The 72089-nt window shown below is 44.8% G+C and overlaps 1 non-coding gene across 1 annotated transcript; it reads right to left on the reverse strand.

Annotated features, from left to right (window-relative positions):
* Nucleotides 1–46782: 46782 nt before the first annotated feature.
* LOC112967830 lies at nucleotides 46783–46946 on the reverse strand. Its single transcript, XR_003254124.1, has one exon. It is a non-coding gene; the product is annotated as a U1 spliceosomal RNA (small nuclear RNA).
* Nucleotides 46947–72089: the final 25143 nt, after the last annotated feature.

Raw genomic sequence — 72089 nt, forward strand, 5'->3', positions numbered from 1 at the left:
TGAGAGTGACAAAATGCCCCAAGAATAGATGTTCTCATAGAATTTCCAGCTGGGACAAGATGCAAAGGTTGCCAAAAATCTCGTGAGAAAGTTTACTATCGAGAGATTTCCAAGCCCATCCTTCAAAGTCTAAAGATTCTGCTCAGTGCTACAATATCAGCAAAACTGACTCCAAGCTCTGCTTGTCCTGAAAGCTGTCCATCACTCCCTGGTGCACGGTTATGGCACCGTTACAACATCTGCAATGAGTGAGGATGCTAGTCAGTATAATGTCTGTACAGTAAGGAGAAGCTTTTTTCCCTGGAAGGCAATGAAGGACTTAAGGGGGAGCCGGCAGGTCAGGAATCTGCCCGGCTGATTCCTCTGCTCTGCTGCTGCTACTCACTGCGACTTAGCAGATCTCCAGACTTTTCTGTGATGGGGRAGCATTTATATTACTGTTTTAGTTCAGGTTAGGTGAGTGCTAATGTCTTGCTTCTTCCCACTTCCCACACTTTATTTCACATCATGCAGTGGTCCCAGAGCACATAAACTAGATCCTTTCCAGTGAAATGAACTCAAAGGATGTGCTGGAGAGGCACATCTAATGGTGTTTGACTCACTAGCAGGCTGTTTGGCCCGTGGGACTGCACAAGACTTAGCAAAATGCCCCAGAACATGTGGAGGTAGACGGAAGGTCCTTGGCACCTAGTGCTTTACCCTTCAGAGCCCTCCTGTCCCACCACACTGCTTGCTAATGCAGACATAGCCTGGCCACTTGCATTTCTGCTCATAGGAGCATCTCATCAACACTACCCCTCTCTGTCTTACTTCATGCACTTTAACAAATGCAGTGCTTTCTCACTAGACACAGTCTTGAAGGTGTCCTTCATTTTAAGTGCCTTGAGTTTTCAAATAGAAGATATCCTGCAAAATATTACAGAAATAGTGCAATTAGTACTGAAATGCCTTAGCAGCCTGGTGGTATCTCACCTCCATGATATTCCCTACAAATGTATGCATTTTCTAAAGTGGTGAAATCTTATCTGTAACTTGAGAGTCACTGCAATGCCTTGTCTCTTCAACAGAAAAGATAAGGAGGGGCGATAAGATGAGAAGTTTATAGCTCACATTTAGGTGAGGATTGTACTTAGGCAGCTCTTGTGAATGCAAAGAGGGTTCCCACACAAAATCCAGGCAGCTCTCTGCCTCATACCAAAGCATTTCTCATTAGTGGAGATCAGCTATCAACAAAACACACAACGGAGTCATCTTGAATCCCAGCAGCAGCATGTTTTCTAGAATTCCTTTCTAAGAAGTAGTAATCTGAGTTCACATTTCTTGTCCGTGTTCTTGATGCCCTGCAAAACTTGGATCCTCCATACTTCTCCACCTTGCCCACTGTGATGGAAATATCTACTTTAATGCATCACATTGTCTTGTACAGACTGCTACCCAAGTATAGTATCTATGCATGCAAGACTCAAGACTGACTTTTGTAACTTCTAGTATAATAGCATACTCTAATTTCATGAAAAAATATAATTATAAACTTGAAAGGAGATTCATGCATCAATTTTTAATTTATGAAGTAGACTTAATAATTAAAACAGGAATTATTTCATGAGAAGTACATAAACTGTTTAAAAACCCCACATTTTTTTCAAAAATATCTAACTGGTATTTGGATCTTTATCTTCTATTCCAAAAGGAAACTGAAATTTCCCAAATGTTCTCCTTTTCAGTAGAATAAAAAAAGCTTTTTTTTTTCAAAATGCAATAGAAAGGCTTTTGGTCATTACAGTTTTCTTCTCACACCCATTTTATAGAGATAACATGGAAAAAAAAAGAACAAAGAAAAAAAAGGAAAAAATAAAGACATGAAGAGATTTCATTTATTAGCTTTAGATTTTTCTTTTTTCATCTTTTCAATCAAATCAGAAAACAGAAACATAAAAGTTTCTGATAAGATTTTCACTTTTTTCCTAAAAGATTAGCATATACATTAAAAAAATGATCAACTAACTACCTACAACACACAGCCAAAACTTTGGCCTTGGGGCTGCTCAGGTTTTAGTACAAGCATGAGAAGTCTAAATATGAGACTGTAAATGTTCTTTGATACTGGACTGTTTGGAAAAAAACCAAAAACCTTGAGATAGAGAGGAAACGTGTATTTAGAATTAGCAAGGAAAATAGTAATTAAACAAAGTAAACAGTAATTAAAATATTGCAATACAAAGACTAGGATGTTGCAAAATTACTTCAGCTAAAGATCACATGAGAAGAGTGCTCTTTTGGTTCAATCCATGATGTATGTACGCCTAAGATATCATTAAAGCTGGACAGGACAATGTACAAGAAAACTAATTTACATCCATGTTACTCTAACTTCATGACAGGGTAGTGGTTTAGCTATAAATGATTTCAGTGGAAATGTGCTGGTGAATCATGACCCTTTAGGTCTTCCTTCCTGATAAGAAAACATTTGACTATTTTTTACAAGTGTGATGGGCCTGATTATTGGCTTTATGGGTTTATCCTGACTTACACCACCTGCAGATCCTGCCCAGTCTATATTTTGTATCACTTGGATTTAATTAGAGGCTGAAAAGGTCATGATCCATGTGACTGAGACAAGCAGGAATGTTATCTATAGAAAATCTGAGCAAAACTAAGCGAAACCCCCAACTCTATTTGAACTTACAAGTTTGGCAACAAAAAATAGACACTCTCCCCTCCAGGCCATGCAGCCTTTGATTGCCAGCTATGGGAACCTGCAGGTGTTAAATCACCCACAGCAGGGCTGCCCCATGGCGCCCTTAGGGCAAACCCTGCTCTTTGATGCTTCCCCTGATCTCAACGGGAGTCCCACCCGGCGCCCAGGCAGGCGAYGCGAAGCAGCAGAAACGTCCTCTCTGAACATGAAACCCACCTCGCAGATCCAGTATCTCAGCCCTGTTTCTGCGCGAGTGAATTGGAGACTGGAGAACGAGGATTTCCCCTAATGTTTTAACAATGAAATGGGGATCCTAAGGTAAAAGATTGGGGCTGTCCAAATCCACTTGGAAAATGAAGTGCCGTGGATTGGCACTGTCAAGGAGCAGACGAAATTACTTGTTCGATATAGTCCAGGACAGACGGTGACATAAATTGGCAYGTTCTCTGCATGCTCCATTGTAGGTTTCATATATACTTTTTATCACAATTCTTCCCTGAGAAGATATCTGCATTTCAAAGGTTTTGACATAAACTTTGATTTCACAGATTCTTTCAGTGCGGACTCACATGTAGCTGCACTCACCAAACAGTAGCTTTTCTTACCGATGTATCTTGCAATGCTATATGGAAACTTCATTGTACTCTTTGACAGCAGACAGACCCCTCTCCCCCATAGACTTATACGTATCATCATGGAGATTAGTGGACTGATTCTCACTTCTGTAGTACCCATTTTCACTGCTCTGGAAGTAAAACTGCAGCTGCCTTTACAGTATGCTTGYTTGAAAAATTTTAGAGGAGTGAGTACATTTGCTACCAAAATAAGTTTTCAGTGATGTCATGGGGCACAGCATCAAAATGGGAGTCAGGAATAAGAAACAAAAAAGGAAACATATTGCAAGCTTTTAAAGAGACCAGCAAGTCAAAATCAAGGGCTCAGCCCTTAAGATCAAGGTGCTTGACTAACATGGACCAGAATCCCGAAAACGTCACTACCCTGTAGTCAGTATGTACGATGCAGATGTGCATGGCAAAGGTAAGGCCTGTCTATGCCAGATACAGGACTTGGTGTGGGATGGAGCAAGTCTGTGCGATGGGCTCTCTGGAACCTCTGAGCCACCAGCACATTGTCCCTCTCCTATTCCACACGACAAGGGTGCAGTCACCTGCTATAAAAACAAGTATCTCAAAAAATGTAAAAAATATAAAATAATTAATTGTTCAAGGAGGAAGACAGTCACTGATATGTGTTATTTCCATTGCTTAATGCACTCAGATTACCACAATGACATATGGCATGAAAACCTGAAACACAGAGAAGGAAAGAGAGGGATGGAGAGAGGAGAGGAGAAACACAACCTACTTGTTTTTATATAAAAAATATGGAGATTTAACATTTATGCCCACTTCTGTGCTGACAGTTTGGAGAAAAATGCAGTTGTACAATACTAACCACTGTCTGCCTTCAGTTCTGACAACCCATAAGAGAGAAAAGAGATCAGGAATACGAGCATCCATTTTCATCTGTGGTCTTCAAACGAGTTTGATGCCTTTCACTTAGAACAAGAAGAATACCAGATGTTGGCCTGATTGCTTCCTCATACCTGTTTTTGTTTCTTATCTTTTAATTCTCCTTCTCCTAAGCTGTAATGAAGAACAGAATCAGATCCTGGTATTTCTTTATGTAGAATCTTCTATAGCAATTGCTTCAGCAAGCTTAATTCTGCTGTGACACCACAACATGAACAAATGCAGGAACGTGTTAACGCATTCAACTCAAAGTACCTTGCTGAAAGTTCCTTCAGAACTGTCTACCCTGAAGGTTATTTAGTTTGTTTGTTTGCACCTTTTCCTGTAATACTTTCCAATAATCACTGTCACGGAGAGGAAGCTTTGGTAAATGAACATTCTCTGGACTGGTGGGTTAATCCCTGGGCAGCAGGAAATGTTCTGATGAGCTTTCAATCATCACCTCAGCAGTAGCATGAACAACAGCAACAAAAACGCCAGAAAAACTATAAAGCCAGAGACCCTGGAGTATTTTAGAAGTGGGTAAAAACCCTATGGGGYCAGATCCTTCTCTCATTTACATTTGCACAGAAAACCACATCCTGTCATTGAGAACGTGGTGAAAGCGAAAGTTCACAGAGCAAAAGCGCCGAGCGCAGTTACTAACAGCTCAGCGCAGAAATGTTATGCAGCTATTGCCTAAGCTGGAAGAGGTAGAAATAAAGTGCTTGTAGGAGCACTAGACAGGTTACAAGCCCCTTCCAGCACTTAACAGCTCACGAGCAAAGGTAGCCTGAGGAAGGATAGCTGGCACATGGGAGACRACAAGAAATGCTTTGCTGAGACTTCCAACGACAGAAGATATATCACAAAGATGCTTTGTCTTCCCCARTGTCCAAGAAGGCGGAGACACCCAGAGGCCCTTTGCCCACTTCCAAAAGGTGGAGTATGCCGCCAGCGCTAGCCAGGCGTTACGACCGAATACCCGGCAGCTGCCTGTTGCCGGTTCTGCTGTGGGGACTGCAGATTTTACCTGTGGAAATCCCAAGCTACAGCAAGTGCGGAAAGGCACGCTAAGCCATGCCCTCCGGGGAATAACGTGCAAATAGTAATGCAACCCACARGCAGAGGGGTGATTCTTCAAACGGCGTAAATTGAGAGGGTTGCAAGAATCCAGCTCGCTGACACTCTGGAGCTACCTGGCCCTTTTATTTCATTTTACCGAGAAATTTATAACTAATTATCACATAGCTTAGTGATGAAATTTCCCTGCCTTCCTCTTCCTCCTCAAACAAATCAGGCCTGGACTACACACAAAAGGTTTGTATACACAGGAAACTAAGCCAAATTACAGATGTGAATTTAAAGTAGATTAGTTAAAGCACATTAAATCCTTATATGGAAGGTTTCATTCAGAAATAAAGTAACTGTAATTTGCTTTAGGAATGAATCAAGCAAACTAAAGGCTCCTTTATGTCTGAATAAAAGCATCCTCCCAGGGGTTTAATAGGTTTTACCTCAGACACTTTAAATTCATATTTKAGTTATTTCACTTTATCTTCCATCCAGATAAGCCCAAATGGTACCACTTTAACTGCTGTTTTGTTTCAGGTGCCAGCTAAACCTCTACAGCCCCTCTTAAACCAAAATACGGGTGTCTATACAGGGCTTTGCACCAGCTTTCCTAAATTGGTTTACAAAATAAAACTAATTCAGCTTCTGTGTGGAGATAAGGCCTAAATAGCTGAGAGAATGGGGTTTATAGATAAATGAGGAGGAGTGCCATAAAAGCCCCATTGATTCCTGGCTGCACTTCTGTTCTAAATCCCATTCTCTCCTCATCTGCTGCCTCTGCTGAAGACTGCTGGATCTCTTTTTTTTCTTTAAAACTTCAGCTGAGTTTCAACTTGCTTCACAAGACTGACATTGAAGACTTAATCCCTCCTGGAATCTGCAAGATGTAAAAGGCTGCGAGCTAGCCTGGCTTCACGGGGCTCTGACTGGGAAATTGCAGGTGCCGTTTGGTAGCATGGGTTGTGCCAACCCATCGGGGCAGTCCCTGCCTTCAGCTGGGGCTCTGCAGAGCCACAGYAGTTAAAAAATGGAGCGGCTGCACGTGGGGCAGCAGAATCCAGCCCTTTGCATAGGGAACGGATCTCATTTAAACTTCTGGCTGAACACTGACTTCTGCGGGGCTAGGATTTCACTCCATGGTTTACATGCCCTGTTTCATTCAGGAAACGCCTCCAGATTGACACCACAGTGTTTGGTTTTGTTTTTAAGCAACAGACTAAAAATACTAGGAAAAAATTCTGATCCCATTCAGAAGCTTTGATGGTGTTTGGTAGGGATGAAGTCCTCACTGTGAGTGACACCACGGCTGGTAAAGCATTTAGAGAATGCTAACAGCTAATGGCAGTGACAAACATCTTTTAGGAAGAAGGATAACTGACATAATTTGCAATCAACTAAGGCAAATATTTATCCATGCCATTATCACTTCCTGGCGGGATTATTGTAATCCATTACTTGCAGGCCTCCATGCTACAGTGCTTCCTTCAGGGATTTGCAATTTTTGCAGAACTGTGACTCCAAGCCGCTCATCCCAGCCAAGATTCATTACTCACGTTCCAGGGAGAACTTCACTGACTTCCTCTGCGGCAAAGAACTCTCTTTAAGGACTTTTTGCTTGTACACATGTATGATAGGGACTCACTCTGTCACCCCCATAGTACAAAAGTGTTTTAGCTCCAAACTCCAAAAGTAGGCCATGAACTGCCCTCACCTGACAGAGCATCTGAGGGTCTACTCACAATCAAAATGCATTGGGGACCAAAAGCTATTGGTAACACACAAGTGACTTCATTATTTATGGCTGTAGAAAAATCAGCCGGAGTCTTTTCAAGAGACTTGATTAACTGAGAAGTAATTACATTGTGAAAATTGGTGAGTAATTTCATATTTGTTGCACTTAGAGACAAGGCTCTTCTGTTTTGTTTTACTGTAGAAAAATGCTAACTCTGTGAATTTCCACTGATGTCAGCGGGGGCAACTCAGCACTTCAGAAATTGTGCTAACTCACTGAGGTGCAGTTGTATGCAATTTAAGAGCCAAAAGGCTTTGAGTCACATGCATTTAGCAAATGCTAGCAGTAGTTTCAAGATGTTGCCACCAGCTTTTCTTTTTTCCCCATCATAAACTACCATCTCCACCACAGTGCTGGCAGAAAGGAACATTAAGGAGCTCTTATTAACTGCTGGTGCTGGGTCAGTAATCCTGGGAGAGGGGTTAGCAGAGAGCTGGAAGTGGGCGATACTTTAGCTTCTGCAGCTAACTTCAGCAGGGCTTTGTCTGGCAGCACCTGAACTTTTGTAAATCTCAGCCTCCGGGAATAGCAGCAGTTGGGCCAGGCTCTGATCTTTCAGCTTCCTTTGCCAAGCTCTACCAAGCCGCACTGTACCAAACCCACCATCTCTGAGAAGAGGCTTTGACAAGGCAACCTGTGGGCTAAACATTGAAGGGTTAATTTCCAGGCAACCTCCAGATACTGTTATCAGCTCAGTGCTAAGCAGATGATTCTGAACACCTCAAAAAGAAGACACTATTTCTGCAACCATGGTGGGGGATAATAGCGTAAAGAGATTACCTTTAAGTTGTAAAACATATGACAAATGCAACAATTTTTGGAACATCCTCACTGGCATTAGCTAAACTGGGATGAAAACAACATCACTCATCATAACAAATTTTGACTGACATTCCCAAACCCCATCACTCCTCAAGAGCACGTAATTTTGAGGCTGAGTAATCATTAGAGCACAACAATGTGATAAACAAAGCTCTTCAAAGCAGTTGTTGCTGCCAGCTCTACATCACAGAGCAGCTTTGCATGGAGTGTGGGTCCTGCRGTGAAACTGAATCCTTCTGACAACTTTATTCTTCTGCAAGATGGAGCTCCTCACAGAAGTTCATCTGAGCTGGAGACAGAGTGTACTCCAGCTCCAGTCCATAGGATGGTAAAAATTCTCCCAGGAATTAGGGAATATTACAGACCTCACCACCTTCTTCTGCTCCATATGCAAGATACAATTCTTCAATCTAATCTTGGAAGGATGTTTAAGGTTCATATTGGCATGTGCCTTTTAATAAACATGTAGTTAAACTTCCTTCCAAACTCTCAATTACTGACACTTCTCTTCTTCCAGAAGAGGCTGACAGAGCAAATGATGTGTGACTGAGGCACAGGCCTCTTTGTATAACTCACTGCAGAAAGGTGGTCAGATATGACAGCAATGAGCATGCAATTGTAAGAAGTTAGGGAAGGTAAAGATGGCTCCCAATAAATTTTTAAGTAATATTGACATTTTGAAGTTTTTCAAAATCTAGCTCAGGTCCATGTCTTTCTTCAAAGAAAAAAAGGAAGACAGATAATGACACCCAAGGACTGAGGTTACTTAGAAAGAAAAGTGCAGCTGTAATCAAACTGACTTTAACTGTATGGGGAGCTGCATAACCATCTCTGTTTTCTGTATAGAAAGAAAAGGTCAGATTTCTAGCTACTAATCAGTAGCTAGAAAGCAGCCTCAGGATATGGTCTTGGCATCATTTTTGGAAAAGGTTAAGAAGCCAAAGTTTATTATTGTGACATTCTCAAATAATTAACTTACGAATGAGACATGATTTTTTTATCAAGTAAGTAAACTTACAAGGCATCTTCTAGCATATTCAGAAGTCATAGAAAAGTCTGGGAAATAGTTGCCACTGTCTGTATTTATCAGCCTCAAGCCATGAGAGAGCAAGAAAAGGACAAGAGGCAACGTGTCTCCTGATACCTGAAGAAATAATGAAGCAACCCCTCAGCAGTGGAAGCTATGGAAGATAAATCTCTCTCCAGAAGGTGGAGAAAATTTGCAGACATCCTCTTCCTTGAAGAGTCTGTAAGTAGGGAAGGGGGCAAACTTTATGGAGAAATGATTCCTCTTCAAAGGCCAGAATCTGTGGATGTAACTTCAAAACTCTCACCTCAGTGGAATCCAGCTTTGGTTCATATGCAGAGGAGCTAAGTAGCCTGTGATAGAGGAAGGACACCAGACATGGTGGCAGGTCTTAGCTCAGACAGCAGTAATGAAACCTGCAGCTATAAGAGGGATTTGACATATGGGTGACAGGCTGAAATGCTTTTATGTTGGTGCTTTGATTCCTTTTTGCTACCCTAAAAGCTTCCTGTGCCTTTCTAAGAGTTATTTGGAAGAGGGATTCTGACCACACTGGTACCTGTTACTTGACTGAAGCCAGTATTTCCTTTTTGATGGAACTGGACTGTGTAACTACTGCGAAGGAAGAGATTTCTGACATTTCTCCCTGCTGCAGAAGGGGCTAACTGGGCTTTACTATAGGCAGGACTAACTGAACTTTCCTTTAGGCATGCTGAATTCTGTTATCATAATTGAAATCCTTCAAATTACAACACTGCAGCCCTTTGGGTTTATATTATCCCTGTTTCAATGGCACAACTCTAGATTTGGGGCTGTTTTAGTGACTTACACATGCAGTTCTYATGGGTATTACATGCACATTATCTGAAGCAGAATTCAGCTGCTGGGCATGGGGTAAGTACGATTTGAATGTATCCTCATAAGCCTGTTTCCCCCCACACACTATCTGGCACAACGATGACAAGGAGGTCTTTAATCATTACTTTTGGTTGCTGTCATTGCTGTAGTCAGTGACTCAAATTTTCTCCTAGGTGAAACCTGACAGCAAAGCAAGTTGGAGAATGATTTTTGTATGGAAAACAGTAGGGGGGCATAGAGTAAGGTTGTGTATCACATAACATTAAATCATCTCCTGGTGGCAGACAGTGACTCTGTCTCATGTAATAACAGTCTGTTTAGTCTTAAATCTTGATGAAGTGGTCAGCTGTGCTGACAGAAAAACAAAAATCATGAGGTCAGATGGGGCAAAGCAAAAGTTGCTCTTACGCCCTGAATATGAAGACCATGTTTCATGAAGGCAACATGAATAGTTAACACACAACCTTCACTTCTTCCTCCCTGTTGCTCTTGACCTGGTAGCCAAAGAACACAATGAACATGTGGTGAATTTGATCTCTAGATAACTGTATTCAGTAGAATTGTAACAGAGTATTAGCATGAAAAATAACATACTGCACAGCTGCATGAAAGTGGATCTGGTGCTTGTCACATATATTTTAATATARGATGCCTAGAAGGTGATCTCAGTACAAACATGTCACAGGTCAAAAGAACGGAAGGAGAAAAAAAAAACCCTAACTCTCTCTATGTTCTTAAAGGGGTTTTGACATACTAAGTATAGGTTTACAACAGTTGAAATAAAATGGTTTCAAGCTAGAATTCTCCATGGTCCTATTTATACAGTGAACCTCAGGCACTGAGGGCTTTGGCAGATGGGCTCTTGTGAATCTTGCTGTGGTGGTGTAAGGGAAGAGTCTCTTTTACACCTCACCCTTTTCCTGGAGGTGACCATCACTGCACCAGCTGATGGATGGGAATACGGGATGGTGCCTTGGCCATCCTCCTTGCAGTCTGGTTTTGTAGGCTGAGCGCACTCTCATCAGGGGGATCTGGGCCGTGCATTGGGGCTGTGGGACAAGATGCTCCCTTCTGCAGAGTCTGCTCCAGGCAGCCTCCCCATGGTGTGGGGTGGATGGCTGAGCTGGTAACATCTCACCATCCCAGCAAGATTCGCCAGAGACTGCTAAAACCCTTAGAGAAACATATCCACTGATTTCAGCTGCACTGCCTTGGTCCTAGACCTGATTTAGGCAGTGTCCTTAAAAGTGTAATATTTTGTAAGTCTCTGATCAGAGCCATCTATATATGAGTTTTTGTTTCAAATTCTTGCTAAATGATTTCTCCTTTGTAAAAGAAAGCAGGTTGGTAGCTACATGTAAATAATAAATATTGCTATGACTGCTAATCTTTGAAAGGTTTCAAACCTAGCCTCCTCCAAGGCCTTCCCAGCAAATATTTTAGAGCTGTATCTTTCCCACAAAACCTTGCATTCCTGAGCTGTTTATTGTCCACATGCTGATAACCTTGACAGTCCATTTTTACAAGGTCTCAGCTAAAACCTGGAGGGAGGCTGGTGATCTGCGTGAGCTTTCCAAAACTGTTGCCTTCCTCCCTTGTCCATTTTTCAGCGTAACAAATCACCAACTCTTTAAAAATCCCTTGTCATTAGTATTTTGGCATGTTTCACTTCAGGAGCAAGACAAGCCAAGAAACCTCAGTGATGATGTTATTAAGCTAGACAGGGAGCACCTGAGGATTTCAGCTCCTCTGCAGTTTTAGAAGAGGTTTTATTTTACTGAATACCATGAATGTTTTAGGACGAATATCTCGGTTTGCATCCCAGGAAGCTCCCTCAACTACAAGGCTATTGGATAAAACAATGGCTATATCTGGCAACTTTAACTCAAACCCTAGTAAATATTTTTCATGGAGAGAAAACTAAGCATAAATGACAGATTTAGCTCAGGGGAGTTCTGGTCAGGCCTGAACTGCACTGACAGAGCTCTGCTGGGAAGCTCGAATACTGCCTGTGTATAGCCAATATAATCAGCCCCGTGACCTTCTCAGTTGCTAGCGTCTGACAAAGGGAAGAAAGTACTGTTTGAAAAGCAATCCACCAAAAGCAAACCGTGCACRCCTGGCCCGGGGTGCGAGCAACCAGATATCTCTATTTGGTGGGGACCTCGGCCACCCCAGATGGCTTCTCCCAGGGATAAAAATGCAGACAGTGGGGGGATCGGTGATCCCTTAAAAATAAATAAATAAATCAAGAACTCCCAAGCTTGAAGTTGTTTAGCCCATTTTTTACAGCTGCCCTCTAAAGCTTGATCGTCTCCCCTCGCTCAAGGAGATGGTGGGGAAAGGAACTACTCCCCAGAGCCAGGGCAGAGGAAGGGAGAAGGAAAATGTCTCCAGGCCCCACAACTTTTGTTTCTTCCAAGCTGGAGAGGCAGGGAGCGGAGAGGCAGGGAGCGGAGTGACTGCAGGCATGGATATTCCCATGACAAGAGCAAAACGGCCTCTGGAGGGGTTTCCACGAGGGGGAATGAGGGAGCAGCAAGCGGTGCAATGGGGGAAGGACGGGGGCAGCAGCCAGCCCCCTGCCTTTACCCGCCGTTGTCCCCGCGTGGTGAAATCCAGCCCCCACACCAGGCTGTCAACGTGATGGGGGCTGTCGCGACCGCTGCGTGAGAGCCGGCGGCCCTGAGCAGTGGGTGAGCCGTGCCAGRTGAACGCATGTCCCCTGCCCGCCGGCGCGTGGAGCCGCTCAACGCTGGGCCGAGCCCGCACGGTGGAGCTGAAAGGCCCCATCCTGCGAGGTGCAGAGAGGCGCCGGGCAGCCTCGGGCAGCCTCGGGCAGGGTTTTGATGTTTGGACATTGGGTTTCGTTAGGGATTTGGAAGGGAAGGCTACACTTTCCCACCTACTCCAGGAACGGGAGTGCAGCCTGGCGGCAGGGCAGTCTAGGAAGCTGGCCTGCATTCACGGCCTCAGATAGCCCTGGAGCCCTGGCTCCRTCCAGGACGCCAACGAAGCAGGGGGTGAAAGGGGAGAAGGCAGGAGCCCACCATGCTCCATCAGAACCGCACTGAAATCAAAGCATCTCCACGAGCAATCTCAGCTTTGTGGAAACAGCAAATTCCAGCAGAAAGTACTCTTTCTGACATTTTCTTCTCATCAGTCTGGTGCTGAGTCCCCTCACCAATCATGAAAGTCCTGCGCAGCCCCAGGAAATATACTGCAGAACAACCTGCTAGGAGTGAGTGTGGGAAGAGTAGGGCATGGGCATTATGGAAAGAGTTGGCATACAAGTAAAACCAATGAGAAAAGGATTAGTCCTACTACTAGAAAATCAGATTACTGAACACCTTGTTTCTCATCCACATGCTCATCTCTTCCCTACACAAGGAATCCAGCTGATGTCAACAACCATCGCAATTTGCCCAAGTGAGCAAGATTTATCCTAGAAGGAACAGAAAATTCTGTTTCTGTACAAGGCTATGAGTGTAACTGTGCACAGAAATCCCACTCTCTGTTTAATGACTTAAGCATGGGAGTCTTTGTGAGATCTGGAGGCCTAATTCCCCATGGCCCTTGTAAAAACTCATGGCCTTAGAATATGAGAGAACAAATATAAGAGGCAGATCTTCCTGGCAACTCGGACTCTTACTGGAATCATAAACAACATATCTCAGCCTCCAGAAATGAACCTCAGCTACTGCAAAGCAACACAGTTATTTTACAAATAAAAAGTCTTTATATCATGGTCTTTTTTCCTCGATTTGAATGTGTTGATTGCTTTTTAGGAAGTTAAACAACAGGCAGCAGGGAATTCTTGCTAGATATGTATGTGATGACCAGCATGCTGGGACTGAACTCATTTGAAAGAAAGGAGTGATTTCAAAATCAGGTTTCACATTAAGCAATAGCATTGATGAAGGACAAGGTGTGGGAGAAGGGGTCAGATTTATGTTTACTGAATCCTCCAACTAAAGCTATATTTGCTGAGTGCCTCCAGAGCTCAAAGCCTGAACTCTTAGCACTGCTAAAGTTCATTCTTGCTCCAGTTCAGCCGAGAAAGAGGCTTGGAGTCCTCCAACAACTGGTGAGCTGGTCTAGCTTTCTGTGCAAAGTGGGACACTTCCTTCTATTGTACGTGCACTTGAGCAAATGTGGCACCCTGCTAAACATCTGGAAGCCAGCCCTGCAGAGCTTACTCATGCAAGAAATTCCACAGAAGTCAGCACAGTGATTCTTGAGCAAAATTTTGCAGAAGCAGCTTCCACAGTATTAAATGGCATCCACAGTTATCATGTAGTTTGAGTAATAAATCACCAAATGTCAGAGTGAATGCAGAAACTGTTTCTGGAAAACCCAGAATTGCATCCTGCTTTAGGTCATAGCAATGACTTCAACAGAAGGATAAGCCTCATGCCTTCTAAGCCGTTATCCACATCACAAAAACAAGGTAYGATGAGGCAGTGTCAGCTCCAAAGAGATGCTATTTCTGCAGTTCTTCCTCACATCAGTTACTACTGCCTCATCTTCATGCTTGCACAGGCCCCACTGCCCAGCAGAGCACAGCACAGACAGCCCAYTGCGTTGTTCCTGTGGGCGACGCATTATTGCGCCTGACGCAGAGCTCACCAAAGTCATCTCAAAGAATCTCATTAAGCTCAGCTCAGTTTATTTTACAAATGGGGAACTGACTGCTGAGACCTTCAGATCCCTCAGATAGCATAAATCAGTCCCAGACTCGAGCAAGCTGGAGGTCTGGCTCCCAGATTTTTGCAAGGCTGAACAAAAAGACAGCAGAGGAGGGATAGAAACTGGGCGAACGCTGGTGTGGAGCCGATGGCTCATGAATGCCTGAAGTAGCAAACCACTGCCAGCTGCCAAACTTCTCACCAGCGTAACCGCACAGACCGACATGGACCAACTACTAAGCCCACACGGATGGATCTGAGGACATTAATGGACCAACACATGGGCAACCACCAGATACATGTCCAGGACCAGAGTCACACCTGGCTCCTCCAAGCCTCCATGGCTGAGTTACAGCCAGGGCGATACCCCCAAAAACCGTCTGCCATGGCCAGGCAGCGAGGAGGAGCCAGCAGCACTGAGGGCATACRGCCCAGCAGCGCAGAGCAGCTTTTCCAGACCTCCACAAATGGTCCCTGATCCCACGATGCTCAGCTGGTGCTTTCCTTCCACAGACAGAAATATTTTTTATTTAAACGAAATGTGATTGCAATGATTTTTGAGACTAAATAGAGAATAAGTGCAAGACATCACTGAACTCCAAAGTAAATTAAGTCATTCCAGCTGCTTCTCACTCACAGTAGTTTAAATTGGGGCTACATTTTAAAGTTATTCTGTAATTAGTAATAAATTTGAAAGTGACCCAGAAAAAGTGAGAAGTTAATCTCTTCTCTTAGAGTGTGGGAGGAGGGTATCGAGTTCTGGGATTTTTATGTTTTTTTTTCTTCATGTCACCTTATTTCATTCAAAAGCGATAGCTTTMAAACAAAGCGATGAAAAAGTTATGTTGTTCTGGTGTCTTCTAAAATAAATTTCACATGAAATACAGTATGTGTTAAAGGCATTTGGATTCCCAGGGAATGTGAGTATACATTTCACTTGTCCTGTTACAACTTCCTATGAATTTACTCAGCTGGCTTCAATAAAAAAAAAAAAAAAAGGGGAAAATCTGTGGGAATCTTTCTGTGTGTGTACATTACGAAGCTACTAGGCCTTTACACTGATAATTTAACACCAGCTAAGCACATGTGCACAGATGGGAAAATCTGAGTAATTTGGTTTCACGTGCTTTCCAGCTTCTTGATGCAGAGATGGATGCTGAGCCCTGCCTGAACACCAAGCTATGGAGGACCTCTGCATTGCTGATGGCCTCTTTCCAGGGACTGAGCATGATGCCTGCAGAAGATAAAGCCTGGCCACAGGAGTGAGTGGTGGATTACATAGTTACGGCATGACCCTTCTAGCTAAGGAACCCTTAGGTTATAAGCTGCTTCTAAGGTTTATTTCCTTTAAAGGGGCCRGTTATATGCAGCAAAATGCCTGGTGGAGGCACACAATGTGAGAGTTATTTCCCTGCAAGTGCCCTGCCAACAGCATTTCGCTCTGTCTCTCAGATGAGTTTTCCAGCGAGTGAGCCACGCGTGTTAGCTGGGACAAGGAGCACATACTGGGAGCGCTCCCGCAATGCACCAGGAGGAAGCGAGCACACGTGTGATGAGCATAAGGCCTCTCTTCTGAGACCCAGCCAAGCGGTCTGAGTTTAACATTATAAAAGCCACTGAGTGCTGTAGAAGCTGAGGGCCTCCAGCTTTGACTCATAAACTCTGATAATGTGTGTGGAGGTAATTCAGCACGGCCAGCTGTCTGCACAGCCCCTCAGTCAAAGGCTGCACCTCTGGAGCAGCAGTATTGTATGTGCTGCTCAGCCACCTCCTGCTCACAGCCCACTATGCTCAGCTACCCTGGAGCTCACTTTACACTAATATATGGGCAAGGAACTGGTGGTGCTGGTGCACAGTCTAGGTTGGGTTTAGCCTTAGTGGCTGAAGAGGTAACCGTACCCGGCTTGACTCTTGCATATTGCTCTCCAATGACTTCTGCTAAGTCAGATAGGGATCATGAATGGCAACCCTCAGGCACATAGCGTTGGACTTAGAAAGCTGTGGGAACCTGCAATGCAAATGGGAAACCTCTGGGTTGTACCAGAGAGCCCAAAGAGGCACTGCACTCTTTTATTTTGGTGTCCGTGTCCCACTGGCTTCAGCAGACTTGGTTTTTACAAAAGGTCTTGGGTTGGCACCTAGATCCCCTTGGTGTCACCAGGATTTTGCTACAGGCCTCTAAATCCAAATTGCTCTTTACACCTTTAGGAAACAAAACCTCTTCACAGAGCTAGGCTGGAGGAGGTTAAATCTTGTTGAAGAGGAGTCCAATTGGCTGTCGAGCTGATGTGGCTAGGACAGACCAAATTCTCTGGCTGATGGCGGATGGGAGTGTTGTGGTTAGAATCACATCTAACTGCAGTTGATTCTCCTCTCCTAATAAGGAGGTGCAGCTGGGTTAATTGGAGGCAGCTTTCAGCACGGAACAATGCTTGAACGTGCTCCATGGTATCTGCAGCGAGACCGCGCAACTGCTCTGCCCCATACCATACTCCATGTGTAAGGAAGGGATTAGTATCATTGTTAGGAAAAGTGGTGAGCCTGTTACAGGACTGGGTGATATGTGTTTCTGTGACAGCCGCCGTCTTGCCAGCACACTGGGGACCAGGGACCTCCAGAGCTGAAGCTGTGAGATAGTGCGCTGTGAGCCAACAGACAGAGTGTCTTCTTGTGGCAGTGGCAGCCTCTTATGGAAGCCTACAACATACACCACCCTGGCAGTACACTGAGGACCACCTGCAATGCAATGCCCTCTACTAACATATTTACAAAGGGTGATGACACATGTATAAAATGTATTGCCTCCGATTCTGTCTTGTGGTCCAAAACAAACCATTTATCAGTCAGGATTTCTTGAAGAATCATATAACCAGGTACTAAACTATCTTTTAATAATTCTTCAGGCCTTAGAAAACTATTTATAGACCTCCCATTTATGGAATGTGTGATTTCACTCTAAAATTCGACATCCATTTGGTTGCCTTACAGTTTTGTCACAATTTCTCAGCCAACCCTTTTGACAGTTTTTCAGTCCTAAACCTTCACAGAGGGATTCATCTAAGCCTCGATGGTGGGGAAGGTCATTCCACTTCCTCTGATAATGCTGCAAAATTCATGAGTTCTGTCTTCTTTTCAGCCCTTGCCCTCCCTTTTAGGAGTGTATGAAGCTGAGATCCTTCAAGCTGTGCTTTTGGAAATGGCAACATTTCTACATCATATAAAAAAATATCAACCTGTGAACCTGAAACTACCTTGCTTTCTAACATCTTAGTGAATAAAATGCAAGGCTTATGCTGGCTTCTTTAATGACCACGTACATTAGGAAGGAGAGCTCACATGCCCTGGAGCAAAGGACTACCATATCTTCAGATCTGCCAATTTCTACAGGGAAGCTTCTTGTGCATTTTAAACATGGAACTCCTCAACAGAATTAGCAGTATCTTGTTTTTTAAAACAACAATATAAATAAAAAAACAAAAAAATCTACTGTCTGTAAGGTGCATTTGTGAAAAAAATTGTATGCATTTCTCAGCTCTGTTTTAAACAGCTGATGGAAGAAATAGGAATCATTTTTTCATACATCTCTGCCTTTTTGAAAAGCCCTTAAAGTGTTTTAGCTGTTATTTGCTGAATTGAAAACATAGGCTTTGACCAGAGGCTGGGTGGTGTCATTTGTCTGGCTGCAGATGTCACAGCAGGGGCTAGATTTTCACTACATTACCACAACATAGTTCAAACTGCATCTAATTAGTGGGTACCAAATACTGCTGGCCGCCTTCCTTTAAAATCCCAGGAAATAGCCACGGGTAAATGTTTCACTGAAGTAGCACATTACAGAGTTGAGTTTTCATCATCCACCTCAGACAGCCTCTTTCAGCTCCCTGCACCAACACTCGAACCAGCTGCACTTCCCATGCCGGTGCCAGGACGAGGGCCGCGGTGCCCTGACAGGAGGAGATGGGCATGAGTGTCAGCCCATTTTGCTTAACAACACTTTGCCTAGTGGTAAATCTCTGAAAGGCAGCTTTTCCTCATCCATGGTGTCAGAGACTGAGGAACTCACGGTGTTAACCTCCACCCATTTGATTTTCCTTTCTTTCCACAAACCCTGGGTGCTGCATTGCAACTGCTGTTTTCTTTCCCCCACTTATCTCCAGCAGTCCCCTGGGAATACTTTCATGTCACCCTGTGAATTCTTCTGGGGCTTGTGAAGTGGCATTAATGATTACGGTAAACTTAACATGAAGCCTTGTAGAACAGCGAGCAACGTTAAGCCATGCCGAGTTTACTGTGTTAATGGGTTAAGCCATTTTAAATTACTCCCCTCTCCTAACTACTGGAAAAGGTGGTGTGTGAAATCTCCAGCAGATCAACAGAAASACAGTCAGGAATTACTTTTGAAAAGTAACATGTTTCCTAATCCAGGAAGCTGTTCCCTCACCCCATTCATGAAGGGAGCTGGGGGATGGAGAGGACCAAAGAACAGCACCAATATAGAGACATGGATATAAAGAAGGGCAACAAGGGGGACAAAAAATGAAGCAATAAGACTAATGATTTTCAGCTTGGAAAGAGAGGACTGAGGGGGTACATCTTTCAACAGCATCAGAAAATGCCATCAGCATAGACTGGATTGGTATCATTCCTAGTATGTTAGGTTTTGATAAGGCAGTCCAGAAAGAGCAGGTGGGCTAGAGCTGAAAGACCATTACCCCCCTAGGGTTTCTTTTTCTTTAACCAAAAGACTAAAGCAGTAGTAAGACTCCCCTCTGGGGCTAAACATTTGCTGAAGCCTCATCCATGGTGTTTCGCTACTGGCTAAATTTCTTGGAGCCTTTTCYGTAGGCTCCCGTGGGTTCTGTGGGCTCCAGGAGCTTTCCCAGGCTCCCTTGTCTTTCAGAAGGTGCAGGCTGCCTCGTGCTCCCTCCAGCCGCATCCTCTGGCGCTCCTTCCCCTTGCTGCCAACGCTCACCAAAGGCCTATTCCCAAAACACGGACTCACCCCGCGAGAGATTTCTGCTCAGTGTCAGACTTCCATTTTGGGTCAATAAAAGCTTGAGCCATGTTAAGCAGAAGTTCGAGTCCTAGGAATAATCGTTGCCAGCTACAGAGCTGACACAACCCAAAATCTGCTTTCACAGGTCCCTATGAAAGCACAACAGTCTGAGGATGTACCCTCAGTTTCCTGAGCAAACAGCTGAGGGTTTCCTGAAGAGGAGACCATTCATCCCTGAGCTTACAGACCTAGCTAGGCTGGGCCTGAGTCAGGGAGCTGTAAGGAAAAAGAAGGGCATATTCTGGCAGAGACTATCAAAGGGATTTTCGGGATAAACCTGAAATTTCCCAGAAACCACAAGAGGACTGAATCCTCCTCTGAACACCTCCTCATCAAAATCCAAAGACATGTCAAACAGTTCCATGAAGGGAAAATGAATAACTTTATATATTCCTGATCAGAACCTGCTTTGATGTTAGCTCTAAACAAAAAAAAAGTGTGAGATTTTCAAAGTACTTTAGTATAAACCTATATACAGCCCTACAGTAATGTAAACATAGCTAACGCAAACACAGCTACCTACTCATGGTATAATATCAGCATACTGTTCATTAAAACTGGTGATTTGAAAATCTGCCACCCAGGGCTGTTGCAAGCCTTAATTTGACCCTTGAAATGGCACTGATGAAAGAAGCTGCATAGTATCTTAAGCCCCTTAGATATAAAAATAGGAAAAAAAAACAGTGCAAATCAACCAAATAATAGTAAAATCAACTAACACTTTCATTTGTAGGTGAAACCACTTGGATTTTTATCTGCTGTGCATGTGCAAGATAAAAGCAGTTAATAACAACACTTTGCATACATACTGTCCCTTCCACTAATTAATACATTCTCAAAACACCCTACCATGTTTCTGACCAGCACTGAGGAAATGATATAAAAAATTCTCACAGCAAAGAGTTATCAGACATCTTCATGAGAAAAAAAAAGCTAAGTAACACTGCGCAGTGTGGGTTTTGTTATTCAGTTAATCAGTCTACAGCTAACCAACCTTCTGCCTGTGAATAAGAAACAGATAATTATTTTTATGTCAAACATTAACAATTAGGGCTACCTTATTTTATGGGTGGGAAGACAACAGATCAGCTTTTAAATAGAGAAAATAAGAAACTCATGTTTCAGTAACATTGTGACTCAAAGCCAATAAAAGCCAAGAAATTCAAAGATATTGGCTAACTCCCACAAAACTGCCTGAAAAGCCAACTTTKAGCCCCAAGTGAATTTCTTCAGCAAGTTATAAGTCCCTGAACTTGACTTTTAAATTTTACTTGCTGACACAACCTTAATCATAAGGCTGCAAAAGCTGTATGTACATAATTATAATGTTAAACTGAATGTTTCCAGTGTTCAGAACTTCTCAGGTCTCTCACAGATACCCACATCCACAACAAAACATCTAGGGAAGAGCAATTTAACTTCTATATGGTGACTAAAGGTAGTATATACAGCACTGGTTCTGTCTGAATAATGAATAAAAAAATTCAAAGAGTAAGTTCTTATACAGGGTAAGAACTCAGTTCTGATGATATGAGAATAAATATTTGTCCATCTATAATGTGCTGTCAGTTAAATGTTAGTGGTTAGAGCAAGGACCAGGCACCATGGCTCTCGGGGTCTATTCCTAGTGCTGAAAATGAGCATAAAGTGCTCTGAAACCACCGGATGAAAGGTCCTAGGTGCTAAGCATTATTGGGATAGACGGACATCTTTACAAAGCGTAAGAGACTGTCAGGCCCCAAAACAAGGAGATTGTCAGGCCAGGATTTTCTCCTTGTCTGAGTAGGACTGAAAAATCTGCACTCAGTTACACTGATACACTACCACTGTCTGACCTGGGAATTGGTCATATAACTGAGGAGAGACTTTGGACCCCAGAACATGATTTTCTGAGCACTCTTAGACCCCTGTGACTTTACTGGGGTCCTGTTCCCAAAACACTCCTGAAAATGAGGCTTCTTTTTAATTGTACTATAGGATTTGTCATGCCAAAAACATCTGGAAAAGGAGAGAGCTGACAAAAAGGCACCAACGAATTTTTTTTTACTCTCATGTTGTACATTGTTTGAAAAAGGTTTAAATCTAAAATAAACTTCTTTGAAGCAACACAAGGTTCACAGACAATGGCAGCAGCTGCAGATAGCAGAGGTTCATTCCTGTTTATTATATTCATTAAAACTGAAGGGAAAACTGTGGCAGCACTGACTTAATGATCATCTGAACATAATTATTGAGAAAGTATTGTTCTTTGGAAAGATCCAAAGTGCCATGGAACTTCACACCCTTGTCATAAAAACCCCACTTATTTCCTACCATTAATTGGATAAATTGGGCATTGTAGGATTGGAGGTGGAGGGAAATGGGTTAATGAGCGTGTGTAGGAGGCAAATGACACTGGAAACTTGGTTGTCTACAGAGAGTGGGCAGAGGAAACAAAATCAGATGTGAGCAACTTTCTGGAAGGCAATCAGGTCGACAAAACTCATGAGACAGCACTTTGTGCTCTGATGATCCTTGAACAGTACGAAAAGCAAAACTCTGGCCAGTTTGCACATGTGTTTCAAACAACAAGTCGAGAAAGAAAGAAAACCAGCAATGAATCAAGGGACTGTATCGACAGCCACAAAGCAAACTCCTTTTGGAGTTCAGCCACATCCTTGCATCCTACAGTGTGCGCGGTGCAGATGATCGCATGGAGGCTTTTATGGYGCTGAAACTCCCTCCACCTGGCTAAAAGCTGGGGGAATTCCTTTCCGTAAGCCCCAGTGAGCGCTCTCAGCGCTTACTGTCAGTGCGCCTTTTCTTTAGCTGTCTTTTTCCTTTTCGAATCGATGTTGACTGCCCTGTAATGCTGCCTGATATTAAATATGGGATAAGTTCTTGCYGTTCCCCGTAAGTGGGCTTGACGCCAAGAGCAACATGGGGGTTGGACTCCATCCCCTCCACGTGCAGGCCATGGGCAGAGCTGCTCCTCAGACTCTTTGTGGCTGGTGTGCGACAGCGCTCAAAATCAGTGTATCCTTCTGTGGGCAGGCGTGGTTGGTAAATCTGTGTAAATCTGAATTTATGGGCCACCCTTCTGCTCTTCTGCCAGCCAGTGCTCCCCAATAGGTGCAGTGGGAAAAGCTGTGAGGCACCAGTGTGAGAACGGACTTCCAGACCACGGGAAAGATCGTTAGTCTGTGCAGACCATCATGTCCCACCCCCCCATGGTTCGGGATCTGCACGTAAAACGTGGAGTCGCCTCTGTGCCCTTGCCTCCCCGAGCACAGATTTGCAGCACATTATATGCTGGGGGATTGTATGGGGCTAAAAGAAGCTCACAAATGAATTCTGCTCCTTTCTCAGCCAGAACCCCCACCAATTTCAGTGAATTTTTTGTGCTTCAGGAAAGAAACTGTTGAGTTGTTCCTGGGCTGTAAAACTTATTTTCCTTAGCTACTGAAAAGAAAAAAAAAAAGGCCTTCAAACCTGGGCTGGCCAACACCAACCCCCAATCCATAACTACCCCCAACGTTCATTGATATATAACAGCAAAGGCCAATTATTTGACCCTTTGGAAAAATAAATTCTTCCTTTCAGCAGAAAGAGCAGTAATTTTTTTAACAAAAGGTACTCCCTTTTTCTGCGACTGACCTTCCTTTGTTCAAAGTGGTGAGTCTTTTTCCTGTAAGAACCAGAGACTTTTGGTACGAGGATTGTTGGTCTTACCTTTCACCCTTATATTAGCTGGTATGTTCTTTTGTTTAAATTTACTCCTGCTGGTTCTCATGCACAAACAGTTTATGTACCTAAGTCAAAGACACCAAAAAAATCACTTCTTCAGCCTAGTCTCCAACTGGAATAAAGTTCATATAACTGTGCTGCTTGCCTGTCCAACTGCCTCTTCTGTCCCTCCCAGGAACTTCTGAGCAGTTGCATAATTTCAATCCAACTGAACAGGGCACGGGAGTCCCAAAGGACATGACAGAAGCTCCAGGAGTGCTTCCAAGTTCCTCTGAGTGAACACCATCACCTCTCCTGACATCACACTGAGGTAAAACACACTGAGGTAAAACCAAGGTATGCATCATTTCCCCTTGTTGCTGATCCCCAGGCTCCACTGCAATGGCAATAGGCTGTCCCCAGGCAGGTCCCCCATCAGGTGATTAGAAACTCAGGAGTGCAGGTTGACTCCTAATTCAGTTAGGTTCTTTGGAAGATCAGACCAAATGTAATTTTTTGAGTCTGTATTTGGTCTAGTTTTATCTTGTCTCGCAGTTCAGATTCCATGAGCAAAACTCTTTTTCCAACAAGCTGAGGGAGGAAGATGCATTCCTCTCTCAGCTGGAGTTAAAGAGAACCTCGTTGTTGTATTCACTGCATTTGGCCTTCTTGCTAGATGTCAGGAAGTCATTATGTGTTATGTGAGTAATTAACTGTGCTACAAATGCCGGGTGATCCCTAGTTCTTTGCTGCCTTTTGCTTACTGGGTAGGGTGCTGACATTATTTGAAGCAAGAGAGCTAGATATAGAATGTAAACCTAAACCRAAAGCTCTGATTAAAGTTCAGATTTGAGGAAATTTTAGACTGTGGTCCAAATTTTGTGCTTTGAGACAGTCCGTAGTCTATGCATTTTACAGCCCAGGGGAATAAGAATTTTCCTTTGCTGTAATTCTTCCATACATAAAGCAGCAAATTCAGCTCCTCAGTCCTTCCAGACGCACGCTGCCCTCTCTGTGTTCAATGCACCAGCTAGAGCTTCTGAAGGCAGGAATAATACTGGAAAATTGCCAGTCAGACTCAGAGAAGGGCATTACTGATAAAAAGATTTCAAGGTGACCAAAGCTTGCTGGAGCAGATACATATCCTTCCTCATAGCCAAATGCCATTCTCAAATCGCGTGTTATGGTCTCCATTGAAATTAATGCAAGTCCTTCACTGACATCCAAAATCTCTCAATGACATTGTGAAAAGCAGAAATTCATCATGTTTATTTTGTACCATTTAAACCATCTTGCTCATAAATTAATTAAATTGTGTGCATAACTGAATGAGAACTTACTGCCAAAAGCAGAAGTGGGTTCAAAGAGTGAATGGACAAGTTCATAGAGGACTGGTTCACTGGTGTCTGCATCTGGTCTTGGTATGTTGGTGAGTACTGAAAACTAGGAATATCTGCCAGGTGAAGAATTGTCTAATTTCTTGCACTTTTCTCTAAATGTCCACTACTGGTCATTGCTAGACACAGGCCACCAGATTAGATGGATCTTTTGCTTGCTACCTCTAGGGATAGTCTTGTGTACAATAAGGTGAGCCATGTTGGATGTTGTCTTGTTGAGGTGGGTTCATGATTTCTTATTAAAAAATGCAAAGAAAAATCTGAATTTAGGGGTCACTTTTAGAACAGGTAGTGAGGGGAATGTTCTGCAAACTGTCATCTGAATTCCCTCCAGTAAAAGTAATGACATTTTTGAATTTTGTTTTTGTATTTTATATACATATCATAGGCAAGAGGCCTCTGGGTACTTCAAAAACTGAATTAAAATTTTAATAATTTCTCAAAATACTGTGTAAAGGAGAGACAAAACTCATCAGTAACTCACATTCCTTCTATTGACTTAAATAAAAAGGACAATGTTTTAAAGAATAATTTACAGCAAAAATTTTATTTCATTCTCTTTTCTAAGATATGCAGATGGAATATGTGGATTGCTGAGGATTTCTGTACCTTTATCATTAAGTTTATTCAAACATTATTAATATTCTGATCCAATTTGAATACAATTTTTTTCTTTAAAAATAAGCTTATTTACATTACATTTGAAATAACATCTTATATTTGAGATGTAAGCAATCTATTACATAATATAGATTACATAAAAATAATACTCAAGCAGTGCATGTTGTTACTGATGTTTTAAAAAAGTAAAACAACAGAATTAGGGGAAGTTACTGGCTAGGCACCTGGAACAAGAATTTGCTGAAGTGATAAACCAGCTTTTGACAGCTGCAACTTGTTCTGCAGGTGCAGAAAACACTTCTTCCTCTCTGTTTCTTCAGTTTAGTTCAGTTCACTAATTAGTTCACTCAAAGACACTACTTGAGAATTAAAAAAGGTAGACCAAGTTTTCCTCTCAAATCTAGGAATAAAAACTGTGTGCAAGAGGATGACACCCAGTAGTTCTGAACTGAAGGACAAGATGCCCTGAAATAATCGCTCAATTCAGTTCCTAAAGATGGCACTCCTACTGTTTAATACATCAGTCAGCTTTAAAATATACACTAATTTTGACATACTTTTTCCTGAAATATGTAGCACATTCAACTACTAGCAAGCAAATCAATATCACAGTCTTCTGAATTTATTTTTGAATTCCAATTCCATGCACAGACAATTTGATAAAAATTACCAGCAAAATCTAGTTAATAAAGATGGCTTTATTTTTTAATAATACATAGAATTAAAATATGAATATTTATCTGCTAAACTACATTATGGTTTCATAATGTAGTTTGGGGAAGGCAGAGATGGTGGGGCAGGAAAAGGAAAGCTCTACAAGGAATTTGCTTCTGTTGCACAATATTGAGAATTAAGCCACATAGGAAGCAGAACAGGTGGGGATCTTAAAAATGAGTTTTCCCACTGGAAAACTTTACAGTTTTAAACTTCTTGCATGAGATTTTAAAAAAAGATGCTAAACCTTTTCCTTTCACTGTTTCATAAAACATTTGACTCTGATCTTCAAAATACTCCTTGCTTCCTTACAACTTGCAGCAATTTTTCACTGCAACTGCAAAATCTATAATGCTGAAGTCATCCAAGTGCTGCATTTTGAGGGAAGAGAGGGAGGAGGGAAAGGGGGAATCCTTTTGCTTTGAAGCCCTGTGCTCAAGTATGTCATCTGGGTTGCTTGCAGGCCTATCTCTTAAGCCTGTTAGAGGGTACTAAAAGAACTGTCAAAACTTACAATACGGTGCTGTGGCACTTATCCCAAATCCCAGGAAAGTAACTGGTCTGGTGCGATAAAACGAGTTAGAAACAAAAATGTTCTTAGTTAAATTGAGCTGAGGTTGATGACACTTCATGTTGGCCCCTTTCCAGGCTCAAACATAGCACCCTTCGTGCAACAACTGGTGACTATAAGGAGGGCCTCTTGGATCACCCAGTTTCATCATCTTGGTTACGCTTGCCCAGATCCGCCTACAGTGAGCCCAAAGATTTCAGCCRGACTAAAAGAGCACTGCATGCCTCAGGAGACTGTGTGTGTGTCCCAGGTGGAGGACAGAAGAAAGTAAGATGCCACTGCTGGAGACTCCTGAAGTGATGCCTCCCCTCATGACTGCGTGATTCAAAAAAATCACTTGTACCTTTTCAGGCTTGAATTTCAGAACTGGATATCATGGTATTGTTTTCACCCATGTCCTTTTCTGTGCTATGGTGTCACATACACATTACTCTCACCAGTTTGGAAATTGGTCCCTCCAGGACTCAGGAAACACCACTCTCTCTTTCTCCCTGCTTGGATTATGGGTCAGAGGCAAACTCTTTGCCTCCTGGGTCAGGCCCATGGCTCCCAATTACCCACTGAAGCCCAGRGGACACAGGAGGTCCTGGGTGAGAGAAGGACAGGATTAAACAGGGTCCAAAGGAGGGAATTTATGGAACAAATAATTGTCATATATGACTTTTGCCCAAGATGCAAGCCTTGAACTTGCAATGCAAATATCTTAAGGCATGTCTGCAATTCAGTCCACATACATGCACACATGTAAATTTGCACATGGGATAAAAATTGTGAAAACTTTTTCTCTTCCAAGTGTGTACTCAGAATTGCCATGCTGGAATGCAGGAGAGGAAATGCATGGCCAACTGCAAGCACTCACAAGGCAAAGAATTAAACCCCCAAAGTCACAAAAATATGTAAAAAACCCAGAGGTAGCTGCAACACAACCCACTTGGGATTTTTATTAGCCTCCTGGGATATATCTGCACAAAGTTTAGGTCATACTTGGCATCCTTTCTCTGCTCAAAACTTACATCTACACTCACAGAAATCAGATGCTTAACTGGATCCTTTTTAAGAGCAAGCATCAACCCCAGTTTATGTAGTCAGGATTTAAAAAAAGTAGACTTCCTTTAGTCCTCACACCTCCCTATAGCACCCCCAGATTAGATAACAATATACTGACAAGAGACTAAGAAAAGTGAGATAAAGACACAGCATCACCTATGTGTATAATGCTGTCTGAACTCAGCACTACAAAATATTCGGTACATTTTGAGAATTCAAAGCCTTAGTTTGTCATCAAATTACCTTAGGGATTGGAGAAAAATTCTGTAGGCTTTAGGATTAAATCACAAGTGCTGACAACACAAGGTTCTTCAGTATAGCATCCAAGCTTGCTGTCATTAGGAGTGTTTGGTAGAAGAGCTCACAAGTCCTCAGAAAACCATGGGACCACCTCTGCTCTCCTGCAGCAGCCTGTAGGCATCTTTCACTCCCCATTAAAAACCAAATGCAATTATATGACCTCCGTGGGCTATGCACAGTACCGTACTGTTTTCACCCACATTAAACCACTCTTTAGGCAATAAACTTTCTGCGTTGCTGGATGATACCTTGTCACCAGATTAAAGCCAGTCTGAGGACTTCCACCCAGATCAGCCAGCAGCAAGGCACACTTGGGGACGTGGCAGGCCACACCTCAGCACAGTGGGGATTTGGGTCATAAAGCGAAATAAAATTAACTAATTAACAAGGCACTGGTGGGAACTGTTTTGTTTCATGGGAATTTACTAGGCACCTCAGCTTTCTGGGAAGCTGGAAGTATGCTCATAAAATGGACTGTACTAGTATCCCTACATTAAATAGCATATTGGCCATAAAACAAAGAAATTAATGCATCTTCCATCTTTTTATAGGGGAAGCAGAAGTCTCTCACCAATGTAGTTAGAGTTGTTGTGAGGAGGGGAGGGGGCCAGTTTTACCACTGATGTCATTGATAGCAGAAGCCTTTTATGGTCACGACTTAATAGTTGTCTCTCTGCTTCAAAATCAACAAAGAGCACGGAAAAAAAAGCCCTGCTTCCTCCTTGGGAAATGGTGTACGTTCAGGGAGGAAGTTGTCTTCCTGTTTTCTCCATAATTGCAGCTTTGCATGGTTTTAGCAAGTTCCACAACTTTAAGCCTCTTCCATATGGAACATGTTCCTCTAAACATCTGGCTCCTTTTTTATTGCAGTGATAAAACAGATTTATTTTCTACTAACTGTATAAAATATTACTTTCGCATTGTATGATCTACTGTGCCTTTAAAAGTAAAAATATACAAAGAGATCAATAGGCTCACATGTTTCTGTTTTACTAGTGACAAAATTCTTTCTAAAGACAACTCAAGGATTAATTCTGAAACTGGAAAGGAAGAGAGTCTGGACACCTCCATTTTATTATCTTTGTGTTTCTTGATTCAAACCAATGATAAAAACTCAAATCTAAAATGAAATATAAATCCATCCAAAGTGCATTTGTTAGGTCTGCGTCAGGTTTGTACGTGTATCTCTCATACCGGTATCTGCAATTTAACTGTTGTTGGAAGCAAACAAAATGCTTTAATTAGTTTAGAAGTCATCTTTCTAATTCTCCTGGATGATATTAGAAAAGAATGGCTCATGCCAAGAAATTCAGAGAGCTATACGCTAACGAAGAGAAGAGCATTCGTTTATTATCTAATGGCAGTCTGGCTGCAATGTCAAATTTCAGTGGGCAGGGCACTCAAGCAATAAACCAGGAAAAAGCCATTATAAATCAACAGATCTTGCTGGCTTCCCATTCCATTAGCTGTTATTTTTAGACGTACCGCATGCATGGCTAAGCAACAAGGCTGCAGAGTGCTCCTCCAGAAGTTTTCAGTTTTTGCCCTCCTTGGTGTTTCACCTGAGGCTGCCCAAAATGACACAAGCGTTTACCGCATGCAACAAGCCAAAAAATGACCCATAAACAATCTTGGGAAAGATCTGGCCAAAACTAGCTACAGGGATGTATTCCAACAGTGGGAGCTTTAAAGGAGCGGAAAAAATAAATGAGTCATTTTCTAGATGCTATGACAAATCCCAAGTTGAGCAAAGTTTGGCTTGGTGTGTCAAAAAATGGTGCCRCGATCTACCTCAGCTTGCAGCCTTGCCACTAGTGATTTCCAGACTTTTGCTGCCCGCTCTGCCTCTGTGGGAAAGGACATTGGAGCCTGTGCAACGAGGGACACAGCCTCTTGCAAATCAGTATACAAATGATTTTTTCTGCCTGACGTTGTTGCTAGGAGGGCAGCTGGGGCAGCTTGTAGCCTGCTTCATTCACACTAGGGTAAGTGTCCCTCAGGGAGCACCCAAAAGCCTGGTCTCACTTAGGCTTTCCTCCTAGGAATATGTTTAGGGACGCTGCCAGTCTGGCCTAACGCTAGCACGCATGGACTGCTTTGGCCTCAAGGCTTCTTCCGGGGTCAGGAGGAGCGGGCTGGGCTTTACTCCGTTTTGCAGATGCTACCAGTTTGTAGCACTTTTACATAGTGGGCTGAATTTTGGCGTCCCTAACACAGCTGCTCCCTCCTGCAGGTAGCAGGAGCTTGGCTTGGTTAAGACCTTATTCAAAGCATGCAAGGCTGTTTTTCACTTGTTAGTAAGTGCCTGAATCCCAGTGGATGTGATAGGGATGAAACATATGATAAGTGTACTGCTGATGGGGAAAGGTGTTAGAGCCCAGGCGAACGACAGATTTGGGTACAGCTGTAGCAAAACTGAGACCAGTGAGGAAAAAGCAATTAGGAGCCGGCTGTTTATTTAGGAGGAGAGTAGTGGGGAGAAAGGGAGTCAAAAGGCTGATGAAAAGGAGGGTCAAGAGATGAAAAAAGGCATAATAAGGTATGTAAATCTGGTGAGCAGGGCTCTCTGGGGGTCCCTGCGCTTTGCATGGTGCCTGAGCACCGTAGCCTGAATCAGGACCAAAAACCGGCCGTTCTGGACATGCCACACRTGTCAAACCCGTTTCTGTGGTCAAGAGGACCAGGGGTGCCTTTGCTGGCTGGGGAACACTGGGGTGGGATGGACCGAACCTCCTTCCAGCCTGTCCATGCTGTCAGCCCCTGTGCCACCTCCTACCAGGGAGACTGCGCTCGCGAGCTGAGGATGGAGAACATAGCTCTGAATTTAAGTGTAGAATGCACCTTTGGGCATGCGAGGGTTAAATCTGCATCTCATAGGTCTGCAGTCAAAGTCAAATCTGGGCACCCAGACTAGACTGACTATCTGTTTTTAGGGCCTGATGATGGCACAACCCCAAAGTCACTGCCACTGGTAGGACTTGCCTGCTCCGCTGCAGTGCAGGAAAGGARGGGACAGGGCAGAGATTTGACTTTGCTCCGCCACTGAGTGTCCCTGAGACAAATATGGACCTGAGACTGCTTGCATCCTGTCTGGAGGGGTCACAGTCTCCCTCCTGTGTTTCTGAGCAGTGATCAGCTCACAGCCTAACTCAACGTAAAGAAATCTTCTCGTGAATACTTGCTATTTTTTGTGCCGAATAGTGCCCATGTAACACAACAGGATAACACGAAATGTGATTCACTTGAAGTAAACAACGCCCCTTTCTGCTTAAAATGGCATTTTCTACCTTCATCGCATAACTAGCTCTCTTGCAAAATGAATGTATATAGTGCATGAAAGACTTACTGAAAACCATTAGATTCCCTCTTACTGAACACACCCATCTTTTTTTCAACTGCCTCAAATTTACTTAATTTCTGAGCGCAGTCCAGAAAGCTGCTGGAGGAAAATTACCAGACATGGAGAGACCTTATTACAAAGCTTATACTTACATGTGTCATAAGCACTTCAGATATTAATGCTACTTTTTCAGTCATCCACCATACCTTCTGCTAAAGATAAATGCAGGATACCCAGAAAAACACCCCTAAAACTGAACGGCTCTGAATCATCAATGCTAAGAGCCATGTTTCCATGTGAAATAAATGAATCAGTAAAACCACTCATAAAATTACTCTCTGAAATGTAATATCCTATAATTTCTTTGAATTTGGTCCCAAGCCACCAAAGGACTGAAACATGGGCTTAACACTAAGTGCCCTAGAACAAGCTGCCTTCGGAAGATGAGGAATCTCATTACTGGAGGTTTGCAGGAACAGGCTATACAAATATCTGATTTAGAGGCTGCTGATCCTGTCTTGAGGCAAGAAAGGTATAGCTGGAGTTGGGCCTCTTGAGGTCCTTTCCAGCCCTATCTTCCATGATTCTAGGTGAGGAGCTCTATTTGGCTCACTAAGACCCACRTACCACACTTAAAGTTAAGCACACACTTGAGTGTTTTGCTAGAGTGGTGCACAAGTGCAAAGCAGGCAGAATATTCCTCACAGCTTTAGGATATGCACTTGGTTTTTCTAATGTTCAAGCTCTGCCACAGCAGTGGGAAGGAAAGTGCTAAAACAAGCACTGTAACGGCTGTCAGGAGGGCGTCTGCCATCCCTCGTCTGTGCAGAAGGCACAACGCAACAGGTAGGGAAAGCTTTCCATGTGTTGAACAGAGCACACAGCTTTCTCACAACCCGAATTAAATGCCTTCGCTACAAGCAGGGAGGAATCACCCCGGTTAGCGTGTGTTTCGGTTTTGAATGTACAATTTTAAACCATCAGCTGCACTGAAGAAACACAAGCGAGAAAGGAAGCAAGATGTTAACAACCATGTCCCTCACCCACTCTCAAAGGCAGATGTGCACGCTCCGTTTAATTAACACGAGGTACACATTTAACTCCAGAACCTCCCCTTCTCAAACCCATGAATTTCCTGAAATCATAACATTCATTTCCTACCTGACCCGAAGCTTAGATCCTAAGAGAAAGCCCAAGTCCCCTTTTTCTTCTCCATTGTCCTCAAAGCCCAGCACTGCCTTGAATCTCTAAGTGGTTTATGCATCTCAAAAGCAAAACTACGCGTGTCATCCTGAGCAGAAACCTGAGAAGAAATGACTCAGCTTGATGTTTGGTGAGCCAAGCCCTAGCTAGCTACAACTGCAGAAGACCTGACCTATTAGATGAAAAATCATCCCCTCAAACAGTAGTAGCACTATACTAAAAAAAATAAAAAAAGAAAGAAAATCAAGGGGAGAGCCATTTTTTTGTGTGTAGTTGTATTACTTTAGGTGAGGCAGTTCCTAAAAACTAGGGACAAGGTAGATGATGGGATTTCTAGTTCAACCCCAACTCACACAGGCTGAACATGGGTAGGTTTTTTAGGTTATCCACACCTTGTTTTACATTTGGGCAAGCTTGTTCTTACAGAGTACTGTCACACTGATTTACTCATTAACATCAGCAGAGCGCTTTGTATTCCTTGGATAAAATGACCTGGGGAAGTGGGAGCCTGACATTATCATATTTGGGTAAGGAAGTAAACAGTCCTCAGCCAGTGTCAATGGCAGGGATTAGCTTGTGTATGTAGAGCATCTGTTATATAAACTGGATCTCAGAAGCCTGTAGAGAGTCAGATGCTATAAATCACTTCACTGTGTTCTAGATGTCTATTTTAATCAGTCTTCAGTGAAATGCAGTTAAGAAATTCAGTCTACAAGGCTGGATCCCGAGCTTTTGCTGCAAATTACAGCAATATAAAAGGAAAGCCAAGTGCCTGTGAAATGAAGCCCTTTGCTTCACTAGTGCTTCATGTCTCCATAGCACCTGCAACAGTGAACTGGGCCTTAAAGCCAAGGGCAAATGGCTGCCCAAGACCCTGATTTTTGAATGCGTAGGAGAGGCTGTGAGGGACCACACTAGTGGAGAGCAAGCGGGTGTGCTGGCTCCTGCGGTGCGGGAGACTACACCAGGCCAGCTAAGTAACCAGGAGGTTGCTGCCTGGAAGATGTCCATGAGAAGGCTCCCCGTGACCTGCCACAGCCTCTACCTGGCCACAGCGGGGGCATGCCAACCAGCTCCATCTGCTATGCAGATCACGGAGGGAGAAAAAAGCCAGGGAGATATGGACCTAGTTGTGGCACAGGGAAGAGCAGGCACCAGCTTGGAAGCCTTGAGAGAGCTACGAAAAGGGTGGAGAGTGAGGCTTGTGTTGAGCTTTGCCATCTTGTCCTCCTGCCTTTGCAGTTCCCTTTTCCACAGCTGAACAGCCCTGTAGGCTATGCAGACATCCAGCATGGGAGTCAAAGCCATCCTTCCCCCAGGTTACAGGCCTTCAGCCAACGGGGAGATGAGTGCCTCCCAAGGGAAATTTGACCCATCCAAGGGTGAGTGACCAGGACAGCCACTTTCTGAGCAAGCCTGACTCTTTCCACTGACTGCAGAGGGAATCTAGTAAGCAGCTGAGACTAAATGCCCAAGTTTCTAATGGTTAAAATGAAGTGAATCCCCCTTCTCAGTGATGCTGAGAGGAAATCTGGCCTTACTGAAGTTCATGGAGTCACACTGGGCCAGGATTGCTTTCATCCCTCTCTGCTGCTCCACACTTCTTTAACACTCAAATACAGAGGGCTCTGACTTAACTCAGGCGAGATATATTCTGTGCTGTTCCGAGCAGTGTTTATAATAGACAGTAGTTTTATCAACTTCTTTCCCTGGCAGACTAAAGGGTTTTAATCAAAGTGCTAAATCCCAGCTCAAATTAGTTGCTTTGGTGAGGAAAAATAGGCCTTTTTTTTTAAACACTCCAGGATTTTGTGAACATAAGCAAATTAAAGTACCTTAAAAACAAAGCCTGGCAGAGTCTAAAGGAAGTGGCAGTCTAAGTGCAGCATGCTGAAAAGCTTTTTTTTTTTCCTTTTTCCCTCCATCATTTTACTAGTTAATCTTCCTGGGAACAGACTGATATTTACTCATCCCATGAGAGAGTGGACTTGTCAGGGATCCAAATGATACCAAGGGATAAGGTTTAAGGCACTCCACCGTTAGTCATTGAATGGAAGGACATGGCACAGTTCTTTGGAGATGGACTGTGCTTTTCTCCTCTTACGGTTTTTGAGTTTTTCCACATTAAAAGGGGACATTTTATGAATTGTGGGGGGGGGGAAATGACACGCTCAGAAAATTATCCCCCCTCACTGAAGCTGAGCCTATGGGAAAGTCTGTGTCCATCAGGGCTGTATGGCACTAAACAAAATGATAATGCTCTATTAGAAAAATAATATATGGAAGAAGTCAAATACCACACTTTCCACGCTAGCTTCCCAGGGCTTTCTTCATAGAGAATAATAATTGGCAGCCAGTCCTCTACGGCAGATGTACTAATATGGGAAGGTAACCTGGGCTGGGTGGGATCAGGCAAAACTGAACCATCTTGCCCTGTGCTAAGCCCTGAGCCAGCAGTGCAGGACAGCACGGATCAGTAACACGAGAGGTGGGTGAAAGGGGACAATGCTGGGTCAGAAGTGCTGTAGCACATGGCATTAGCATATCTTTGACTTTGAACTTGCCAAGAATCAGGGCTTCTAGCTGACATGCAGCCCAACCCTGTTSAGACCTGGCTCCCTGTGGCTCCACACCATGCCATGCCTGTACTCGTCAGCATGGATCTACACCAGTTTGGGCACCACTGTCCTGCACTCCTCTCCATGGTGAGGAGGTGCTGTGGCTTTTTCCATCTTCCCACTGGCCTTGCTTTGCTCTTTTTTCAGCTGGTTGCCAGGTATATTAAACTGCCTGACTTCGAAGGCAGGAGGTCTGATCTCATTCCTAGCTCTACCTCAACTCTTTGTGTGACTTTATGGGTGAGCCATATACCAGTGTCTCTACAAGACAATTAAACATCCCTGGGATTTTCTCTAGTGTTGAGGCCAAAAACACACCCAAAGTAGGGTTTGAGCACACATTCAAATTGTCTGTTGGGAATGTTCCCTGGTCCATACACATAGCTGGACTGTGCCTGGGAAATATTTGGGAGAGTTTGAATTGGTTTAAGACAGAAATCGGCCATGGGCCTTTCAAACAGATAATCACTTTGTACAGACAGTCATGCTCCAGTGCCTTGGGAAGTTCCCTTCCCATGCTCACTTTACTAATATAGATGTGGCCCTAATGTCTCTGGGTCAGACCTGTGAGGGTACTTATGCACGTAACTCTCCTTGATTTTGCTTAGAGCTAGGAATCCAAATCCTTTTGTGATGCTGGGTCTCTCGGTCTCTGCACTCCATCTGTAAATGAAGGATCATAGCAGTTCTTTCCCTATGACACGAAGTTAAGTCTCTCTAGGACAGAATAAGGACAAATAGGAAAGACCAGCATGGGTATAATCTTATGAAATGCTGCATTCTTCCAGTATGTCTCTGATTCATTCTACCCAGTGAGTCAATAAAAGCTGCTCAGCATCTTGCAGTCTTGGCCCGAGAGCCACAAAGCACTGTTAGCAGGCAGCCCTTCAGAAACAGCTCAGATAAAGGTAAGAGTGTGCCCTAATATGGTACTTTGTATCTGAAGATCTCAGAGTACTTTGATATCCTTATCCAAGCTATACAGAGCTTTGCTGAAGAAATGGCCCCAGTGGAAGTCAAGTAACACGCTACACACCACAAATAATAGATAACTCAGAATGTGGGCAGGCTTTAACATGCACAACATCCTGTCAGACAGGTGAACAGAACCCTAATCAAATATAGGAAAAGGCTTTTGGTCAGCTGAATAGCTCCCAGGGCTCTATCAATTGTATTGCTTAGGTCTCCATTGAGTAACGGAGGAGTTTGGACACTACGTTTAGGTGTCCATAATCTGGAGACGAATCCTTCTACAGGTGTCAGCTGAGGCATGGTAACTCACCTTGCGCTTTTCAGAAGCCTGCAGCAAGGTAATTTGTCCTAGTTTAGCCTGTAATTAACTGGGGTTAAAATAAGTCTAAGTAAGTACTTTACATTGGCTCCAGGCTAAAAGCATGTATGCACAYGGAGAACTCTACACCTCAGCTAAGGTGCTGTGGCTTCAGACAGGGCAATTTGGGCCTAACTCTGACCACAGAAGCAGCATCTTTCCAACTAGATTCCAGTAGAAACTGCCGTGCATAATGGGTAAAGTTTTTGCCTAAGTGCTGTGAAAAATAAATGGAACTTGCATTCAGACATTTCTTATTCACTAGGATTTATCCTGCTTATTACCATTTCACTGCCTTCCACAGAATTATTATTAATTCACCATAGCATATGGCAGGGAAAAATCAGGAGCACTGTCTTCCCCTGCTAGTTCTTAGCTACTAAATCATTGGTTTTAAGCTCAGAAAGGTAAGAGATGGAGAAAATAACCCCTCTGTGAAGAATAATCTACTTGAGGATACCCGTATTTCATGATCCTATTGTATTTGTAAGTGAACCTCCAGTAAATCAACATAAAGCACCCATTTAAGTCATGAATCCAGTCCAATCTGAGAGACAAAGGTCTCTACAAAGCCCATGACATCACCGGCAGCTCAATCAGTCTTATTCCTACTCTTGTTGCATGTATATAGGCTGCTCTTCCATGCGTCTTTTCTACAGTTGAAGAGCGGTGTTAGACATGCATACACAGATGTGAAGAGCCCTGTGGTTCTCCAAACTGAGTGGATGAGATCCAGCTCCAGTCCTGAGTCCTGCTGATCCACTGACAGCAAGGAAGAAATAAAGAAGAGGTGAGAAGAAGACCCACAGAGCAAGGAGATATTAGGGAAGGAATCCAACCTGTGAGATGGAAGTTACGCTCTAAAGAGGTGTCCTCAAGAGAGTCTGTCCTCAAGCCGTACAAACAACCTGGACAGAGCACATGGGTTCCTACATGCCTAAGCCTGTCTAGATGTGAGTGAAGCAGCCACATAACAAGAATATGGGCAATAAATGCAGCACGATGCTTTTCCATAGGACAACTGGAGGTCCTACCATCAGAGGCATTGAGATCCCTGCCAAACCTCCAGTCTGGTCCCACCTGAAGGCAACGGGATGTGCAGGGTCTCCTCAAACTTCTGACTGCTTTTTGAGGGGGCCCCATGCCCTACCATCACTCCTGTGAGGTCACTTCAACAGTTCCCAGCTAAGAGGGCTACCCATGGGCAGAAGTTGCATGGCTTCAGCCAAGCAGGAACACTGGCATGTTACATGGACTTATTACAGAAAGGGTTATATCATGGCAAGTTGGTTAAACCAGGGCATATGTGTCAGCAGACAGTCTGCATCACTTCAAACACAGCTCACATAAGTCAAAGCAGTTCAACAGTAGAGAGAGCTAGTGCTAGATTTACAACAGCATGGAGCAGCCCCAYGCACAGCCAAAGCAGATGAATGGAACCAGAGAAATGGCTCACTGCTGATTAACCCAGGATAAGCTCTGCACACAAAACCAGCCCAAGCTTTCCTTGGGACACAGAGGGGAGAAACTCCCAGGACACTGACAAGCACGAGGCCCGCCCCACTCACAGCTCAAACAGCTGCCTTCCCATGTTCATGCACATGCTGACACCCAGATCCTAAAGGCAAGAGGATGGAGAGGAAGCCCAAGCCAAGCTCTGTGGCGCCTTGGCGCCTTGGAGAGTCTAACATGGGGGCATGGTGGTGTTATCACCTTGTTAACCTTACACACAGTAAAAGAAAAGAAAAWAAGCTCAGCTGCCAAAACTGTACAGAAGATGTCCTTGGCTCATGAGACCATAGGGTGCATCCCCAGCTGTGAAGGTCATCCCTTTGCATGCTCGAGAGCATTGCAGACCATGCTGTCCAGAAACACCCTCTGCACTCCACAGGTCTCTCCCAAAGGAGTCCAGAGATGCATTTCACACCATCGTGGAACGGTACATAAGAAACAGCTGAGTTAGTAATGCCCTCCCTGCTAATGTGGAGCATGTTGTGGTAGTGCCCAGCACTGTCTTTCCCCAAACCCTTATTTTCTTATCCTCTTCTTGACAAGGTAACTGGTGCAACCTCACAGTGACATCACACTGATGCAACAAGTTATCGTCACCGTCTTCTGTCACTGCTATGCCTGTTCCACCATGCAAAGCAGAGCCCGCAAGAACATTAGCAAGTGCTTGAAACAGGTTTTCCCTGCACAGCTTGGCTTTSACACAGCTGTGGAGAACGAATTTCTGTGGTCCCTTGCCGGGAAGCAGTGCTGTTCCAAAACAAACAAAAACCCCAAACCAAACGAAACCAAAAAGGCTTTTTTCCCTAAGTAAACCCAAAGCTGGAAACTTGCATTGTCATAAAACAAAGTACTGACTGGTTCCTGAGCATGTAACAAAAATGTTTACCTCTGGTAAATCAGACCATTTTGATCAGAAAGTAACACAGCACAGCATAAATTTGTTCTCAAGATTAGGTCCCTCCTTCCAGTGCTTTTCTGCTCAGGGCAGACACAGCATTGCCTTGGATTCCTTCAAATTTTCATGACAGGCCCCTAAAGTTTCAGAAGTGTTGAAATGCAATGCAAAGGCAAGCCTTTCCCTATGCTGGCGTCTGGCTGGAGAGCGGCGTGCTAAATAGGGCAGAGTCACCGAGCTGTGACGAGCAGCCAGGCACAGCACGTGGCTCTTCCAGTTAGAGCAAGATCAGCTCCCACCAGTCCCTGATGCAGGTGATAGATCATCTCTCCTGGCCTCACGTGAAGTGCAGGCTCTGTTTCCCGGCTTGCAGATCACCCCCCTTGGAGCAGGCAGTCCAAGACTAGCTCTCCGTGCTGTGCCCCGCTCTCCCTTTGGCACTTGCACAGCCCCAGTGCTGCTACACGTCGGCCTGAGTGCTACGGCAGCTGGTCACTGTGAGCACAGCGCGTGCGCGTCGCCACAAGCGGCGTGAATTGTACGAGCTGTCAGCACTGCAAGCAGTTCCAGTGCCTCTCTTTTTGATTTACATTTTCTGCATCCTTTCTGAGAAACCTCAATTGTCTATTTAATCCCTTAGCTCTGGAGCAAAAGCATTCAGCTGTGCAACCCACTATAGAAGGCGCAAATTTGATACCCATTAAAGTTGAGGAGTTACCAGGCGTAAAAACCCATATGGGGACAGTATAATCCCTGGTGTAATTCCGTTCATTTTAATGYACCAATGATGAATCCAACACAGCAATCAGGATTTCCATCTCACACCAGCTTCCCACATCCATCTAGTGCACTCAGTGGAAACAATTCTGCTTTATGTTCATTTAAGTGCGATTGGGATTAGGGTTATTCTGCTGATGTTTTCTGATGGTCACCTGTTCGCTCCATTCATGAGCAAGGACCACAGCTTTGCTCTTTCCTGTTATATCCGTCCAGCGTATTCCATAGCAAATCTCTCTCTTACTATCATGCCATTTTTAACTTTGTCTTAGTCCAGAGTGTGATGACAGCTGGATTTAGGGGCAGACCCAGAGGGCAATGGCATGAAACAGCCTATGTTTCATGAAACCGGCTATGGCATGGTCCCGCAAAGCTCAGTGAACAAGCAGTGCAAGACAAGGGGCTGGAGGGGAGGGCTCCCACCTGGGTGCACAAGTCAAGCTCTGCTCTCTGTGAGGTTGGTGATGAACAGAGAAATGCTTCAACCAACTGTTGCGCAGAAGGTTCAGAGATGACAACAACGACTCGATGTTTGTAATATAGGTACCGCTAGGTGCAGCTGAGCATATGTCTCTCTTGCGAAGTTTTATTGTCTGGATAACAAATTACACATCAGGATGTATGAAAGTTACAAGCCTTATACCCTTACTTTATAGCCCTGGCACTAATGTATGCATCTGGGTTTAAAGCACTTTCCTGCAAGTTAAAACCCAGCTCTGCTAAGAATTGGTGTAATTCAATACTTCCTTTGAAAACCTTCCACAGGAAGATTAGAACAATCTTAGTGATTACAGGCTATCTGGGGTCCACAGATGCCAGTAATCTATGGAAATTGTGAACTCAAGGGATTTACATCTAAATATGATTTAAAATCCACTACCAAATCTCCATCATGTTTTTTTTTTTTTTATGATTTCTTTCTTCTTCCTCTCTCTGTCTCTCTCTCTTTCTTTTTTTTTTCTCCTCAGACTGAATTTCTGTACACAACTGTAATGTCTGTCTCAAAGACAAACACGCACAAGCCAAACAACAGCCCGGTTCCTTTGTTGCTGACAATGCCAGGGCTCAGGTTTGCGGCACGGGGCACACGGCGCGCTCCACAGTAGTCCCAGCAATTGCCCCAGCCGGAGGCTCTCTGCTCTGGAATCTGTCTGCAGCCGTGTCCGTGATGAAAGGCAGCTGTGGACAGCTTCAGTGGGTTCTGGTTAAAGGCCTATCACGGACTCCCACATGAATGGGAATGGGAGGAAAAGTCACAAATCAAACCTGAACTGTGCAGTCCACTTAGGCGAATGTTATTTGCGCCATATGTTTCGCAGGTTCATTTCGCTGGAATAGTAAATTGGTCTAAAATTAAGGCCAGATTTTGGAAGGCAGCACCTCCTTTGGAAGGAGGAGATGTGTCCTCTGAGCATGCATGCATGTGAACTCGGCTGAAGGGACAGCTGAAGGGACAGGTCACTCCCAACTTGCACATGCAAAGAGTCATCGGTACACAGCCACGTAGGGCATGGGTATTGGCATATGAGGGCATGTGGACTTCGTGCGTGGTGTGTTTGTGTACAGCTCTTCCAGGTATTTCTTCAGTGCTTGTTTCAGGAAATCTGACCTTGGTATCAGCTCTTTGATGTGTGGGCATGGTTTTTACTTCCGTATGTTGGGTATTTTACATGCAGATCCTCATGTATTTAGATGGAGATATATCCATGAGTCTTTAGCATATGCTTTTCAGTTACAGGCTTTTCTAACAACACCATCACCAACCCTATCTTCCAAGTCTGTTCAAATAAACTGTTGCAGATTAAAGGCCTGACTTTTTGTCAAGTTTAAACAAATACATAGAGCGCAAGCGCTCCACAGCATTGCATTCCCGTGACAGCCAGGTCCCAGCAGCTTGCCAAGGCAGAGCGACCAACTGATGGGATCCCTTGTCCATGAGCTGCCCTCTCACAAGCTCAGAAGATGCAGATCCAGAGGTTTTTAATCCAAACCAGAATTTTGGTTTTACAGCTCTGGAACAAGGAGGTTTTGCTTACCCCAAACCTGGCTTCAATTTTATCTCATTTCCATAAATAGCACTAGGAACCTTTGGCAATGTTTTGCCACATTTTCCAGTGGAGGGCAAGCAAAGACTCCAGGCCAATGCTATATAAGGGTATCTTAACAGTGTTTTAGCTGCCACTTTACACCTAAGAGCCTCTCAAGGCTCCTATCCAGGTGTTTTAGCCTCTTCTGCTTTTCAGTCCATATTTTTGAGCTGTCGTTCCCTTGTGTTTCACCTCATTTCCTCCCAGTTTCCACCTCCATTTTGCCACTTAATCATGTGGGCCTCTGCAGCCTCTCATTTGCTTGTGGTAAATCTGGCATCTTTATTAAATCCAGATTGTTTCACTCTGGGGGCACGTTTACAGGTAAATCTCCTTATAGGCAGCCACCTCTGACTTGATAGTATATTTAATCCTGCAGCTGTCAAACGAAAGGTGATAAATCAGCTACCTTCGATCAAATAAATCCTGCCTCTTTCAGTGCCACAATGACACTTCTCCTATGTTACTCGGGCAGTGGTGGTGGCTAGTGCTATGGTAACCACACTACAGACTCAACTCTTCAACACTTGAAGATCAGCTCTGTCTTCAGCAACCTCTAAACTCCCGTTTCTTTACTTTGTGCTGAATCAGGGCCTAAAGAATGCATCTTTTTTTTTGTTTTTAGAAGCTGGAAGAAGGAAAACAAAACCAAAAAGCAAGAGCTGACCCAAATCCCGCTGCAGAGCTAGGAAGGGGTTAAAGGCAGCCCGGCTCCATGGGAAGGGAGTGCATGGGCAGGCTGCTCCGCTTGGGCAGCCCCCTGCCTCTACACAAAGCCCCATTGAAGCAGAGGCAGGAGCAGGGCAGACACAGTTTATGGAGCAGTTGTAAGTCCGCGAGCCCGCGCCGCTCAGTGCAAAGAGCTAGCAAGGCCCGTTGGCAGCTCCTGCGGAGTCTGCAGACTCTGCAAGCCAACCGCTCTGTATTTGTTCCTTTTTCTTAAAACAACAACGCACCCGGGGAAAATAAATACAAAAAGCCCCTGGTATGTGTGTAGCATTAAGCAGCGAGAGCCACTGCTCCAGTCCAAGGAATCTAAAATCTATGGTTTCTTCCACCACACTCATCTGGCTGTGTTGCACCTGCAAAGTATTTTTTATTCCAGCATCTGTCTTAAACACAGATGTACATGCTGAGACGGGAGCCTTCTGAAGTGCTTTGTGTTGACTTAACTCTTTCCCTTCAATAAGGGACTTCAATAAGATCACTTATGCCACGGCTGAATGCTTTGAAAACCCTCGCTCTCAGGTATAAGGCAAGGGTGCTCCAATMTGTGTGCCTAAATTTCAGCTACCTATATCTACCTTTCAGCTTCTAAATATAGTTGGATCTGTACATCCGATAAGTTCCTTGACTTCAGTAAGGCTGTTCAGTACCTATAAAAATCAGGCAACTTATTTTGAAGTGCTCAGACATGGATTTAGGCCTCAGAGGGCTCAAAAACTATAGCTTAAATTTAGACATCTGCATCCGTACCACTGGCAACATGTTTTTATTTTTGGAAGCACCAGCAGCTCCCATTAATTTCAATAAGAGCTGCTGGGAGTTTGAGTCTCGGAAACTTTGGGGGAAGCTGTTCTAACATTAGACTCTTGTTTTCAGAAGTGTTGGCTTGAAAAGAAATGACACAAAATCAGGAGGAAGGCAAATGTTTGTTTAGCCTTCCTATTTATTAAAGTCATTTAATGAGCAATGGATCTGGTGAAGTCCAGTTTCTTGAGGGAAGTGTCCAATGTCCTCAAAATCCTACTGCCATCCAGCAGTTCAGCTCCCTCCCACGTTCCCAGTCTGTTTGGCTGGACGAATTGCTGTGGCCAGTGCAGGCTGGCCAATTGTCTGCTGCTGCTCAAAACTGATAGAGAGTTGAGTGACAGCTGCCTTTCCCTCAATGCAGGTGGTTTTTCTTCCTCTTCCCTCTAACCAGACTGACTTTTATGAAAACCACAGGAGCTTACTGCGTTGAAGGCCTTTAACCCTCTATCAAATTTGGTTAAAATTGCCCAGGAGTTATTACAGACAAGAAACATGACTGGATAAGAATTGTTTCCTTAGGAACCCAGGCTAGAAAGAAAAATTAATCATATACTTGGGGATATTTGAAAAATACAGGCTGGAGAAGTGAGTKATAGCCAATAAAATAAAGTCATAAAAAGCAAAGCAAAAAAAGTTAAAAGAGCTATGAGACCTAAAGGCAATAAGACATAAGTTTAAATGCAGACACAAACCTGTAAATAGACAATATGTGTAATTTTCTTCCATCTTAACATATGCCTGTGTGGAATAGGACAGAGTGGTAGTGCATGTAGCCTCTCTATATGGAAAGGATGGGGCTCACCTGAAGTGTAAGATTCAAGTGCGTGTTACATTCAGGTGAGCCTCCAATCAACATCAAGAAGTGTCCGTAGTTACAAAAAACACTAATTCATGCTAAATCTAGGATTCCTGTTTCATGTGAAGCAGAAGTTGCAAAGTATGCAGTTCCTGGGGAAGAAACAGCATAACAGGAGTTTTTGTAGATGAGATTTGCCATACTTTTAAAACAGTTACAAACAGTTACAACCTACAGAGCCATAAATTCCATCTGTGTTCACAGCTGATGAAGACACCAGTAAGTCAGTACCCTCTGCCATGAGACAGGAGAAAGGATCGGAGGCGAACACTATACTTTTCTAGAAAGTAAGAAAGCAAGGAAGAGAAATACATGGCAAAATCAGTTTAAACRCTTTTAGAAAGGATGCTTAGAAAATGAAGCCACTCAAGGCAATGGAAACGGTATTGAAAAACTTGGGAAATAACCCATCTCAGTAAGAGAAGAAGAGCTGCCAGCCTGAATCAGTTACCTTGTACTGCTGTTTGAACCATGATTGCTCTGATTGCAGTCTCCAGGACTGGTTTTTGGAACAGGATTACCGAGCTGCAAGATGGGAGAAGATTTATTCTCCTCCCCCTTTTATCTTTCACATAAGAAGAAACTGTTGATATAAAATTTTGCTACTACAGTCTCTGAACAAGATATAAACAGAAGTTGTATATGACAGACAGATGGTTCAGCTGCCCTTACTGGCAGGAAATACCATTAACAGCTTTGGCTGTAGATAGTGTTGTAATGGGCAGTTAACGTATCTTGGGGGATGGCGGTGCGAGATGTTCAGAAGGCGAACACAAGGAGGCCTYGGGCTGGCTCGGAAAACAAGCTGGAGTTCAATGAACTCCACACCTGACTCCTCCAAACCTTTTTCTCCAAGAATTGAGATGAAAATCCTCAAATGCTGCTTTTTCATGAAACTGCAATCTCTCAATATTTTGTTTTGGAAACCCTAAAATGTGATGCCTCCAAAACTTAAGGTTTAAAATGTAATTCCCTTGGCTGYCAGGGGATGGGTGTCCTGGGTGCAGGTGTCCAGGATGTAGGGTGCCCTGGCTAAGAGGTGTGACCACTACTGTTATGAGATGGCAGAGAGGCTGCCAGGGCTTCCTGGGTCTCYGCCCATCTGCTTCCTGAGCTGCCTTGGAGGGAGAAGTGGAGAAAGCCAGGGGAGAGCCTCCCAAGCTTTGAGGCTCCTCAAACATTTTAACCCCTCTCTAGGTTTTAGGCTAGCAAACGTCACTGAAAACCTTGCAAGGACAAATTTTCTTCCCATCTCCCTCTCAGGGAGGCAGTGGTGGAGAACACGACTCTGATGGAGTCCTGCCACATTGACTCCTGCAAAAATTGAATGAGAGGGTTGTGTCAAACCTCAAACCCTTCCTCCTCAGGCTAAAGATAGTTAATACTGAGCAGAGGTTATGCTCCTTAGACAAACTTCAAACAGAGCTTARCTACAGATTTTTCCTACCTACTTGTATTTGTCCAGTTTGATGATAAAATGAGACAACCTTTGGCCAAGACTGTGTTCCAGCCTCAGATGATACGGTAGATTACTGAGAGCTGTTCAAAGAAGGTAACTGAAGGAACAGACAATAGAAAAATATTCTGGCTGGGGCTATTTGGTCTAGCTGGGGCTAGACCAAATTATGAAATGGGTACCGAAATATCAAGAAGTAAACAAAGGGCTGCATGGCCATAATATATGCCACTGAGTTTAGAGTGTGAACCCAAGATTTTTTCTCATTCAGGTTTGGTAGACTGTTCTCAGAAATGCTTAACATAGGGTTAACAAAGAATACTGTAACACGGACTGATCCTTTCTCTAGTTGAAGGCCTGCACCCTGCCACCATGATTCATTCCTTATTCATAGGGCAAAAAAGTCCATTGGTTTCAGAAGGAGACATTTGAGATCAAGGACTGCAGCATTTGTGCCTAGATTTTCAGTCCACGTACCTTACACACGTCTGAACACTAACAACAATGCTGCGCCTCTGTGGGGATACATGCATTTAAACCAGCATCAAACCTCTTTTATGGGCAAGATTTAAAACGCTGAATGCATTAGAGAAGAGAAACATTTGCACTGTGTTTCTTATTGTTGCTTGCCTTTCTGTAAGCGCTTTCAACACCACCAAATTAGACCAGAAGTGGTTAAAAGCAGCTAAAAGGAGCTTTGGAGGACTCTGTGTCAGCTGGCATTCTAATGAGAATTAGACAATCGGAAATAGACAGCTCTGAGGCCAAACAATTAGCCAGACAATTAAAAGGGTATACTGTACGGGGTTTTATGTGGACTAGGATAATGCAGCCGCAATATTTGTGCTAATAAGGTAGATGGATAAGAATGAAGTTAATTTCCCTTCTCAGCAGCTAAATGAACAGATCGCTCCATTTTAGTAGAGCCCAAAAGGACGTGTTTTTCCCTGATCCGAAAAAAGAAAAGAAAAGAACAAGAAATGGTACTCTGTGGCTATGGAAATAAAGCTGGATATTCAACTGGTGTTGTGCTTGCGGAGGTCCAGCGCTAATACTGCTCTGGTCTACTATGGCTGCCACTCTGTCTTCTGCCTTCTACAAACACAACTTTTGCCTTTGTCATGACTAAATCTCTGCCCATTGCCATTCTGGATTTTCCCTAAATAAAGAATAAGACCATTATGCACATCGGTTTCAATATTACTGGTAATCTGTTGTTCAGTACTGATCAGAGGTATGACAATGGGATATCCAATACATGGGAACCATTCTCCTTGTGAAAAATAGAAATAAACAGGGAAGAGTAAGAACACAATCTGCCACTACCCCAAATTATGCAGAGGAGCTTCCTGCATTTGGAGAAACTGCAGGGTTTAGCATACRACAGAGTTCAAAGGATGAGCCTCACCCTGGGAAAACCACCTTCCTGCCCGTTGTGTCCCCCTGTGAATGCAGCACGCTGGGAACTATAGAAGAGACATGAGTTGCCAGCAGGGTGACTCATCCTGAAACTCATGGTGGGGCTGGACATAGAGAAGTTTTTGGACTGAGTCTTTTGCTTTGGAGACCAGAGTGACCCCTGAAATATGCGTTATTCCAGAAGGTTTATGCTTCCCCTATATTCTGCAGCCCTATACCTGGCTAACCCTACAGCACAGCAATGACGTGCGGAGAGACCACTGAAGATCCAAGTCCCACTCTCCACCCACATCAGTTTTGTACAGAGCTGGCTCAGTTACTCCAGCAGCATCTTGCACTTTGACTTGCAAAACCCCTCAAGGCCAAACTCTCTGAACTTTAACATCCACCTGGGCCACTCAGAACTGCACCCGAATCCCACGGCACAAACCAGGTACTGCTGGCTCAGTGTAGCGTGCCATGCACTGCTAATAGAAACACCGACAAGGCTTTGAACGCTGGTCACACCTCCTGCGCTGGAAGCTTTACTTCTGGGAAGGAGGGGATGGCATTTAGAGGATGCACTTAGGAGCCCTGCGCAACACAATGTGCGGCCACCAGCTTTAGGCACCTTCCAAGCTCAGCATGAGCTTAAGTGTTTTGTTGATGAGAAGGTGGACTGCAACAGGTGCCTTAAGTTATAAACAGCCTTAAGAGGGGCTTAAATGTCTGTCAGCAACTGAAAGAATCGAACTGAAAGAAAAGAGCTGACAAATACTGTATATAGAGAGAGGAAGAGCACTGCACACTTGGGTGGGTGGACGTCTGAGGGTCCTGCTGGGCTCCAGCACTGCTGTGGCAAAGGGAGGACCTCCCTGTCTTGAGCTCTGCCACCAAACTTGGCCTTGGAGGCTTTCTAATCCTGTGGTCCCTGTGATGCAGAAAATGATAACGTGCCCTTGTGTTGCTCTTCTGCAATGGGAGGTGAAGGGGAGCGAGCCTGGAGGGCCTCCTCGTGTGCCATGAGCCAGCCACATCTGTGGTCACCTCCCTGCGCATCACCTCGTTCCTCCTCCCAAGCCCAGGAGACCCCGATGTCTGCCTGCGGTGGCCACGTTTTGGGGGCTGCAGCATGGTTTGCGTGGCTGTGCCCTAAAGTATGAGGGCTGGCTCTGCTTCTGGAGATGAAGAGGAGTTCATGGTGTCGATCCTCACTACAGAAACACACACACACACACACACACACACAGAGCCATCTGAGGTTTCTGGTTCCCTGTCCTATCTTCCCCTCTCCGTCAGACGGCACCGGGTGCTGCCAGAGCCTGCTGTCACGCTTTACATTAGGTTACTGGCTTCTGCGGTGTACCAGCCGTCATGTGTTGCTATTTAGCAGACAGCACCAACAAAACAGTGAAAACGAGCTATTTTGGTTTGGTGTCTCCTTGCAGTTACTAAAGACCAGAAGCAAGTTGTCATACACAAGCTAATTGAATCCCCGGGAAAACAAGCCATTTGGAAAATGAGCTCTTGGTCCATTTTACACTGGGGCACACTGTTGTTTTTCTGCTGTGATGGTAGGGTTTTTATATCTTTGAGGTTTACCACACATACACAGGATAGGCCAGCTGTGGTCAGCTTTTTACACTGAGCCCCTCTCTCCGCCCTCTCCCAAAAAAGCCATCTGAATGGCCACGTGACAATAGCACATACTCAGAGGCAAATGTATTTACAAGGCATCGGCACAGCTCAGTTTAGAGTGTAATTACCACATTACGGCTTCAGCCAAACTATTTCTCCAGTAATGCCCAGATGCACCAGTCGCTTTTCCTCTATAATGAACACAGATGAGAAAAAGGTGACGAGCCATTTTTGTAGCAGAATGAGGGAAACCAAGTTTTGTCTGATCAGAAAATGGCCCTGACAAAAATCCTGTATGAGAACAGCGCAGTGCATGTGTCTTACAATTGCTGCTGTCTGGCAGGTCTGATGCAGAAGATCATGAGGCTAACTATCACTTTAATATGTTTAATACAGGCATCTGTGTGTATTATTAACTAAAGCCTCTTCTTGGCCACTGGAAACTGGAAGCATGTGTTTGAGGGCACGTTCCCACCCCACCAACCCTGGCACCGGGAACTCGAGCCAAGTCCTGCTCTCAGGAGCTTCCTACCCCAGCCATGTGCTGAGCAGGAGGCAGAAACGCAGCTCAGGGCTGCCTTTGCTTTCTGCAGAGAGGGCAGCGAGAGAAAGCCAATTTCTATACTGTGCAAGTGCACAAGGGAAAAAACATGCGTATGGCCACCTGCCGTGCTCCCATGTTCATCCCTGCTCACACCTTACATGGGACTGTGTCATGGCCTGGGAAATGAGTTGCCCGTCCCACTGAACTGCCAATAGCTCCAAATAGGAGAGAAATACAGGTTTAAACCCAGCTCTGCTAAGTCGGACCAGGACCTTGCATCTCCTGCGTTTTGGGTTGGTGCATCCCTCTGGATGACCAGAAACTGCATTTTTGACCAAAAAGCCTTTCCCAATGACAGCTGTATCAAAATCTGATATGCAAGCAGTTTTGTCCAAAAATTCCTGACCGTATTAAAAATTCTGGAAAACAYGCAGCCTCTTTCTCCATTTGAAATCAATCTGCACTCGCAAGCAGACATGGGGGAAATTGTGCCAGGCTGACATAAAGAAGGCTCATGTTGATATTAGTACTGTTGCCTACAAACCACAGCGCTGCAAAAACAGTAGTTACACGTAGCTTTATCAAAGGACTTCAAGGATACATTTGCTCTTTGTGGCATATATAACTGAAAGCTAGCTTAGTTTTAATGTTGTGTTTCATGTACATAACATCCTCATTAGAGACAACAAGGTACAGTGATGGAGCACATGGGGGAAGGGTCACAGACTCACACCAGTCTGTAAAAGAATTAACTCTTAAAAAACATGTGCAATGGCCACAGCTTCCCAGCAAATATTTAACTGCGAGGGCTTCTTCTGCGATATCATTACTATTGCAAAGCATATTATGGCACTTTTACCAGTATGCGGTGAAGTGCTGTTCACGTACAACTAAAAGACAGTTGCTAAGCATTTACATTTTCCCCTTACTGCACCCCCCCAACACYCACTGATTCATGTACGTTTGTCAACTTGCTTTTGTTTACTGCAAGCAACTCTAACAACAAAACACACGAAATCCTGGGTGTTATCAGCGCAGTTACCCAGAGGACTGAATCACAAGTCGTGAGCATCGCTGAAGATTTCACTGCAGATGCTGCTGCAGAGCTCGGTCAGACAGCAGTGGCTGCTGGCCGGTGACCAGATGAAACGTGGGTCCTCCTGAAGTCAGTGGAAAGTTCTCCGAGGCCACGATTTCATCTATTAAGATCTCAGAACGCCTGTTCCTCTTGGATATTTACTACCAGGGAGGCCACGCTGCCCAGCTTTTGTTTTCTGTTGAATTTGACTATCATTTCCTAGGTTCTTGCATGGTGTGGCTTTGGCTTCGGAGCCCATCTGCTACACTTCAGGGTATGTTTTCATTGCRGTGCGTGGGCACTTGGCTCATTAGCATGGTGTTAATGGAATATGGCAGCTAGAGCCTCCCTCCACGTGCTGATAACGCGCGCTTCACTGGAAGGAGCTTTGCCCACGGCAGGTTCGGCAGCCGAAGCATTTATCTGCCATGCAATGTTAATAACTGCCGAGTTATAATTACCAAATCTCAATATTTACAGAAAACCAGCCTCTCTATTGTGCAGTTAATAGCCCAGTCTTGAATGTACAAAATGCCAATTTGCTGTGAATGAGGAGCYGCTTGCTAAAATTCAAGAGCAATTAAACCATAAGCGGTAACTGACATTTAACAATTATAATGTGTACCAAGGAGCAGCTATTTATTGGACAAAAATCCTGATGGTGGAGATGCATGACGGGATAACAAGACCTGGGGAATCTCCTCCCCAGCTCCACCGGGGGCAGGAATAACGCACACCTTGCCTTGGTTGTGGGCCTGGAAAACTCAACCCATTTGCTCGAGAGACTCTCAGTTGTCTCCTACAGCCGGCTGGCAGCAGATCCTGCTACACCTTCTTACCTACGCTAATGTGGTAGCAGGCTGTAAGCTGAACTGGGGAGGTTTTGCCTCTGATTTCCACTATTAAACAGGGGGAAGGTACATTTTGTTCCCCTGTCTTTATCTCTTGGCTCAGCTGGCCTACTGTATACGTTCTTTAAATGCGTTATGTGTCTTCCCTGCATGAGTTAGGGATATGACCCTCAAAAATTAGCCATATCTGATGTTTCCTGATATCAGTGACTATACTGCACACTCAGATAAATAGAAATAAGCAAATCATTTTAATTTTTTTTGTTCACTAGATAGATAGCCTTTTTTGTTGTTTTTGATGGTCCAAATACACTCTTTTTTGCTTTCAAATAAATGAAAAGCCCTATTCAATTTGGGTCAAACAGAAAGAAAACTTCATTCAACTTAAAATGAAACATTTTTGTTTCCTTGGAAGGACTATTTCTTCTTACTGCTCTTTGTAATTACAAAGCTGAGACAAATTTCAGAACAAAACTTTGTTTCCTAATAAAAAAACCCAACCATTTCAGTTATTTTGAAAATGTCAAGATATTTTTGTTCTTCCTTTGCATGGCCAAAACCACTTGCTAAATTTCACAAATAATTTGCAAAAAGTTCTGGTCGCTCCAAAGCGGTACTTTTTTTTCCTCAGCAACTAAACTCCATGCCCTAGCATTTCCCCCCTGCCCCATCCACGTAACTGCCTTTTATCTGCATTACCCCAGAGCACGCTGGAAATTTTGATCCCAAGGCCTCCTCCAGGATATTTATACAATGAGAGGGTCTCTTGCACAAGCTTTACAATGGATTAAACACAGCAGAGAAAGACTGCCTGGTTATCACGGCAGATCCATGGACATTGCGCTTTATCCGAGGACCGAGGCGCGCGGAGGAGACGCCCCGAGCCATGCCAACTGCGGGAGCATCCCCGGTGGCATCCCTGTGCGGGAAGCTGCCTCAGCATCCTCCTCTCTCCCCTTCTCCGAAAGCCTGGCCAGGGGATACACGGCAGCCGGCATCCGCACGGATCCCCGTTACTGTTTCTAGGCTGCCCGGGGAAGGGAGGATCCAGGACTATGACATTTCACTTTCTGCAACTTTGGCAACCCCTCGTTTCGGTTCCCCCTGCTCCCATACAGCCTGGTGCTGCGTCCCAGGAGTCCTAACCCAGGGTTTGACCCTTCCTGGGGAGTGTTATAAGCATAAGCTGTTCAATACAGCTCCTGTGCCTACTCTCTGGCTAGCAAAAAAATCCACTTTTGCAAGTACTTGTTACAGATAGGGATGAATTTCTCTATCTCCCAGCACATTTGGTAACTATTTACTTCACTAAATGGTGAAAAAGAGAAGCTTCAATTCTCCAGAGTTGCCTCCCTCAGCTTGTTTATCTCTGTGTTGCAACGGCTCTGTGGTTGTGAAATCTCCAGGCTGAAAACTCAGAAGGAAATTTCTAGTGACAAGCTTTCCTTGAGGCTGTAAACAAACAGAATTCATTAGGAGGAAGGAAGAGATGCAGAAAACATCCAAATTAACACATGTGCGCACGCTCATGCACACGCAGGCACACACACACACACATACTGATTTTTCTCTGTGTTGAGGGAAAAAAAAAAATCCTTATGCCAGGCTTTTTTTTCCAAGGAAAACCAGCTTGCTCTAATGCTCAGTGCCGTCTGTAGGAAGCGGAGCTTTCTCAGAAGCCAGTCGAAGCTGCACTGCACTTTCGGGCAGCACATTTCATTTGCCATTCCCTGAAAGTGCTCTACCCTTCCCACACCTGCTGGTGCAAACTCCCTGCCGCTGCTCTCCAGGAGGTTCTTAGGTTTTTGTTGATAGACAACTTATTTGCTTAAAAGAAAAAAAAAAGCAATGAATAATGAATTAAATAAAGCCTCTGAGCCAACTATACTAATGGCTTTTTACCTGTAGCACCAAGAACTTGTGTATTCTGGCTTCGTATTAAAAAGCGCAGTGATTAAACCATAATATTATGTTTTGATCTAGCCTCGAGTTGAATGAATTACTGGCAGGAAACACAGCTCATGAATTCAATCAAAAATCCTTTCATTTGTCACAGCCGCTTCCTGTCTGTCTTTTAAACATCTGCTTCTCTTGTTCATGACAGAAAAAGTCTTTGTTAAAATAATAAGCATTCGACGATCCTTCCCTCAAATAAAGTGCACAGCTTCTCAATGACCCCCCCCCCACACACACACACTTCCAGTTTATTTTATATATCTTTAATAGCTTCCTCGCACCCCTCTCTTCCTTTCCGCTTGGAAATTCTGGAAAATCTCAAAGTGACCAAAGAAGGCATTGCTGGAGCATGCTCGCAAGCCAAAGCTGCCCCCAGCCTTTCTGCCAGTGGGACCCGGCGCCGGGGCCGGTTTGCCGCGCTTGCTGCCAAGAATCACTCGCGCTCCTTAAATGGCAGCCGCTTCCTCCGCCAGGACGTGCTTCTCTGAAGCCCGCGCGCGCCGTGCGCATGACACTGCAGCCGGGCTGAGCAAACCCTCGCGGAAAGCGCCACCAGCCCCGGAGCACCGCATTTCCAGAGCCAGCTATTGCAATTACTCCGGGCTGGTATCTCAGACCTTGGCTATTTATTCATTTGTTTGTGCAAGGGATGATAGCAGCTGCGCGACCCCTTCCTGCCGTCCTTCCACGCGAGCTCGCTCGAATCCAGAATGGACATGCTGGGATTTATACGCGGGTTTGGCACTACCAGCGCCTCTGCGTTTCCTTTCAGGCTTCTAAAGAAATAACACCCACCTTCTAGCGAAACCTTAAATCCCTGCTTTGAAGTAAACCTCTTCCTCTGCTAATTACATCTTAATAATTAATTACCTACTTTCGGTAGTTCTCCTGACAGAACTCCAGGTGTTTGCTTCTAAACCTAACAATCCCGTATCCAACAGCAAAATGCAGCCAAATATGGGCTGATGCTTAAGAGTTGTCTACCACAACTGAACAGTGCCCCAAACCCTACAGCGCGACGCCGGCACATTTAGGGCTAGAGAAGCCGAAGCTGCATCATGCCGGCAGTGTCGCCATGTGCAGGGCTGCAACATGACTCCCCGTGTGCCAGATTTTTCCTCTTCTTAAAATCATCCGAGGAGTGAACCCTGCCTGACCGAATGGGGCACGCGAGGCTCAGACAGCTCTCGCGCTGAAAGGGGAATTGGATGGTTCTTCCCCATGCTGAGGGAGGCTGGGGAGCCTGGGAAACAGGAGCCGGGCCAATTAGCAAATTTTCACGTCTTTTGCATCATGTGAAATTTCAAAATGTGAGGCGTTTCTTGTAAGTGACTGAAAGCTAAGATTGTTCTTGAAATAGGCTGAGGACAGACAGGAGCAGAAAACTATTAGGGATACCTACATGACACTTTTCCAATACTCAAATGACCTTTTTTTAATTTCCAAGTTTTCCAGTGTGTGCTTTTTCCTCAATTTTTATTTTAATGGATTTACTTTTTTGAAGCACAGTCCTCTTTTCTTTCAGGAGAACCTTGCTTTTACTTTGATTCTTTGCCACATTATGGTTTTAGCTCACGATCCCAGCATTATGTCTGAGTAAAAGTGATATAAATCAGGGTTATATCTGTCGTGAACTTCAGAAATCCTGTAGTGGGTCAGCCCAAAGGTCTGTCTATCCCCATGTCCTGTCTCCAGCTTAGGCTGACAGCACGTGCACATCAAAGAGGATGGGAATAGGGTAAAACTCACAGAAATAAATTCTTTGTATTTTCCACCAGCTATTTGTAGCTTAAGAATTTCCTGAGACAGAGGTGAAGTGTTTGCATTGAGTAGCTGTCAACAGATTTTTCTTCCTGTGATATGTTTAATTGCTTTTTAACTTGCAAGTCTTTAGCATGCACAGCATCGCGTGGCAAGGAGCTGCACAGCCGAGCTGTGTCATGTGAAGCACCACTCTCTCTACTTGTCTCGAGCCTGGCGCTTCCTCGTTTTATTTGATGTCCCCATGGTCTTGTATTGAAAGAAACAGTCCGAATTGTTTCCTGTCGACTTGCTCTAGGGCATTCATAATTTTCAGGATCTCTGTCACATCTCTCTCAGTCATCCCCTTTTCTGACTAGAGAGTCCTAGTCGTGTAGAAATTGTCTCATACCTTGGAATTTCCTTGCAACTTCACTCACTACCTTTTTATTTTGAACATATCCTTTTTGAGAAGGGAAGGCAGAACTGAACATCATGGATTCACAGGGCTCTCTGTTTTGTTCTCTTTTCCTAATAGCTTCTGAGACTGGATTTGTTTTTCACTGCTATTGAGGAACGAGCTGCTGTTTTCACAGAGCTGTTACAACTCCGGGAGCTCGTTGCTGAATAGCAATGGCTAACGCAAAATCTATCATCAGTTGGCACCTAAAGTTCAGAGTTTTTCCCATGTAGGGCACTTATTTGTCTATATTAATCTCATCTGCTCTTTTATTGCCTCACTCCTAAYTGCAGCGAGTGCCTTCTGCAAGTCGTTGTCAACCTTCTTTCTTATTATTCTTAATAGCTTACYATCAGTAGCAAACTTTGCCACCTCACTATTCACCCTCTTTCCCAGATTGGGGCAGATAAGAGCTCGCCCCAGCCATGCCCTGAGCCAGCAGTTTCTAGCATTGGTGCAGTCACAGTGACAAAACCCTGCTTCTACTTGTAGAACTTGTTTTGCTTGTGGAAAGTGGTTTTACAATATGGGTACAGCTTTGCCAGATGCATCCACACTACGAGGACTTTGCCAGTATGATCTGACGGTATTTTTGTAGCGATAAAATACTCTCAGGGTTTACAGGGCATTCCTTGGACACAGTGAGAAGCCTGGGGTTGGAGTGCATCTTTTCAAAAAGGATCAGGGCACTGTAAGTAGAGAGACATCAAGGTACTGTGTAACTTTGAATATTTAACCTTGGGRTCTAAATCAGGAGGGTAGTTTCTCCTAGTCAGATGAGAGAAGGACTCCTCCAAGGGTATAAGTTAGGAAATAAAAAATAGCACTGACAGAGAACATAGAAGCATAAATTATTTTCTGTAAGTAAATAAGCAGACAGGTGCTGTCAGTTCAGTCCGTTTGCTTTTGCTGCACGTCTCCACAATTAGATTTCTGTGGTGGCCCATGCAACTGTGGTAGTGAATTTTAATAGGTACTCGAAGAGCATCTGAACACCAGTTACTTAAGATGTAGAGTGACTGCATGTTTGTGCATTATCTTTCTGTTCCTACTGACCCAAGCTGGGGCACTTCCAGAGCATCCCATTTTTGTGCCCTCTTCATTATTTGGACACTCAGGGGTGTGGGGCAGATGACTGTGTGCAAATGCATATGTATGAAAAATYGTATATCAACTTGACTTTAAGCTGGAAACAATAAGAGACAAATKAAATGATATTAAATGATAAGAGTCTCCCCTCTTCTCTCCCACCTCTTCTTGAGAGGTTCAAAGAACTGCCTGCTCCAGGGAGAAATGCAGCGGTGAATTAACTGCAGAGCAGGATTCAGGGAGAGAGGAACGATGCCAAAGTGGGGCAATTCATCTCACATTTCTCCTGCCTGACAGTGTTAGGTGTCACATCTGAGGATGTGTCTGGTGCATCAGGCCACACGAGTGGGAACAAGATTGTCACCTCGCCCCAGCGAACTGTCTTGGAGCCCAAGTCTCTGTCTCTTCACCTGCTCAATTGCAACATGAGGTCTTGCACCGGGGTTTTGCATCCCGGATGCTGCTAGGAAGAGGGTCACAGTTCATCAGATGGTGGTAAGGACAGGAGGATGAACCACATAGTAAATGCAAGGGGTAAAGCATGCCCGTTGCTGTGCCTCACAGCCATGCCTGCAACCCAGCAAGCTTGGAATCTCCCACCCTACCTTTTCTTCAAAAAAGACACTGCATGCAATTAGCAGGCAGCAAGTTTCAAAGGAACCAAAGTAAGTACTTTTCCTCCAGTGCAAATTAAACAGTGGAAGTCATTGCCATCAGCTGTTGCAGAGGCCAAAAGTTTACAAAAGCAAATTGATAAATTTTTGGAGGGCGAGTCCACTAGAATTATTACATACAAGGATACAGCCTCTGGTTCAGGAACTCTCAGCACTATGTTTACACCAGSGCAAAGAACTGTCCTATGCCTGCCTGTTTTCATACATTTTCCCTCCAGCATCCACTCCAGACCAGAATTAGGACATGATCCTGGACCTGACAAACCTTTTTCAAACCCAGTATGGTTGTTCTTCAGCTATKTTTAGAAATTCTGTGGCTCATATTAGACTGTGTATACCCTCTTCAAGAAACCTCTCTTGCTCATTTTTAAAGGCTCATCTAAGAGACTCAGACAGAGTAAGCTCCACAGTATCTTATTTGTCTAAAGCGCAAGGTCCTGGACATATCAGTCCTGCCAGAATTTATCTTTCCCTACTGTTCCCGCACTGTATTTCACCTGATTGAAAGAGGCAATGCAATCTACTGGACTGAACACTGTATGGTGCCAGAGAAAATATAGGAGATTTAGAGCATAAAAGAATCTGGCCTTTTGCACCAGATGTGATTATTTCAGCCTGGGGTTCAGAGCTGAGTACTCAGACCACTATATTACCCCTTTCTGGCCTCTCTGTCCAGCATGTATACCTATTTTGTTTCACCAATTGTTAAATGCCAGAAACTAATTTCATTTTAAATGATCTTTAATTTCATGCATTTTAAAAAAGGCTATGAAGCTCCTACGCTTCAGAATTGCAACTTGACACCCAAATCCCATCTGTCTCCTATTAACAAAAACAAACCAGATAATCCACAGCTGCAAGTAGAAAGAGATATGAAAAACCAATGAAGATGGTACATTGCGGACCACCAAGCAGTCAACAGCATCTTAATGATACTCATCTGAACCGGTGGCTAGTTTAAGAAATGACCAGATGAAGACAAGCAGATGAAATGAATGGATAGGGCCAACTATACATGCTGACAAAGAGAAGCTCCATTTAGAAAGGTGTAAAGRGTGACTTACTTGTTCAAGACCAGTCCAAAACTCCGTATCATTATATAAGGCATCAATTACATGGGCAATCTTGGGCCCCGATGCTCATCCTAAGTGYCTGAATGAAAAGAGAGGTGACACGCCAGGAATAGTCTGGATGAGACAGGGCACGTGTACATGATGAAGCAGAGACTGGCCTACCACCTCACCAGCGTGCACCCAGGCAGGGACTTCAGGCGAGCTCTCAGGAGGGAGCGAGCGTGAGCAGCCCCAGGGCTTCCCAGTGGCCTGAGCCTCTGCGGTCCAGGGAGGCAGAGGCAGGTCGACCGGAGCGCATCGGTCTGCTCACCCTGCAGTAATCCCTCAGGATGGAGGCTTTGGGCTTGGATGACAGCCTGTGATGTGGAAGAAAAGCCCTGGGGCTCAGCAGCTTTCAAGCCCATCCTCCACCCCATGCTGCTGAGATCYGGTGCTGCCTCACTGACCACAAGAGGAACCTCTGGCACACCRAGGAGGGATCCCACCTCCACGCAGCCCTGCAGCCTGACGCGGCCGCTTGCCCAGGGCCTGCTGAGCTTCGCAATGCCCTTCCCTGGAGACACTGCACTAAACCGACTGATGAGGGGCAAGAAGGGCAACCTCCACAGTGGAAAAAGAAAAGGCTGGATGTCCAATCCACAGCTCCCAGATGAGATGGGACGGGCACAGAGAGAGAAACTCAGAAAAAAAATCTGCTGCTGAAACCTAGCACCTTGCTATATTTCTCAGAAGAAACTGTAGAGCTCCCTTTCTTGTTGCTAGGGCATGGGGTGCTTGTTGCTGTTGCTGCTTCTATAAATAAAGTTCACATTCCAGGATGAGCGAAATAAGCCATGGTCTCTTTTTAGTGAAATCTCCTCTCATCTTCCCAACACACAGGGAAACAAAGGATCTCCACATCCGCCTGCAGCTCGGCCGACCTGATAAGAGCGGGCGAGCCTGCAAGGTGGCGGGCGGCTGAGGAAGAGCCCGGTGSAGGCAGCCAGGCTGTCCCCTGGCCGCAGCCTGCGGCCGCCTGCCTGCACAACAAATGGGGGTTTTCGGCAGACACACAGCCCGCTTTTTATGTCAGGAGGATCACACGCAATTCTATGTTTGGAGAATTCCACTCCGCATAATTACTCTTTTGATCATGTTAAAAGAGCAGCCACCGTGTGTTTGAACCATGCTTTTGCTGTGAATTACCCGTTTGGACAGGGGAAAGGAGGCTGTGAGAACAGCCGGTCCAAGGACCAGGACTCTCTGACAAGTTCCTCCTTTATTCTTTCTTTCTTTTTTTTTTAATTTGTACATATTTCAACCAAACTGTGCTGCTGTCAGGACAAGCAAGTCATTCCAGGAACTGCTTTCATTATCGTTAGCAAAGTGGAAGTCCTGTGCAGTGTTTGCTTTAGGCCAAGGCAGCTGCCCAACGCCTGCACTTCAAAGGTTTCTCCTCTGCTCACATCAGAGCACCACCCCGCTCTCCTAACCACAATCTCCTGCTGCTCGGGACCTGCTTCTCCTTTCATTTCACCACTCGCTTTAGGCTCACCTAACATCAGTGGGCTCAGTCAGGCACGGGTATCTTGCAGCAGAAAACTAAGTGCTTGAGGTGGCTGGATTTCACTGTCTCAGTACTGAAGAAGACAGTTTTTGTCTAGTAAATGGTGAGAATTGGGGTCTATAGAAAAAAAGATGGCTTTTTCTGGAGGATATGGAGAGCTTCCTCCCCAGAGCATTCATCATTTCAGTGCCAGAYGCCCACAGTACTCGGAGCCCACCGAGGGCCACACGCTACCCAGCACCTTTGTGCAAATCCAGCCAGCCCATAAGCTCTGTAACTGTCTCACACCGTGGTCTTATCACGGGTAAACACCCGGATAGAAAAAGATGAGGCTGACTTCGGTGTGCACTGCTTCACCCCACACTGACCCAAAACACCCAGCCCAGTAACCTCGCAGGGCGCATTTGCACCACCAGGCAGGAAACCAAGGTCTGACTCCGACTCACCGAGTCCCTGTGCGCGTGGCTGCCCGCGGAGGAAATCAGAACCACACGAGCGCTTCGGTGTGAGCGTGCGCAAACACGGAGCAAGACCGCGTTCGGCAAAGTCACATTGATTCAGCTGAGCGATTTGGGGGGTTTCACAGGCTGCCTTTGCTTTTTGCTGCCCGCTGCCCCAGCTGCTGCGGGGCGCGATCCTGCTTTGTGCCAGCGCTTGAGCAGCTCTGCAGCCCAAACGCCGGGGTCCCCAGGCTGCGGGCGCATGTGCTGTAAAGCCACTGTACCATCTGATCACCCCAGACACTGCTCTGCCACTGGGCCAGCTCGGGGCTTATATTGACTCCAATAATTAATTGCTTTTGCTATTTTTAAGTACGAAAGGGTCCCTGTTTGGCTGTCAAGTGTGGTAATTGCATGMATGAAAGAGCTGCTTTTCAGCGGAAATTTGGCATATTACTTGGTGGAACGGACTGTAATTTCTCATAAGGTAGCTCTACTTTTTCTTGGGAGCCAGTGACCCCTCCCTGTAAGGGATGGTGCCAGCTGACCTCTGCCAGCACACCGCCCCTCTCCTCATGCCCACTTTCTGGGGATCTCCCCATTGCATAGTAGCTGGGTTTGGATTATTTTCTCATTCCCATGAAGAGGGAAGGAGACAGCCTGGAGCAGGAGACCTCCTTTCTGCTCATAAAACACATTTACTGGAAGGGACAAAGTAGGTGCATTGCTTTACGTCGTGCCAGACTCCCATAAAGGCACCACCCTCTTGATTGCAGGAAATGTCCCCGCAGTGGGGAAGCAGCCCGGGTGCCAACCGGGGATGTCAGGGACATGCAACAGCTACTTCTCTTCATGGAAACAGGATCGCAAGCAATGGCATCGCGGGATGGAGATTTAAGCTGTATTTTTTCTAATGGGATAGAAATGCTGTAAATGCAAACCAACAGCATTAGAGCAATAGCAGCAGCGAGGGCAGGCTGCCAGTGCATCCTATGAGCCTGCTGCCYGGGGTGGCTACAGGCTGCGGTGATGGGACATGGCACAGGAGCAAGGTAAAGGCTCCCAGCGCAATCACACCCTCTCGCTCTGTTTTGCTGTGACTGAAAGTGCCACTTGGACAAGTAGTTAAGGGTATTTCTCTCCTAGAAGATAAAACACTAGTGAGCATTACCTATTTTTGGACTTATCTTGAGTAGCAAAGTGGGCTGACTGCAGATGTGGTTTCTAGCAGGCTTTTTCTCAGGCTGCGTTGACAGCGCTGAGTTTCTCTGTCTGAGTGAGCGCTGCCGGCTCCCGGCTGCGGGCTCGCTGTGCTTCCGCGGCGCAGCGCAGAGGGCTGCTCTTGCTGGGTACCACGGCCCCCCTCTGTGGGGGGGGCTGGCGTAAGACATGGTGCTTGCTGGGTTAGAAAACATCAGCTGATGGCTCAGGGATACGAGTCTATTCAGGTCACGGAAAAGCTGGCCGGGACTTTTCATCAAACTGTTATGACATGCCCAACTGCGGTGACAAAACCAGCTTCTGCTGACATTTTGTAGTGTTGACCAGGTCTCACTGTGGATGTCTGACATCACCGTTAAGTTGGTGGTACTCTTACCCAGTCATTCGTTAGCTAAAACTGCCTTCTGAAAGCATTCGTAAGGGCTGTACCTACACCAAGGAAAAGGTTGAGGTTAAATCAGGTTTGCTAGCTCACGTTAGCCAAACCCAATGGAAGGCTCTGACTCACTTTCGGTAAACAGCTGTGGTTGTTTAAGGTATTACCACCCCGGGTGTTTGACTCTGCCGGAGTCACAGCCCTTGCAGCAGAACTGGCAGGAGAAAACAGGCAAACGTGGCTTGGGCTTTCCAGTTCACTGCCTGGCATCTTAACATGAAACAACCTCCACGCTTTAGCCTCAGTCCTAGGCTGCAACCTGGGCTAGGATGCCTGTGGCCCATGCACATTTTGCTTTCTGGGGAGGAATAATCTAGGAGGAAGGGGGCAATGGGCATCAAGAGGGAGAAAGGGGCAACAGCTGAAAGCACTGCAGCAGGAATCCCTGGAACACTACCGTCTTTCAGAGCTAGGGCAGTACTGAAGTTTCTCCCTCCAGTTCGCCTAAAGTTAGGGGCAGCCAGGAAACAGAGTGATAGCTGAGCTGTCCAGGAGCCATGGGGACATCCAGGGTCTGTACGGGTGCTCCCCCCATTTGTGTGTGYGACATTACGATTTCCTGGAGTACACCCAGGGGCTCACGCAAACCAGAGCAGGCTCCAACGCTCTCACAAGGTTTTTGCAATACGCTGGGGGATAAGCCCTCCATCCTTTCTGAAAATCCTGGCAGCAGTGACAGGAATCCAGAAATTCAACGAGAGTAAAAATTAAATACTTTTCTTAATAAGAACCCACTTTGCATAAACTACAACAGGATCCTGAATTTTGCTGAGAGTATTGTAGAGGGCTAGTATTTGTATTGCTCTGAAATCTGGAAAAACACTCAGCAAGTGAGATGGGTGTGCATATGGCTTAATTAAAGAATGCAGTGTATGCAGCGTAAAGGACGTCTCCGGCGTGCAAGTGCGTGGTACCCCATCCCACCCTCACACAAACCAGGAGGAACTCCTACATAAGGCAGTGGAGAAACAGGGCCTCCTGTTTTCTCCTAGCTTCACCCTGACTACTGAGATGAAGCAGGCACTTGAGATCCTTACATTTTTTTTCACCGAGCTGAATACTTTCTTTCCAAGATGCTTATGCACTGACTCCTGCAGAAGCCAAACCGACAGAGTAATACCTGTGCAGCAGTGCTGAGCAGAAGGTCAAAATCAGGCCCACTGTGTAACTCATGCTCTCTGTCTGAGGATCTGAGGGTAGGCTTAAAGATTATGTTAGAGCTTTTGGAGATTTATGACACAATTCCAGGCTGCCTATGGGCTTTTCCCCCACCTTGTCTAGCTGCCTACAAATTATAATAAATTGAAAACACTGAATGCCTGAATATCCAATATCCAGGGTCCCTGACACAGTGATGGCTGATGTTTGGAGTTTCACTTCTCAAAGTGAGTAATGTCAATGTGTGTGACCACAGTTAATTTATCACCATGACAATGACCCAGCTATAGTGAAAGGGGACAAGGATATATCAAACCCCAAAGGTTTAAACCTGTATGCATTTCTCCACTGTGATTTCATGATGTTACTCTACCATAAAATTGGGGAGATGACTCTAGTCCCTACAGGTTGGAGATGAGATTCTGTGACTGCTCAGTTCCCCCTTGTTCCTTCTTTGGATTTCTTACTAAAAACCCCACAGGAGTCTTGGGGGTTTATGAGCTATGCATTTTATGAACCCATTTATGCACCATGCTCTGCTCTTAGCTCCACCACAGTAATTCCAGAGTGATTCCACTTCTTATTCAGTAATAGGGCAGAGAAATCACTGCAAGCTCCTGAATTTCATTCTACCTTTAGGGCTGCAGCAGAGGGATTTTTAACAAGTAAATAAGATGGTTCCAGGAAAATACAAATATCGACTCTGATGGGAGAATTTAACCAACCAAACAAATTCCCAGCATTTGATCAGGCTTAGAAGGTATCAGACAGCAAAAAGAGTTGTGCTCCCACACAAACAAGAGCAATATTTTCAAACACAAGAGCTGCATCTGAAGTTTAAAAAAAAAAAAAAAAAAGAAGAAGAAACCAACAACCTCAGCAGCAGCACAAAACATCCTTTGTTGCCGGACGTGAGAAAAACACTACAGTTCTAAAAAAAGCCATAGGAAGGAAGTGGAAGAACCTCAGAGGCGAGTGGGAGTGCGAAAGGAATGTGGCTGCATTTTTCCCCCTCCCTGCTTGTAAGCTTGCTGTTCACAGCCGACGAGAGAACGGTTGGGAGAGTTTTACTCTTTGGGAGCTTTGCTATTGAGAAGCGCAGTGCGTATTAAACCCATCAACTCTTCCAGGTTTGCTCACTGGATTTAGTCCCCCCTGCTGAAGGACTAGYGGATTTAGGTGCCACGTTCTGCTCTTGGTTCTACTTCTGTAAACCCTGACAGATCTCATTTTTGATGGTTTGGGAGCATTACTTTAATTCTTGTAACGAGTTTTAGCACCCTGATCTTTGTGGCCTCTTCGGTACACCCACGACCGATGAAAGGCGGGAGGGAGCAGGCGCTGACGACTTCAGCGCTGAAACATTCAGGGAAGCTCTGAATTATATTCCCTGTAACTCCAAAGCCACTGAGATTGCCAAAAACTGAGCAGAAGAAAACAGAAGAGTCATTTGAAAACAATGTCATGAAAAGGAAATCAATTTCGTATGCATTTCTGAGATTAATGGCTAGCACAAAAGAGAAAGAACGCGTGGACTGCAAACTTAGGAGGTCTTTTATAATCACTCTGTGGCAGAGATTTATGGGCAGAGGAACAGGGTACTCTCCACTTAGGATTACCTGCATCTTTAAAACACCTAATTGGGCCACTGGCCCAGAACGTAGCCCAGTGGCCCAAAATAATGAATGACTTGCTGAGCCAAAGTCATTGCTGGCAGCATGTCTCCAAAAGACATGTATTTGCTGAGCAGTGCTATACAGCCCGCATTCACTTGAACCTGAGAAAACAAAAATTCGTCAGGAATTTGAATTCTCTGGAGCCAGCTGTAACAAACAAAACTGCAGATTTTGAACTGAAATAGAAAAAAAGAGACTAAGATAGTAAAAATCTCAATTTACAAGGGATTTCTTTGTTTATTTGTTAGTGATATCTATCATCCCACTGCCTGGTTAAACTTGCATAACTATGAAATACTCTAAATTCTGTATTACAGGGGAGCAATCTAAACTCTGCAAGGCCTCACCTTTCCCTTTTCCTCTTTGCAACGGTACAGCATGTTCCCTCTCCTCCCAAAACAAGAAATATCATTTATATTTAGCATTTCTCCTCACTCGCTCTCCATTATTAATGAGGTTTGCATGCGAACATACTTTCTGCTTTCTTTTAGAGCTTGTTTGCTCCTCTCCTGTCTGCAGCCGTGCCGTATATCATAGTAAGCTGCAGCAGAGAGCAAAGATGTCAAGGAGGGCGGGGAGGACAAAGAGTAGGAGCGCGGGGAGACAAAGAGTAGTAGCAAAGTCCCTCCTGACAAGCAAGCCTAGCCAGGGATCTGTCTCTCCTCTCCCAAGAAGGTGAGAGGGGAAGCAATATCACTTCTTAATAAAAGATGTGACAAAGCCCCCACATACCGGTGGCTACTGCGGCTGCCATGCCTCATGTTTCTGGTTACTAGAGATTTGCTATTATCTAAGTGTTAATGTGGAGGAGCTTATCTCTGTGTCCAGCGCTTCCTGTGGGAAAGCACGGTCCTAGCTGCTGCACTGCGTTTAGCAGAACTCCTTACACTGGTGCAAAACAGGTGGGAAAGCATGTGCGTCCCACCAAAACACTCCTAAGCCACCTCCATACAGCAAGGGTGAATTGCAACCTCACGTTTTCTCTCGCTCTGAGCTTCCTTTTGAGTACCGAGACAAAGCAGGATTCCCGAAGATGGTTTGTGTCCTTCCAAGCTGAAGCTTTTGAAGTTACTTATGTATGTAACCATGAGAGCCCCGCAAATTAGTTATGCATCATCTTCTATAGCTCTCTGACGGGGTGGGGTAAGAAAGACAAACATCTTCATTTTACAGGGGGGGCAGGCAGCCAAAGCAAGCTGAATGGTGTGCCCAAAGCACACGTGGGAAGTCTGTGGCAGAGCAAGAAAATGAGCCGTAACTTCCAAACTAGCAAGATGGCACTTCCAGCACAGGCCCTTCTTCCTGTCCTTCATAAAAAAGGCCTGCCTGACTCAGGCCCGTGGCTCGAGGTACTCTGCACTGACCCGCTGTTTACCCAGATCTTGCTCCAGGGGTGGTCAGAGCTCTGAGTTGTCATGTAGACTTCTTGGGACTGGCAGCTGACAGCAGCTCAGGGCATAGCAGATGCCAGGGTGATGAGTGCCTTCCAAACATACCAATAGACAGTTCCTGTGGTTCTGCTTTTTTGTTTATGCGTGCAAAACTGGCCCTGACTCTTCTTCAGCTCCCTCTGTACTCAGAGGCATCTGGAGCCCCGATGTCCAGAGCGCGCTGTGGGAGGATGGTCCCGTGGAACCTGCCGCTGCAGCGCTGAGCCGTGATTTTGGAGCTCAGTGCCCAGTCCTGTCTTCATCTTCCTGGGTGATCCCAAAAAAGTCTCCATGGACTTGATCCACAGACCCTCTGTTTTTCTTGCCTTCAATATCTACCAGGTCAGGGTCTGGGTTTCTGTAGGGTTATGGGCCACAGTTATCATAACCACTATGCCTCATTACCAAGTTCAAGAAGAGATCCAAACCATCTGCAGATAGACCACAGGTCACTATACAACTAATGGAGAGGGACAGACAAGACATAAATCCAGCACTTCTAGTGGGCAATGTGAATGCTGCCTTCAGTGCCCACCTTAATAGCTGTATGGGGCAGCTCTTTCCCTTGTCTTAGCTCTGCAACTCTTCGAGGTGTCTCTTGTTCTTACAGCCTGGGATATAAGGGGGACTCCCCATGGGGTGGGGGCTTATCCCTCCTGCTGTAATACAGAGAGTCATAACAGGACGTCGGCTCTGTGATGGGAGGCAACACCCACACACATGAGGAATGATGCTGGGAAAATTCCTCGGCGCTCCTCCCACGGCTCGGTGCCCCGAGCTCTGCCAGCAGACATCTGCAGGGAACAGGAGGATCTGGGGCTCCTGTTCACCATCTACCCCGCGGCCGCCAGGCTCCCACTGCTGCATCGGTCGGGCAGGGAGACTGCTACAGCTCCCTGAGGAGGTTGCAGTTATGCTGGTATATGGCTGCTCAGTATTGCCTGCTTTTATAGGCTCAATATCAATGGGTCAGGATATGACTGTTCCCAGAAGTCATTTTGCCTTCACATTAATGAGATCACTTTTTATGAAACAGTGTGAAAAGTTACATCGGATGCATTTTCCTCTGTGAGAAATACAAGTGAAAGCATTGCTATTTGTCACTCATAGCACTGGCGATACGATGATAGTAGGAAGAGTTGCATCCACATTTCCCCTTCACTTTCCACCTCCACATTGGGGTAAATGTTTTTTTTCCCCCGCATCTTCCACCCTCACCAGATTTTATTTTTAACTCACTGACTTTCACTGTGTCTGTTTGGTTATTTCACGTGCTAACAACAGTTTGAAGCTGGCTGTTGCAAAGCTGCTACTAAAGCACTGCGGAGGAGTTGGTACCAACCCATTCAGCTTTTGGTTCCYGCTCAGAGGCGGTGAGGGAGAGGTGAAAGTGCTATAACCCATTACCCAGCCCCTGAGTCAGCCCAGGCCATTTTTTTGTTTGTTTTCTTTACAGCAATCTCTTGAGTGGTTGCAGAAATGCAAACAGAAAGCACTCCTGACAGATTGAAAACAATTAGGAACGTCTCAGAGTCAGTGGAGCAGAGATTTTGTTATGATAATAAAGAATGTTCTTTGCTGGTGTATTATTTTAAAAGGAGAAAATTAAAAAGAAATATATCATGAAGGAGCTGACAGTGCTCAAAACCCACATCCTGTTGTTATCCATGCGCCTGGTACTATATACCGCTGGCAGCTGTGAGATGAACTTTCCCATCAGGCCCCTTCCAAGCCCTTAACCCTGACCCAAAGGGACCTTCTTTCTCTCTTCTAAAGGGAAAGAGAGAAATCAATCTCCCTGCTGATTCAGCTGTGGGCCTCTTATGTCCAAAGAATATTAACACTGCAAAAAGAAGAGGAAAAAAAGTACAGATTGAGGTTTTTTTAATGATGTGGATCGGTGATATTTATGGACTACGGTTCCTATCCCTGGGACCCATTTGATGCAATCAAATAACTTTCATAAAGCATCAAAGACTCAGATTCTAAACTGAAAACCCGTGTTTGGTCTTAACTCCTTCCAGCATACTTAGAACTAATAATTTCCAAGACCAGATTAAAGTCACGGATACTACTACTCTTAGCTATTGCAAACTTCCTCCTGCAGGACTGCTTTACTTGGGAAACATAGACACTTTTCTCAGGCTTTTTAACAACTACCCACACGTCTTTTTAATTTCCTAAGACAAGACTAGTTCCTTTCAAGATGTTTCACTGGCTGCTATTACTGTCAAAACTTGCTTGCTCTCCCTCTTTTGCCTCTGCTTATAGGCTTCTAGGAATATATTAAGCTATATTTTTAAGAATTTTAAGGAAACACTGCCTTCCGCTTTTTCTTATCTGCCTTGCTTCACCAAAAAAAAAAAAAAGAAAGAAAAAAGAAAGACAGAGACTGAAAGAAAAAGAAAAAGAAAAAAACAAGAGAAAGAAAGAGACAAAGACAGAAAGAAAGAAAGAAAAAAGAGAGAAAGGCAGAAAGGAAAAGAAAGGAAAAGAAAGGAAAAGAAAGAATCCTACTACACTTCACCCTAATGCTCAAATCTGTTCAATCTTTGTAAAATGCTAACAGTGCCTCATTTAGAGGCAGGAGTAAAAAGTTCACCAGAAATGCCCCCATCTGGAAACATTTACTGGCTTAAGGTATCTCTGTCTTTTGCCATGTTTCTATGAAGTCGCATTTACAAGCTAAGCCAGTCTTTCTGCTCAGATAGTCAGGATATACAGGCAAAACAGACTTTAACCCGGAGCCTTGAGGATACTTGCAGTACCTTGTAAGGTGCCACTGTCACAAAAATCATGTTTGCACAGCACTGCCTGCAAGACTTGCTCTAAAAGAAGAGAGTGCAGCCATTTCAGGAGGTCTTGTACACCAGCCAAAGGTTTGTGTCTGATCCTGCACATTCAGAATGACTCCTCTGCAGTTATTGAGCACAGATTTCTGTGCTCTCTGTGGGGGTGCCTGAGGTTCCCCCTGGAAGAGCTGGGGCAGGTCCAGGCAGGGAAGCTGGAGGTGCCCGAATGAAGCCTGCTCTCTAGCGAGCGGTGGCCCAGGTGGTGGTCCTGATGGCTCCACAGCAGGTTAGCACACACTGGGCTGGCCCAGACGGGCAGCTCTAGGAGCCCTGCAGGCAGCCCTGAATGAGGTTCAGCAGGTCTGTGTTCACTGTCCCTGATGTCCCCACTCAGGTCTCTTGTCCCCGGCACGAGCCCAGTATAACTCACTTAACTTCAGCAGGATTTGTGTGGATTCCCACCAGTCTAACCATGTCCAAGCCATCGCTTTGTTTTGCAGACTCATGGCAAGTCTCATATGCTGTGTGTGCAGGTGTTGATATTCTCCTTTAACCAGCTATTTTACGGGACAGAAAGACAAGACTCCTGCGACACCTCCCTTGCCCATCGCTGTCTCAAAGAAATTCAGTTACCTGATATTTCAAAACCCAGACTCCACTTTGTCCTGCCCCTGGCCTGAGTCAGCTCCTTCAATGCAAGAGCTCCAAGAAGCAGAGGGAGTGAAAGCTCCCAGGGAAACGTGTGTGGAGCAGAAGGTGTTGGGAAGGCTCCAGCATCTCTCTAATGCTTTTGCCATGGCCTTGGACACGGAGGACCAGAGGGAGAAAGGGAAGGATGGAGAGAGCAAGGATGTTACTGCTTTGGACTGTGAGAAGACCTCTCTCTAGTACAAAATGCCAGAGCTGCCTCCTCTACAGTCTTTCAGGGACATTTCTGGTGACAGCAGAGGAGGTGTCTGGAGTTTCCAGGTCAGAAGCAAGCAACTCGGTTCAACAGTCTGGTTAAATCCAAAATTAATCCAGCTAATTCTTTGTTCCTGTGACAATAGAAGGATAGATAAATGCACTCTAAATGCAGTACATTTTGATGCTTTATTGTGCCTTTGGTATCTAACATGACGTATCCAAGTTGGAAAACTCTGACCTAAACATTTTCTCCATTTCATCTGTGAATGAACTCAGCAAAGGTTTTCCTGGCCTGAGGAGGAAGTGGTAAAATTTAATTCATTAATATCCCTGAAACACTTGGTGATGAAGCATTATGGAAGAGCTGAGTACTCAGAAATTGTGACTCAGCCTTTCCCCTCTCTCGTCCCACCCCCCAAAATTACAATCACGAACTGACTCAAAAAGTGCACATTTTTTAAAAAAAAGAAATAGTGATGGAGGAGAGAAGTATTTTATTGGATTTCTAGGTTTGAAGTCACTGTGTTCATCTTTCCAAGCTCTCCTCTGCCCCTGAGAGGGACAGCTCTCTGGTATTTTCTTCCTCTGTGCAAGAATGTAGACTTCACGATGACAAGATGTGACCTAGGAGGAGTGGCGTAGCTCAAATGACTTGGGAGGGCCCTTGGGGGCTGTGTGTCTCCTAAGGTGCTCCCTCTCACTGCAATGCAATGTTGCAACTTCTCTGTGATCCCTATGTGTGCCATGGACCACGGACGAGCTGTGCTGGCCGCAGGGGTCTCAGCACAGGAGGGAGGCCATGGGGCAGCATGAGATGTGGGCTGAGACCTACACCCTCTGAGCAATCACGGGACTCGAGGGGCCAGTGATTTAAATAAGCCTATCCGCTAAGGTGAGACTCCTGCCGCAGTCATGGAAGCTGGCGAGCCGCCAAGGATAAGGTGTTATCATCATTCTAATTAGCTGCTGAGTTACAATCAGTGATTTCATCATTTCATGGAGTGCACAAAGAGGACTCCAGGGGGAAGGAGCCTTAGCACAATGCACACTTTCAACATAAAAACCCGGCTGCCAGCATCACATCATCTTTTGGCTCGCGGACTTATACAGTGGAGGACAGGAATGTGCTGAAAAAGGAAAGCCCTCTATACTTCGGAGCAGCCCCTAAGGTTAGGGATGTGACAGAAGCTTTGAGGGGAAAGAAAATTTAAAAAGAGCAAGTTATTTGTGTAAAAAAGCAATAAAAAAACAAAAACCACCCCCAGAACAGAACCATGGGTAATCAACTAATTATGTGAATGCTTTTCTGTTGCCATCAGAGATAAGAGAACATATAAAGAGGACATGACTGCATATCACAAGCCTGATAAAAACGATTATAGGAAGAACTGGTTTCTGTAGGCTTCTTGTTTAGAGGGAGGAGATCTAGAACAGGGATTAAGGAGCTGGTGATAAAGGACAGTCTGGGAGCTGAAAGTTATAGCCATGCTGGGTCATGGCTTTTTGTGGTGACCCTAGGCCTCAAATGAACCTTGGCAAAACAAAGACTCTTGTCAAGGGCAGGCATGATGGTAACAGGGTCATAGCCTCACCTTGGATCAATGGTTTTCCACTTGCTGGTGTGTGCATTACTTCTGATGCATCTGTGAAGGGCAATTAAGAAAAGCCAGGCCATTCCTGATAGGTTTACAGTAGCATTCTCACCTGCACTGAAAACTGCTGAGGACTCCATGAATCAAAAGAAAAGTTTGAATGCCGATAATTGAGATAGATCACTCATATTAAAAATAACAAGGGATTTTTTGTCAGAGCTGTGATGAAACATTTTGGTGCAGGGAGCACAATCCTTTTCTCCCCAACACCCTCTCCTCAGCACCTGCTGGAGTAAGAGGAAATAAAAGATTGGGAGAACTCTTATGGTTGGTAAATATGAAATGTGAGAAAACTCTGACTGAACTAATCAGAAGTGATGAAATCTGCAGCTGGCCTCATCAGCAGTTTCCAGCCTGGTAGCTGGTGGCTACCACCGTGTCCTCAGATCTGCGGTCGTGAGGTGCATGTGCACCCACAGCTTTGGAAAGTGCTCGGGGACCTTTCTTCCCCTCTTGAGTACCTTCTTGCATTTCCCTCACTAAACCCATGGTTGGAAAATAAAAGGTTAACATAATTCATCTTCTAGAATGCCTGACTGTAAGAAAATTAGCTTTTCTGAAGGATGCAGTTATGGTGTCTTATCCTTCATTCTGTAGCCAGTGGAGCCTTTTAAGCCTGTGTGTTTTCCCTTCTTTTACACTTCAGAAATCCCAGTCAGTAGGTAGCCCTGGTGTACTGAGCTTCGCAAAGACACAGGTAGATACAACATCCACACCAAAGTCCACTGTTGCTCTGCTTCACAGTATCCAGAGACTAAAGGAATGGGTATCACCAGAAGCTGTTGTAACCATCACCAGTTGTTTAACACCAAGGGTACATGAAGCTCTAATGAAGTGCTTACA

This window comes from Apteryx rowi, unplaced genomic scaffold (assembly GCF_003343035.1).
Source record: "Apteryx rowi isolate R43461 unplaced genomic scaffold, aptRow1 scaffold_294, whole genome shotgun sequence".
NCBI lineage: Eukaryota > Metazoa > Chordata > Aves > Apterygiformes > Apterygidae > Apteryx > Apteryx rowi.